The sequence below is a fragment of the Artibeus jamaicensis genome, unplaced genomic scaffold (genome assembly GCF_021234435.1).
Source record: "Artibeus jamaicensis isolate MK-2021 breed Jamaican fruit bat unplaced genomic scaffold, CSHL_Jam_final scaffold_1689, whole genome shotgun sequence".
Taxonomy (NCBI): Eukaryota; Metazoa; Chordata; class Mammalia; order Chiroptera; family Phyllostomidae; genus Artibeus; species Artibeus jamaicensis.
In genome coordinates, this window is record NW_026522029.1 from 7,368,801 (window position 1) to 7,439,399 (window position 70,599).

The window sequence follows — 70,599 nt, forward strand, 5'->3', positions numbered from 1 at the left end:
CCTGGGGAGCCCTGAACCGGGGAGAAGGGAGCCAGTGGACAGTGCTCAAACCTGGAAGGCCCTGCAAGAATCCAGCCCCCACTGAGAGAACGTGTTCCTTACTGACATTCCCAGCTTGCCCACCGCTCCCCCCAGTGCTCTCTCCTGTTTGCAGGAATCACCTCCGGAACAAACCTCTAGCTTCCAGGACCTGGCCTCAGGCTCTGCTTCCAGAGGTGCCCAAGCCGATGCCATGCAGCACCTTAGCGCTTCATCTTCCTCCCCTACAAATAAGGGGTTTTCGGATGCTGTGCCTCAGGGACTGTGCTGGAGGAAGAAGGGCCCCCCATGGCTCATGAGGCCCAGGGAAGGGGTCCCTGCCCCATCTGACGGGAGAGCTCCCCCTTCAGCTGTGGCGTTCCACGTAGGTTCCCTTTCTCAGAGGAAGTGGGCTCTGACTTGGCAGACGACCCGGGGGCTGTTCCGGAGAGGACAGCCCAGGCCCCCCACCTTCCTCCTCAGGTGAGGCTCCTCCTGGGAAGTGGTGTGACTGGGGTCTCCCCTCCCAGGACACACACAAAGCCTCCTTCCTGTCCAGTCCTGAGACAGCATCATAAAGAAGCGCAGGATTAGTCCAAGCCATTGGCTGCATGTTTCCAATGAATCTCTGGACACTCCTGTCTGGGATGATTTCTTCTTCTCATAAGAGGATTCCCCAGGCACCAGAAGTCTCTCTGGCTCATTAACTTGCTGGTTCCCCTATAAATGTCAAAGCCATCCGCTCCCTGGGAGCCCAGCGCTGTCTTTGAAGCGGCAGAGACCACAAACAGAGCGGGGCGGGGAGCTCCTGCAGGCAAGGGGCGGGCTGGCCTCCGGGAACCTAATTAGTCCCAGGTGAGCGGGCAGACACCCCGGAGTTGGAGGGCAAGGAGGCCCATCAGAGTCGGGGTAAAGCGGTGTGGGGGCGAGGTTTTTACAAAGGCGTGGGCACAGTGGAGGCTAACCATAGGGACTAGTGCGGGAAGCTGGGGTCAGTCACCTGGGCCAGTAGGCGAGAGTCTTGTAGCGAGGTCTCTCGAGAGGGTCTGTGACCCTTGGCCAAGGGACAGCCAACCTAGGCGGCATCCCTGGGAATGTGCCAGGGGAATCAACAACCTGGTTTCCCTTCCCTCCTTCCTCTGCGAGGCAGCTCCCCAGCAGCCACGCCCAGCTGGCAGCCAGCGGCACTGGGCCCCACCAATGCCACCGTCCCCAGAGGTCAGCCTCCAGGACACAGAACAGGGAAAAGAAGGTGGCAAGTAAAGCTGAGGAGCACAGAGCCGATCTGGAAAATCCCAGCACAATCCCAGAGACAGCCTCTTCTCCGCTGCTCCTTGCTGTGTGGCCTTGGCCAAGTTACTTAACCTCTCTGACCCTCAGAGAGAGGTTGGGGCTGAATACTTAGGGGCCCTCAGTGGAAAGTAGAGACTTTGATGTGACTGCCATTTCCTAGAGAATGAGAAGTGGGACCAGAGGGCCTGGGGGGCATGAGGGAGGTTCAGGGGGTCTAGGGAAGGAGCTGGGAAAGGCCACCAGAGAGGGTGGACAGTGCCCTTCTCTGGGCCTCTTTGGCACTTTTCCTTTAGTTCTCTCACAGGATCTTGTGGCTGCTGTTTCCATGTGCTTCCCACCCAAGTGTGAGCGTCCTTGCCCCGCAGCCCGTCTCAGCGGACACCTGTCCAGCCCTTGTTGCTTCAGTGCAACACCGAGGAGCCTGCCCCTGAGAATGGGGGGGGGGGGTCAGTGGCTGCAGCAGAGGGCGCAGGTCAGCCCAGGGTAGGAGACAGGGCCTGGGGCTGAGTCACGCCTGCAAGCCCCTGAGTCCACTTGATGGACATGTACTAGGGGGTGCCCATGTGATGGGCACTGCACTCGACCAGAGAGGCTCAGTCTCTGGGCTTGAGGGACAGCCACCTGGCCAAGCGTGACAGTTTTCCTGTAACAGAGCTGTCCCCACAGCCTCTCTGAGCCCAAAAGGATGTCAGTGAGTGGGCAGATTGAGAGGTGGGGGAAGTTGAGAAGAGCTGATTTAGGATGGGCAGGGGGAGAGTATGTCAGGGTGATGTGCAGAAATGAGCCCAGTTCAGTTTCGTTTAGAGCAAAAATTCGATCCAAGTAGGAGAGAGCAGACTGGGCCTGAGAGCAAGCAGCAGGAGTCCCCGGAAGACCTGCGTCCTCAGACATGGACTTCTAACCAAGCCCGAGGCACCGGGCCCCCCGGATGGGCTCTGAGAAGGAAAAGAGCATAGTCAGGCACACTTTGGGGGGCGACTACTGCCGGGGTCCTTAGTGGGCCGCACCCAGACAGTCATTCCAATAATAATTACTGTGGCCAGGCTTCTTCAAGTGCAGCTTGCGTCCTTGCAGACGGGTCAAGGTCCCAGCCCACCAGGCTGTGGAACAAAGCCCAGGTCCCTGGTGAGACCAAGTGAGCCAACCCTCTAAAAGGCAGCCCAGCCCTGTGCGTCTCTCGTCTGTCTGCACATCCAAGGAGCCCACCCACCTGGAAAAGCTAAGATACGCACAAGGCCTGATCCCGCCCTCCCACCCCTCTGCGCTCTGCTATTACAAACCCAAAAGATGTTTCAGGGAGATTGTGGTCTGTAAGTAAGCAAATGGTGTTTGGCAGAGCCACTGAGCTCCGTGATGCCTCGCACGGGATGAGCCATGCAAACACTCGGGGGCGGGGGGGGGATTCAGGATGGTCTGAACAGGGAGCTGACGGAGGCTCAATGCTGCGGGGGCGCCCACCGGCAGTTGAGACACAGAGCCAGGAGCTTGCCCCCGGTGTGGTGATTGAACAAGGCAATAAGCGGAAGCTGCTGCGGGAACACCGACAGCCAAAGCTTCATACGCACGATGAATCTGCACCAGACACTTTCCCACCAGGAGGCGGCAGCCGCATCCTGCGGGGGAGCCCCCGGGCGCCCCTGCCCCGTTCAGGAGCTACATGGCTCCCTTCTCCTCATTAGAGAACAATCCTTCCGCTTCTGCAGCTGCAGAGAGTATGTGGGTGAGAGCTTTAGTAGCACTCTTTAATCCATGCACTTTTATGCATTTGAAACATTTCATTAAAATAAATAAAAGCAATTACATTAAAAACAAATGATCCTCTTGATGGTAGATTGGGGGACCTTCCCCAACACAGGAGTGTTGACTACTTCCTTCTTTTCCCCTACGATGGATTCAATGAGTAAACTTGCCGTTTCTTGGGAACGCGAGCAGCAGGGTTTGGAGTGGTGCAGCTGGCTCTTTTCAAGGAGGGGTCTTGGGAAGCAGGGTGGCCGAGGGACACAGGACCCGAGGGCATGGGCGGGCAGTGTGGCACCGGGACACTGTTGCCTGCCTGCCCTTCGGGGGGAGGGTTCCCCAGGCCCCTGCTTCCAGCTCAGATGTGGGAAGAGTCCCAAGCTGCATTAGGACAGGCAGGAGTGGAGGTGGCCTGTGACTGTGCGCTGAGACTCATCTCGTCTTAAGTTGGAAAATGGCAGGACCAGAAAAAGCCCCCTTGGCTCTCTTAAGCTCAGCTTCCTCCATCTACCCACACCCATCCCAGCCAAATATTCAGTCCAGTGGGAACTTGGCACGAGTTCCTTCCTGTGATCGGACACCGACCCAGGGGAGGCGAAGGGTTTCGTTCTGCAGACTGATCGCCCACCGTCCAGAGACGTGTGGGGGTCGGCTCCGTGGGGCAGTCAGCCAACACTGACTGATGCCAGTCACAAGTACAGACGGGAACATGGCGGCACTCACGCCACGTATATTCTAACCGGGGACTCTACTCCGAAGGAATCCACTTACACAGGAAAATATCAATGAGGTAACAGCCACAGGCTCGGGATCACCGGAGCGTCAGCTCCCAGTGGGAGGGCCCAGGTGTGTCTCTGCCGTCGTCACAGGAACCAACTCGAGCAGCGACACCAGCCTCCTGCCTGTCGGAGCCGTGGGCCGTGGGTGATGGGCCGGGGTACAACCCATGCAGCTTCCCCACCCCTCCTGGGCATGGAATAAATGGCCTGTTTGTTTGTTTGTTTGTTTGTTTGTTTGTTTAACCTTGTGGCAAAGAAGCCAGGGCTGAACCAGAGGCCCCGCCTTTCTAGGGCGGTCACCCCACCCTGGCCGTCCTGGACAGAGGCTACGTGACACATGTACATGCCCGTGAAACACGCTGTGGGAATTGTCTCCCAAAGCCACACCGCCTTCAGGAGCATCCTCCGGGCAGGGCGCTCAGCCATGGCTGTGTGGCCTGTCCCTCCTTCCCTGTCCCTCTGTCTCCAGCAGGAGCTTTGAGCAAGAGAACAGGTCGCCCTGAGCAGAGCGGGGCAGATCCACAGACAAAGGGGGTACGCGTCCCTCACAAAGCAAGTCCCTGGGGTGCACACCAGCCTGATCTGCTGGATTCAGGGTCCCCGGAAAGGAGGCACGTGACTGGACAGAGAGAAAGCAAAGTTGGGCAGAGCCTGCCTTGCCTGACAGCATTACCAGGCAGGGGACCGAAGACCATGTTTTGATGCGGGAAAATGTCCATATTATACTGTCAAGGGGAAAAATCTGGAAACCAAAAAGAAGGAGCAATACGATTCTGTTTTGCACATGTGCGTACGCACACCCTCGGGGAGAAAAACGACCGAGAAGGAAGGAGCCGCAATGTTAATATTTCATCCCGGTAAATAGGAATCGCCGATGACTTCGGGTGTGGTGTTATCTGTTGGTCTCGCTGGTCCGTTGGTCTGCGTACTGTTGTACCTTTTCAACGTTTCCTCGTTGAGCGTGTGCTCTTTTGGTAACAGAAAACTAGGTAAAAAGAGAGAAACATCCATGTGAGATTGAAGCATCGGCACGTTGCCTCCCATACGCCCCCCAACCAGGGGTCAAATCCGCAACCTGGGTAGGTGCCCTGACCGGGAATCAAGCCAGCAAACTCTTGGCATTCGGGACAGTGCTCCAACCAAGTGTGCCACACCGCCTGGGCAGTAAATGTCGCTTGTAAATAATTATAAAGTGGTGGAAAAGGAAAAGTTGAACAAGAACGTGAGCTTGGGGATTATTTAGAACTATGCTCTGATAGAGTGTCATTCTCTCTCTTTTTGGCTGGCATCCTCGGACAAGTTGCTTGTTTTCCCTGGACATCCGCTTCCTCTCCCTAAATCACCCGGTACTTGCTTAGACCGAGGAGCCATACCTATGGCTTTCATGGTGGTTGGTCGTTATTTTCAGAGCAAGGGCGTTTGGCAGCCAGCAGAAGACAGTTGTGGTGCTGGGAAGAAATTCTTGGCCTCCTCTGCTGAAGCTGAGGAGGTGCAGGGGACAGGAGGTGTCCTGGCGGAAGCCCAGAACACGGCACACTCACCACCAAAGCGCCAGAAGCACCTCCAACTCAGGCGTAGGGAGTGGAGACCACCAGACGCTGCTAGAACCCCAGCCAGCCAACCCGCAGCCCCCTTGGTGGCAGTGACTAATTCGCGCTGACACCAGAAGGTCTGGGACACGGTCTCCCAGTGCAGCCAGGGCTTGCTCTCTCTGAAACACTGTGCAGGCGCCTGTGAATGGGGAGCCGAGCTGGGCTGGCAGGGGGCAGACAGATGGATCAGCCAGCCAGCTGGTGGCACCCACAGTCGAGGGACACAGAGGGACCCTGGGATGAAACCGAACCTAGCTCCAAAGGCTTGTGGGGACTTTGCACACCATGGGACAAGTGGTGGCCCAGCAGTGCTGTCCAAAAAGGCAGCCCCACTGCCTCCTGCCGTGCAAGGCTCCTGGCTGCAGAGTCGATTTCAGCCAGAGCCCCCCAGAGCTCCCAGCTGGGAGCGTCATTCCACATTCCTGATGGATCACTCGGACCCGCCTAAGAAAAACAAGACGAGGAGCAGCCAGAGCTGTCAGGAAATTAATTGAAAACAGCAATAAGAGTCTCATGAATACATAATAAGACAGTAACTCGCTCTGTTCTCCAAGGCAGACTGGGAGGCTGCAGCCTCCCCCTCTGGGGCCCACCGAACCCACCCTCCACCCTCTCCCATCCCCAACTGTGGGATGAGAGGCTCCCGCCACCAGGGAACCACCGCCGTTCCCTCTCTAGCAGAGCTACCAGACAGCAGTTCCCCAGGCCGAGGGCCACCGATGTCACGGCATCAAGTGTCAGGCACCGCATGTGCCTGCAAGAGGCCTTTCATTTACTGGTTGTACGTCCCACTTACGTGTCCGCATCGGCTCCTCTGGAAGCAGTCTGAGCAACTCCTTCCTCGTGTGGATCATGAGACCAAACTGGAATCCACGCATTTCGGAGCTGGAAGGAAACCCGGTAAGGCAGCACCACCCCCACCCCATCCCCCACCCCCACCACCTCCCAATGCCCAGCGCAGCTCCCAGGACTCGGGTGCAAGGTCTTCATTCGATGGGTGCGAATATCAAAAACTCACAGGACTGGTCGTGGCCAGGGACACATGGAAACACTGCTGCTCCTCACTGGCGCCTCCACACTGCTCTTTCTATTCAACAAAGCAGAGCCAGGGAGGTGGCAAAGACGAGGGAGACCCAGCCCCTTCCCTCAAGGGACTAGTTGGAAGAACAGTGGCATAAATGACTGGTATTAAAAAATAATACTAACCATCCGAATGCTGGAAATAAGGCCACAGAAGGACACGTCCTCTGACGTCATTTAGCCTTTGTTTCGCAAGCCCACCCAAGGATTACATTACTTAACGACCTAGGGGAGTGTAACCCTGCCAGCACTGGCTCCTTGCCACTTATTAACAGCTCAGACTCTGTGAAGTTACATAGTAACATGCAGATCGAGTCCAGTAAAAACACAAAGCATTTATACCCAAGAGTGAAGGTAACACCAAAGATTACTGATGATTTAATTGCCCTGTAGGACATTAACCGGTTTTGTTTTTTCAACTGTGCTACAGTACACACAACATAAAAGTTTACTAACTTAACGATTTCTAAATACACAGCTTAGCGCATTAAGTACATTCATGTTGCTATGCACCACCACCGTCCATCTCCAGAACTCTTTTCATCTTTGCCAAACTGAATCTCTGTAACCCATTAAAAAATAGCTCCCCACTCCCTCCCGCCCAGCCGGGGCAGCCGCCATTCTGCTTCTTGCCTCTAAGAGTTTGACTACTCAAGGTACCACTTCTAGGGGGATCACACCTTATTTGTCTTTGTGACTGGTTCATTTCACTTAGCATCATGTCCTTAACATCCACCCATGCTGTAGCTTGTGTCAGAATGTCTCTCCTTTTCACGGCTGAATAATACTCCGATACAGGCACAGACCGCATTTTGCTGATCCATTCATCTATTGATGGACACTTGGGCTGCTTCCACCTTTCGGCTACTGTGAACAAGGTCACCATAAACGTAGGTGTGCAAATACCTCTTGAGGCCCTGATTTCAGTTCTTTGGGGTGGATACCCAGAAGTGGAATTGCTCGGTCATGTCATTCTGTTGCATTTTTTGAGGGACCACTGAACCAGCTCCCGCGGTGGCTAAACCATTTTACATTCCCAACAACGGTGCACAGGGGTTCCAATTTCTCCACATCCTCGCCAGCACTGCTGGTTCAGCCCTTTGACCCTAACAGGTATCGGGGGCGGATCTCGCTGCGGTTTCCATAGACATTTCCCTTTGTCTGGTGAGGTCTGTCGGGCATCTTTTCAGGTGCTTATTGGTCACTTATGTATCTTCTTTGGAGAAATGTCTATTCAGGTCTTTGCCTGCTTTTTAATTAGGTTGCTCGTCATTTTTGTTATTGAATTGTAGGAGCTCTTTATATATTCTGAATAGTAGTAACTTTATCAGATACATGATTTGCACATGTTTTCTTCCATTCCGTGGGTTGCCTTTTCGCTCTGCCGGCAGCGTCCTGTGATTTAAAAAAATGTAATTTTGCTGTAGTCAAATGTATCTACTGTACCTTCGGTGGCATATCTAAGAGATCATCGCCAAATCCTAGGCATGAAGATGGCCCTCTGTTTTCTCCTAAGCGTGTTGCCGCCGCGGCTCTTCCCTTTGGGTCTGTGGGCCACTTGGAGTTAAGCTTTGCATAAGGTCTAAGGTGAGAAGCCAACTTCATTCTACTGCGTGTGGATATCCCATTGCCCCCAGCCCTCTTGCTGAAAAGACTGCCTTTTCCCCATTACATCATCTCGGCACTCTGGTCAAAAATCTTTTGTCCAAACACACGAGGACAAGCAGGCTGGTTTTGTACCTAGAAATTTTTCTCAGGCATTTCCTTAAACGTTCGTCAGTTTCCGGTTCCTCGGCAGGAGCTGCGAGCCAGCCCGGCCGCCCCCGGCTCCCCCAGGCAGGACTCGCCGCGTCTTTGACACCCGTCCATTCCCTACTTCAGGAGAGCCCTGTTTTGAAAAGTTTGAACGTCCTGGTTGAACAGGAACGTACGAAGGGGGCTGCAGTGTCAGGGTGAGGATCACTTCCAAGTGGGGGATCCAAACCCCTTTTCGCTTTCGTGCCCTGACTGGTGTGGCTCCGTGGGGTGGGCAGCATCCCACAAACCGAAAGGTCCTGGGTTTGATTCCCCATCAGGGCACAGGCCTGGGTCGAGGGCCCGGTCCCCCTCCCCCCACCGGCTGGGGGCATGCGAGAGGCAGCTGATCGATGTTTCTCTTGCACGTGAATGTTCCACTCCCTCTTTTTCTCTCTCCCTTCCCCTCTCTCTAAAAGAAAATAAATAAATAAGATCTTTAAAAACAAAACCCTTTTCCCTTTAGAGACCAGCCTCACGGTGAACGGGTGGACTGCTGGTAGGTACAAAGGTGTTTTGGAGCAGGTGCTTTCAGACCCTGGGAATGGCAGGAAGGATGCTTCCTCTCTTATCCGCTTCTCTTCACCTGTGTCTTGGACAGGAAAATCCGAGGGCAACGCAGTGTGATGCCTTCACATGAGAAAGCCCAGGAAAAAAACCGCTTGCCCCTCATGTGCTGTGTCTCTTCATGGCCCTTTTCACAGGCCCCCCACACAGCTCCAGGACAAGCTACCCCCTCCGTGACCCCACCCGGCCCTCGTCCCCGTCCCCTCCCCCACAAGAGCCTACAAAGAACCTGGGCCTTTCCATCCACGCTCCAGACTCCTCTCCGACCCTGCCCTGACCGGGCAATGGCATTTCCGGGCTGACTCCATCCCCCTTTGCGGGATGTCCGTGAACTAGCTCCCTGACAGACTCTAAATGTCACTGGCATCAATCACAGAGATAAACCACCAACAGGCCCCGCCACAGGGCAGCCATCTCTGGCAGCCGCAAAGTGGCATTAATCAGAAAACTTGTTTCCGGCCACGGAGGATGAAAACCGCAGCCCTCGAGTGACCTTTGCGTTGGCAGCACTGTCATCACCAGCCTGGGGGCTCTTTCCTCCCAGTGGCGCGTCTGCCCCCGGTGGAAGCAAAGAATTGGACTTCAGCGCAAGACGAGTGTTTTCTGAGGATCTCTGTGTGCCGGTTCCTTCCTAGGTTTTCCAAATCTCACTGTTGTGGTCTCTAGATTTTTCTAACCTAAGCTCCCTAACTCGCGGCCGTGACCTTCTCACAGGTGCTCAGTGGCCACCGCAGCTGGATTGCAGCCAGACACCGCAGATGCCCCAATCCTACTGCTTGAGACTGTCCCCGTGCCTGCTGAGACCGCTGCCGCCCAACACCCACCACCCACCACCCACTCCTCCACCCCTTCTTGAGCCTCAGCCGTCCGTCCAGACACCCTGAACGAGGCCTTCAGACGCTGCAGCCCCTCGGCTGGGGCTCAGTCCTTGGGGCCAGCAGGGCTCCCTAAAGGGCCGGCCACGGAAGGAAGGGAGTGGGGAGGGGGTGCAGCGGTCTCGAAGCAGAGCTGTCTGGGCTTCTTTTCTGGCTGAATGCCCTGCAAGTCCAGCTCAGGGGAGCCCCCCTGCCTCTGATGTCACCCCTCGTTAGCTGAGCAGCCTCGGGCAAGTCGCTCACCATCTCTGAGCCTCCATTTCTACATCCATAAAAAGGCGCTAATTCAGGAACATCTGTAAAGGACACCTGGACAAAACCAAAGCAGGGTAGGGTCAAGGGAGGGAAATGGAGACAACTGTACTTGAACGACAATAAAAAAAGGTTTTTTTCTAAACAGTGCCAATAAGAACACCCTAGAAAGCTGCTACATCGTAAATAAAAAAAAGTTAGAACAGCACCTGGCAAAGTCACCAACAAAAGTTTGTGCCCTGTGGGTGGAGGGTGGATCTTGCTCTGTTTGTGGGGTTGTATTAGGGACACGAACCAAGTATCAGGGAAAGGGCAAGCAGAAAGAAGCCAGGGAACCTGCTCATTTCCCTAGACATTCTCTTTGCTGATTGATGTGTCTACCGACTCATAACGCAGGTTAGTCCCAATTTCACAGGCGCTTGTCCAGAGAGTGATGAACCGTTGTCTCCGGAAAGTAATCTTTGCTGGTGTCAGACAGGCCCTGCGCCGCCTTGACGGATGGGGTTACATTCATCGTCCCACCCCTCCAGCAATCGAGACCATCAATGAGACATTAGTCTCCTCGCCTCCAACTTTCTTCTGGGGGAAGATGCCGAGGGCCCAGAATTAATGTGGCGGTTGATTTACTACCGGTGTCTACAGGCACCGGGACAAGCCCTCCCCCTGCCTAGAGGGGAGAGGGGCACGGGGTCACCCTTGGCCGCTTTATGGGGCTGACTCGCAGGTCTATGATGTCCAGCCGGGGTGAGAGGCCAGTTGCCGAGAGGCCAACTCATCTACCAGGATCTATGTCCTAGAGACTGGGCAGCCCTGCTTTGAAGTCCCAAGGCCAAGGGTGCTTTCAAGTTCTGTGACCTTGACAGGTTAGTTGACCTCTCCAGACCTCAGTGACTTCATGCACAAAATGGGATCAAGATTCCTCCAAGCAGGACTGTGAGATTAAAATAAGATGATTTATGCTAATGGATGTGCTCAGCAAAAGTTAATTTTTCCATCTTTAAGTACAAGGCCAAGTACAGTGTTCTTGAGTGAGAAACTGACCGAGTTTACAGATACTAAAACTGAAGCCTAGCCACCCTGGCTGGTGTGGCTCAGTGGAATGAGTGCCGGCCTGTGAACGGGTAGGTCACAGGTTCGATTCCCAGTCAGGGCACTTTGCCTGAGTTGGTGGCCAGATCCCCGCTGGGGGTGGGAGAGTGAGAGGCAAACAATGGGTGTTTCTTTCACACATTGATGTTTCTCTCCCTCACCTTTCCCCTCCCCCCTCTAAAAATGATAATAAATAAAATCTTTTTTAAAAAACCTAGAGAGGTGAAACCCTTAGCAGTCAAGTGAGTCAGGGAGACGGTCCCCACGGCTGCTGACACAGGTGGCCGCCCTGTGTCTCCTGGCTCCGTGGGAGCAACGCTGCACAGACGGCAGCTGGAGAGGGCCGGCCTCCCGAGTGGCTCCCACGGTTCCCCTTGACATCCCCACAGGGAATTCCCTCCTGGACAGAGCAGACTTGACTGAGCACCATTCTAGGAGCCAAGGCGTTCAAGACAGACCACACCCTCGAATTCTGAAGAGGCCTTGCCCCTGAGGATTTGCTGTTTCCCTTTTTACCCTCTCACCCCACCCTCTCATCTTCTCCCAGAAGCAGTCCCTCCCCAAAAGGCGCGGGGAGGGGCCCTGCCTGCTCTCGGAGGCCTCTCCTTGAAATCTGGTGCCCAGAAGGGCAGCGCTGGCCCCAGGCTCCAGGCAGGGCTGGACACGCAGGCTGTTACTGGTCAGACAAGACCTTTGGACTGACCAGTCCCTCTAATCCAAAATAGATCTTGGTTTTTCCCACGATCTCCAGCTGATTTACCACATAGAACGCAAGGCTCTTGACGGAGGGAGTTCTGCCCGTTTACTATGGCCCCCAGTGTAGACTTTGGCGAACTAGGAGAGAGAAGCGGTAGGGTGATGTGACCGGCAGAGCCATGGCGAGGCCACAGCGCAAGGCTGGTGCCCCAGGGGCTCTCCGAGCCGTGCAAGGTGCGGGGGCGGGGGAGTGCCCACCGGAGAGCGCCTCCTCATGCAGAGCAAGAAGTCCCATGAAGGAGACATTTGCAGTGCCCCCAAGTGAATGCCTTTGCTGTGTTCAGGGCACTTTCAAAACAAATATAGAAAACAGAACATTTTGTGCTTGGCTCCCTTTGCCACTAAAGCTGGGCACATGACCCAGGCCCGCTGCTTGCATGTACCTACACAGCCTGCCACTCAGAAGCTCTGGGAAAATTCCACTCGCTGGCAAAGGCGGCGGCTGAGCAGGGGCCCAGGGGCTGTAGGACGAGGTTCCTTCTGCCATGGTGACATGGGTATTGCTGTGGGTGCAGTCAAGCCGGAGGCAGTGGCGGGGTATATTCCTGGGAGGTGCGGGGGGCAGTTTTCGGAGCTTTGTCACTGGAAGCTTGGACTGAGTTCTCCAGACCCCTTGCTGCAGCGGTAACCATGAATTCCCCAATCATTTTAAAATCCCTTTCTGCCCTGGCTGGTGTGGCTCAGTGGCCTGAGTGCAGGCCTGTGACCCCAAAGAAAGGTCGCCAGTTCGATCCCTGGTCAGGTCACATGCCTGGGTTTCAGGCCAGGTCCCCAGTGTTTCTCTCCCTCTCTTTCTCCCTTCCTTGCCCTCTCTCTAAAAACAAATAAAATCTTAAAAAATAAAAGAAAATAAAACTTCCTTTCCCTCCACACACCAAAGCCAGCTTCTGTTGCTTGCAGCTAAGGACCTTCCATTCTTCAGGTCCAAGAGCAGCGACGGCTGTTGCTCAGGGCAACGGTCCGGACCACACCGCGGGCTTCGTGGCACCGCGGTGTGGAATCCTCCCTCCACCGTGAGGTGGGTGCTTCTTCATCCTCACCCACAGTGGGAAAAAACTGAGTTCTCAGGACATGAGAGGACTTGTCCAAGGTCTTTCAAAAGGGTAATTCAATAATTCAACGCTGGGAGAGCAGACGAGCTCCCGAGGCTAAACCTGGATTCCAAGACAGACGGAAGCCGGTTGCTGTGCCCCCCGTGGTGGGATGGGCACAACCGGGGGGGCGGGGGGGGCCATCGTGGCTTCTCAACGCTGTCTTCCGAAGGACGGACAGGGACACCCAGGCCAGTGGCGGAGATCGCTGATGATGGAACCTGCTGCCGCCCCACCGGCGCGCTCTCTGAAACCGGCGAGGCTGGGGGGATGGGCGGCGACGACCGGCAGACTCTGCAAATCCGCCGGGACCCACAAGCACCCATGCGCGGGTCTGCACCGCCAACACGTGCTGACACGGGTGATTCTTCTCCATTCATTCTCAGGCGATTATTTGATTTGCATAATTCCCAGGGCAATAAATCTTAGCATTGAGGCCGATTGGATGTGTCATGCAGACAGCTAAATTAAGAATAAGGTATATTTGCAACTCCACTAAATTTTCTTTTCTCGGCTCTCCCATTTTTTATACTCGGTTAATCTTTTCTTTATTCACAAGAGCTTTGCTGCGATTTGTCTCGGCTGCACTTAACAGGGCAGCTGATGAAGACTTAGGTGTGGAAGTCTGCATCGCGTTTTTCCTCAACGGCAAAATGAATAAAGCAGCAGAACACTAGCTTCCTGCCCCGGAACTTCTTCGCCAACCCTGAGTCCTGTCAGGGCTGTTTTGCTGGCGTCTCCCAGAACTGGAGCTCGGCGGTCAGCTCTAGCTGGGATCAGAGCGGCCCGGAGTGTCCCTCCACACACTTAGCGGGCGTCTTCCACCGGCCAGGCTCAGGGGCGTACACCAGACTCGAGGTCACAGCCTAATGGGTCGTGCCACCCCTGTTGGCCAATGTCGGAAAAAGATCTTAGCCCAGCATCAAGGTTGGGAGCGAGCTGGGCAGATTGCCTGCTCTACCCTTTTGCCTCTGGGAGGGTGCCCCTCCCAACCAGCTTTTCTGTCACAGAAGGGCCGCCCAGTGCTCGCGATTTCCCAGCCAGCGACTCTGACTGGTAGACTGTATTGATATTCCTGTACATTAGCTTCCCATGGCTGCCATAACAACGCACCACAAACGGAGCGGCATAAGCAACAGAAATGTATTTATTGCCTCTCAGTTCTGGGGGCTAGCTGTCCACACTTGGGGTGCTGGCCCGGTTGCTTCCTTCCCTGGCTTCGAGGGAAGGGGCTGTCCCAGGCCTCTCTCCTCGGCCTGCAGATGGCCGGCTTCTCCCTCGGCCTCGTCCCGGTTTTTCCTCTGTGACCAAACTCCCTCATTTCATAAGGACACCAGTCATGGGATCAAGGCCGACCCTAATGTGCTCACTGTAATGGGATTACCTCGACAGAGACCTTATTTCCAAACCAAGTGCCATTCAGAAGCACTGGGGGCTCGGACTTCAACACTCGAACTTGGGGGAGACACAGTTCAACCCATAACAATGAGCGTCACTGTCACGGGTCTAACTAAGGCTCCAACTCAGCCCCCCCCCGAGGCACAATATAGTCAGAGCACGCGAGGGAAGACTAAGCATCCGGGTTGAAGTTCTAAATTAGCCACTTCCCCACGTAGGAGGGGCATCAGCCAATGTTTCTCTCCCTCTTTTTCCCTTTCTCCCCCTCTCTAAAAATAAAAATGTTAAACTATTTTTTAAATAAATAAACAAATAAATTAGCCGCTTCCCTTCTCTGAGCCTCAGGTTTCTTCTCTAGAGGATAAGAGATCTAGGCCCTGGCCAGGTAGTTCAGTTGGTTAGAGCATCGTCCCAATACACCAAGGTTGCGGGTTTGATCCCCGGTCAGGGCACATATAAGAAGCAACCAATGAACACATCAACTAGATGCGTTGAATTAGAGCAACAAATCAATGTCTTTCCCTTTCTGTCTGTCTGTCTGTCTGTCTCTCTCCCTCTCTCCTCTTCCTCTCTTGCTCTCTCAAATCAATAAATTTTAAAATAAAATTTTAAACAAAGACTAGGAGATTAGGACCGGGCCTCCAAACCCTCCCACTTCTCCACAGGGCTGGGCTACCAATGAAGTGAGAGGAGCTGAGGCAGTGTGTTGGGGGGGGGGAGGTCCTGGGGAGGCCGCACCGCTGCCAGCAGGGTGGTCTCCAGCAAGTTAGTTCTTCTGAGCCTCAGGGCTTTTTAAACTGCAAACGGAGGCAGTGATAGTACTTTGACCGCGTGGCCCTGGCTGGCCCTCCACATATGTGAACTGCTAACAGCAATGCCACTGTTATCATTGTCAGGAGTCTGGCGTGGGTCTGGGACTCAGCTCTCGGGGAGCCCTGGGCCCCGTTGGTGGCTGCCAGGGAGTGACGTGCTTAGACTGGCGAGACTCTCATGACACGTCTGCCGTGTCTTCCCCGCCCCCACCGCCCCCAGATCCTCCCCCATTCTGCTCAGCTCATTCACACTCACATCCTTAGGGCTCTGGCTAGGATTCCAGGTGATGTTGTAATCTTTAATTGCATCAAACAGTGTAGCCATCTCGTACACACAGCACTCTGGAGCAGCAACCCGAGGCCAGCCCCGAGGTCTCACTCTCCCACGAACACTGGCCCTCCTGAGGACCCTGGCCATCACTGGGCTCCTGCCTTCGTGGAGCCGTCGGTGATTCTCTCCTGTGTGTCCTCACCAGGACTGTACGCGAGTTGAGGACACAATCTGAATCTTCTGAGTCAGATTTAGCAAAGCTCGTTTACTGACTCCCACAATGCACCAGCCCCTCTTACATAAATTCCCCGCAACCTGATGAGGCAGGTAATGGTACCCCCATGTCCCAGATGAGTCCCCGAGGCTCAGCGGTCACACAGGCAGGCAGTGGTGAAGCCAGCGCACGACCGTAGCTCTGTCTGTCTCGGAGGCCACCACCTAGCACAGGGCCTCCTCTTCGAGCCTCACCAGCTCAGGCACCTGGCACCCTCCGGCCTGGGTAGGGTCTTCCGAGGCCTTGGCGGGCACCCTCTGCTAGGCGCTCCTGGGGTTGCCATCTTCCAAGAGCTTTTGTTTTTCAGGAGGGGAGAAAAAGAATATCAAGCTGGTTAAAGTTTGGGACCTAAAGGTTTTTTACCTTACACAGAGTCCATTCCCAAGACCCGCCAAGATCCTTCAGTAAATGCCAACCAGGTGGATTCCTACTGAGTGCTGCAACACCCAGGTGAAAAAGCATAGAAGACTGTCCTCCCTTCTTTGAAAACTAAACATGTCAACGACAATGCAGTGAGGGGCACACTCTAACGTCAGAGTCGGGGGACTTTCCCTGTCACCCCAGAAATGGTTATCAGCTCTCAAAACTGAGCCTTGACAGTCATCAGCCTGGAATATTCCACGGCACTTCCCTCACTTAGATGAGCCACCTGGCTCCTCTGTCACCACTGCCCTGGGGTAAGAGGGCAAAACTGGGCAGAGAAAGGGAACGGGGGGGGGGGGGCCGGCTTCCCTCCCTCTCCAGCATGGTGAGGGGGATGGCTGGGCTGTTGGTCAGCCTCTCCTGATGCTCTTTTCCCTTTCAGAGGCCTTCCTCACAGCTCAGCCTGTGCCCATCAGCTCTTCTGGGAATCTTTTCATCATTGATCTGGCTTCGAGATCATCAGAGATACCCTGGAGCTGCATTGGCCAACCCGGCAGCCACTAGTCCCATGTGGCTGTCAGCCCTTGAAATGCAGCGAGTCTGAACTGAAATGTCCTGTCCGTGCAAAACAGAAACCAGATTTTGAAGACTTAGAGTGTGTATTGGTGGAGGGATGTAAAATATCTCATGGTATTGTTTAAATTGATTACATGTTGACATGGTAATATTTGGAACATATTATTGGATAAATAAAATATATTATTAGCCCTGGCTGGTGTAGCTCAGTAGATTGAGCACGGGCCTGTGAACCAAAGTGTCACTGGTTTGATTCCCAGCCAGGACACATTCTTGAGTTGCAGGCCAGGTCCCCAGTTGGGGGCGTGCGAGGGGCAACCACACATTGATGTTTCTCTCCCTTTCTCCTTCCCTTTCCCTCTCTCTGAAAAATAAATTCTTAAATAAATCAATCAGTAAAAATAAGATATTATTAAAATTAACTTCGCCTGTCTTACTTTGTAGTGTAGCTATCAGATCATTTAAAATTACAGATGTCGCTCACATAACATTTCTCTTGGACGTCACTGCCCTGGACGTCAATCAGCAGGAGCTGGGACGCCCTAGCTCTGCAAAGCTTTGCACCGCCTTGGACCACAAGGGGGCAGTACTGCAGCGCCGAGCTGCCTCAGGCAGGACTTCAGCACGAGGCAGGCTGGCTCCTTATATTGTCTAGTGCTGTCTTTTTTCTAAAATTCAAAGACTAGAATTTTAAGGAAGCGGCAAGTTTCCCTAACACAGCTAGGAAAGCACTATAGGCAAAAATCACAAGCAACCCAGCTGCACGTTAATATGAGACTGGTTAAATCAGTAAGGTACGGCTATAAAGGAATATTTTTTGTTACAAAGGATGTAAATAAAGATTTACCAAATGTGGACAGATATTTATGCCAAACTCTGTGGAAAGGGCCAGCTACAGAATTGTATGCCCAGTGTGTCAGTTGCACTTAAAAATGAAAAAAAAATTAAAAGTGTATCATTTGCAAAAACAATGGGCTGAAAGGACATTGTCCAAGAGATTAACAGTAATCTCTGGGCAGACTATTAGTGGCTTTCTTTATTCTTACAACTACTTTATAATTAATATTAAAGCTACTAAGTTATTTTACCTCGTGTTCTTTTCAAATGCCACCTTCTTTCCCAACCTGTCCTGAACCCTTGCTAAAAAAAGAACCAATGTCTCGGTTAAAATCACGACACTTTCCCCATACTTAGCGGGGGTTTTCACCTTGTTCCACCTCATCCTCTAGCCCCGTGTGCCTGTCGCTTCCCCTCCAAACCCGTGGACCCCTTCATGGGGCCCCGTGTCTCTTCTTAGGTACCTGACCTAGCCCCTGGCGCAGACCCTGCCTGACCACTGCATCACGGTAAAACTAACAAAAAATCTGGTGGACATTTTGGGGTCTATTGAATCGGAATGCCATGGTCACATCCCTAACGCAAAGTGGTCGGTAGAAACCTGCCGGAGCGCCTTTTGATGCTCCGGCAGCAGGGACTCTGCAGGGCTCGGGCGGTTGGAACGGAGTAAGAGCTTCCGGTTCCCAACGCGGCGGCTGCGCGGCAAAGTTTGACCCTGCGGAGGCGCCGTCCTGCGCACGCCCCATTTGTGTCTTGTGACCGTCTAGTGCTGGCGGCTAGTGCTGGAGGAGGAGGAGGAACCGGACTCCTGGCCGGATGGAGGCGACTTTGGAGCAGCACTTAGAGGACACGTGAGTGGTGCGGCCGGTTCGGACTGTCGTGAGGTCGCGGCGGGGAAACTTGAGCGGGACAAAGGCGAGTTGTGCCTGTAGGGTGGCCTGAGGACACCGCGGGACCCCCAAGCGGCGGGGCCCGGCGGTGAATCGAGCTCTGGGGCCGCAGGGGGCTGTTAACCCGGAATTAATATGTCGCGGGGCTCCGCGCACTCCCTCCGGAGCGGGCCTCCGCGGCCCGAGCCCTGAACCGCCGTTCACGTTGAAATTGTCTCTGGACTGGGGCATTGTGCGCGAGGTTCAGGAAATGGGTTAATTTGGGGAAAGGAAGTGCAACTGGTGCCGCCGAGCCTCGCCTGTAAACGTAAACACACGCACGCTTCTCCTTCCGTGTGTGACCAGTTACTTGGTGATGAAGAATGAAAGACGTCCCTTTAGTTTTTCAACGGGGACTAGCTCCGTACAATTCAGAGTAAGAAGGCGTGCAGGGAAACACCTCCGTCGCCCCCCTGCCCCTCAGCGTCCCAGCCCCGCCGGGAGGGAGCCGTGTTGCTTGCGTGTTTCAGCGGTGGTTTTGAGTGGGTTAGCACACTAAAGCATGCGTTTTCAACGAGGGCAGCAGAATTCTAGATATATCATCAAGGAGAAATTGGATGAACTATTTAAGTTAATTTTTCTCGGGTGTGTGGGGTGGGGGGCGATAATGAAAGAAAGGTTAAGAACACTGGTTTATATAGCACTTGTAACAATCCCTGGTGTGTAGACTGCGTGTGTGTGTTGCTGGGATATTTAAATTCATTTTTTTCACACCATTTGTTTCTGGAATTAGAATGAAGAATCCATCCATTGTTGGAGTCCTGTGCACAGATTCGCAAGGGCTTAACCTGGGCTGTAAGTATCGCCGCCAGCTTCGATGGGTGGCACAGCATTGGATGCTGACGGGTAGTCAGCACGCTGCTAGGCTGCCACTTTGTGGCTACTTTTGTGAGAGTAGAGATTACCTCCAAAAAACGAGATTAGAAAATGAAAACTTTTCGCTTGGTGCTTATGAAGGTAGAAACGTTCCTTGCACTACACAGTTGTTTTTTGCCAAAGTAGAGTTTGACTTATTTTTAAATGGATGGGAAAGGACTTCCGGTAATGACAGCAGTTGAGTTGAATGGGTTGAATGTGTGCGGGCTGCTGGCGTTGCTGGGCCTCGAATACTAATCTCCAGTTTTCACATCCATCCTGCAGGGCACTGTTTTTTAGTCTGCACTCAAAAAAGTGAGGAGGCAGTAAAAATTTGGCTTCGGAATTGGACACACCTGGGTTCAGCTCCCTGCTCTTCCATTTATTTGCTTGGCCCAGAAAGAACCTTTCTGAGCTTCAGTTTCTTCACTGAGTTGTTTAATAATGTAGTAATTATTGAATTGCGTTTACTGAGCTTTTACTAGGTGCCAGGCACCACTCTAAGTGCTTTATGTGTATGAAGTTGTTTAATCCCTGTAACAGGAGGTAGATAAAGAGGTGAAGTGGTTCAGTTGGGATTTGAGTCTGGCTTCATCACAGTGTTATAAGGTTATATAGTGTGTGTCAAACACAGCACACAACCCAGCTGTCATGTCAATAGATGATGACAATTACAGATGAGGAAAGGAATCTGGAAAGTTAAATAAATAATAACACATTTGGCTGATTGATGCCAGAACTATTTGGCCCAGGACTCCTCTTTACTGCCGGGCTTTTTGAAAAATGAACTTTTGCTGGGAGGGTGACTGGAGAGTAATCTGTCTGTGTAACTCAGGTTTTGCAAGCACAGCGTGTTGGGAGAGAAAAGGTGGGTGGGGCACTTGCCCGGCTCAGGAATGGAAATTCAAGTGAGGAAACCTACAGGCCCTGAAAGGCTGCGCTGTCTGTAGGGCAGTGTACAGACATCCCTGTGTTTTGCGGCCACAGGCCTGTCTTAGTTTCGGGCAGATAAGGCTTGTGTTACCATTATATATGCAGATATATTGTAAAGTGAATAATTCCTCTTTTGCACCTGCTGCCCGAGATTTAATTATATTTATAGGCTGAAACACAATAAGAAGCCAAATTCTGGCCCTGGCTGGTGTAGCTCAGTGGATTGAGCTCAGGCCTGTGAAGCAAAGGGTCGCCAGTTCGATTCCCAGTCAGGGCACATGCCTGGATTGCAGGCCAGGTCCCCAGTGGGGGACACATAAGAGGCAACCACACACTGATGTTTTTCTCCCTCTCTTTCTCCTTCCCATCCCCTCTCTCTAAAAATAAATAAAAATTTTTTTAAAAAGCTGATTTTGTTGCCATTGGAACCCAGCCAGCTTGTTCTGGTGAACTAACTGCTCTCGGAAAGTCCGCACACGCCGTCAAGGTGGTCTTCCCGTTGAGCCCGAGTAAAGACTGTCATACCCTTTGAGGCTGAGCTCAGCGAAGGGAAAGCAGATTTCACAGGAGGAGTTAGTTTCAGCACGTCTCCTGCCCTTGCCGACCGCCTTTTGTCCATCTCACTTCTGACTTTCTTGTTGGTTTCAGCAAGTCCTATAAAGTGAGTTTATGGCTTTCAGGTTGATTGAATTACAGCTTCCTTCTATGCTGGAAAAGGCGTTTAGAGGTGGTGATGGGAATGTCTGGAAACTGAGTGTCGGTCATGGCTTCATTAATTTGAGGACCGAAGTCCGGCTCTCTCAAGGATGTAAGCACCTGAGTGCAGAATCACTTCACGTCAGTTTCTAACCGAGGAGACCTGGAACTGAACTCTGTGAATGATTCGGGGACAGGGACAGCCACGGCGCTGCACTCACCTCAGGGCAGCCAGGCAGCACGACGTCCTCCTCTGTGTCTTGCAGGCCGCGGGACCCTGTCTGACGAGCATGCCGGGGTGGTGTCCGTTCTGGCCCAGCAGGCAGCCAAGCTGACCTCGGACCCCACTGATGTTCCTGTGGTGTGTCTAGAGTCAGATAACGGGTGAGTAGGCGTCAGCAGGTCCCTCCTCTCCTTTCTGGTCAGAAAGTCCCCGGGAAACCTGACCGGGGCCTGTCCTGTGTTCCCGGTGACTCTCCGTGCAGCGGGCTGTGAGGGGTCTCCACCCTTGGGCCGCATGCGCAGGCAGGTTGGTTTCTGAAGCCCATGCACTTTCATAGATGACAGCGACACTCACATGAAGAGGAAGAATTGTCGTGAACTGTCAGTCCACCGAGAAAAAAAAGAAAAATGGAGGGAGACCAGTCAAAGAACAGAAACTACTTCTGTAGTAACGGGAGCAGCTGCTCCAAGTCTGAGAGCAGGACGCAGTGTGTGCGGTGTCATCGCAGTCTGGAAGGAGAGGAGATGCGTGACGTACACGTGCAGATGAAACCGGAGTGCTCAGGCATAGGCTTCACTTCACTTGAGTAGTCTGTCCTTTTCTGTAGTCCCAGCTGTTTTGTAGTGTTCGTATATTGCTTTTATACATCGAAAAAAGTGCTGCCTGGCTGGTGTGGCTCAGTGGATTGCGTGCCAGCCTGTGAACCAAAGGTCGCTGGTTTGATTCCCAGGGCGCACGCTTGGGTTGCTGGCCAGGTCCCTAGTAAGGAACGTGCAAGAGGCATCTGATCAAAGTATCTCCCGCACATTGATGTTTCTCTCCCTCTCTTCTCCCTCCCGTCCCCTCTAAAAGTTTTAAAAAAAAAATTAAGAAAGAAAAGAAAAATGCTATTGTGTTAGTTGTGTCCTAAACCAAGCTTCATCACTGATTTTCCGCTGACACGCACTTGGCACATCTTACCGAGTGTCGTGCACTTTCCCTTTCAGGAACGTCATGATCCAGAAGCACGACGGCGTCACCGTGGCGGTGCACAAAATGGCCTCCTGAAGCCTCGGCAGCCCGACCGCAGCCATCGCGGGGCTGCGCCTCTCCGTGCGGCTTGTCTCTCGCACTGTGCCGGCTGCAGTAGTTCGGCTACTCCCTGACTGTGCTCTTGGCCCTTTTGTACTGTGTTCAGGGCGAGTTGCCTGTTACCGCTCCGCGGGCTGACTTTATCAAAATATTAGCGAGAAAGACCCTGTTTCAAAGCGGCAGGTGACTTTGTACATAGAATTTCGTCAATGTTCAATAAATGTGGTTGGAGGAAAGCTTGGATCTTTTCTGGATTCTCTAGAACTCTTACCAAGTGTTCATATTTACAATTACCAAGTTTTAGTTTTTTTAAAAAGGTCTTTGCTTCAAATTACCCTCTCCTTTCAGAAGCTTCCTGAAATACATGCATTCTCACAGAAGTGTCCGTAGATTATTTATTTTTTTAATGATTTTTATTTTACTTTTCCATTACCATTTAGTCAGTCCCTGTATACCCCCTCACAGTTACCAGACTGTTGCCCATGAGTCCTTTCTCTTTTTGCTCAGTCCCTCCATCCCCTAACCAACCCCCATCCGTGGATATTTAAATTAAGCATATTCTTGCCTCATAATAAAAATACAATGACTAATATCAGTAAGAACTTCCTGTATGCTAGGAGCTCCCTGAATTCTCATTGATAACTCTATATGGTAGTTCCTCCTCTTTGCCCATTTTATGAGGCTAAGGGGTCAGCCGTCACCATATGGACCTGGGAGTCCAGCCTGTAACCTGTGCTCGTAACGGCCAGACCGCTGTGGAGCTTGGCCAGAGGGGACACCATTTGAAAGTGCAGACCATCATCTCAGCCTCTGGTTCTCATCAGAATGGTTCCCATCTCTAAAAAAATTAAAGTCTTTTTTTAAAACGATTAAAGATAATTGAACCATCTAGAAGGTAAGAACTGGGTCCCTTCGAAGTCAGCTGGGGAAGGATGATGAGGAAAAGATGGCTGGGTTTGAGGTTGGTCTTGTCCAGGCAAATTCTGATGGGATGTCCTCAGCGCTCAGAACCATCTAGAAGATAAGAACTGGGTCCCTTCGAAATCAGCTGGGGAAGGATGACGAGGAAAAGATGGCTGGGTTTGAGGTTGGTCTTGTCGAGGCAAATTCTGACAGGACGTCCTCAGCGCTCAGTAACAAACATGTTAGGTGCTCATTGCATACCACGCACAGTGAACAAAAACCCAGTGCTCTTACCGCGGTCTCCCAAGCCCACCCTGTACCCCGTCTCATGCCACCCTCTGCCTACACACGCCCATCTGTCCAGCACCTGGCTCATAGGAGGCAGGAGGCAACTTCACTGAATGACACGAATAAATCAACTTCTTGCTTACCCCTGACTGTTGCGGTAGGAGGCAGTTCGCCCAGTTCTGCCCACGAAACAGGAAGACCTGAGCTGGAGAGAGGTCAGGGCTGGAAATGGCTGGTCTTCGGTCTGTTCAGAGCTGAAGCCGAAGGAGGGTTATACGGGGGTTTCCAAAGACCACCCCTGTGAAGGTTAATTTTGTGTCAACTGGGCACTAAGTAAATCGCCCTCCTCATGTGACGGGCCTCGTCCAGTCCGCTGACAGCCTGCACAAACTCAAGGCTGAGTGAGGACGATTCTCGTCTCCGCCTGCCTGTCTGCAGCCTGAGACACGGATCTCCCACATTTGGACCGAGGCTCGGACTGGAGCTGCACCCCCAAACTGCAAGTCCTGGACGTCCCAGCCCCCGAAATCACGAGCCAATTCCTTAGAGTAAGTCATTCTCTCCCCCTCCTCACCTCGTAAATCTCCAAGGTTTTGTGTTGGAGTCGATCCCACTCTGTCCCTACAATTTGCTCAGAATTCTAGACTCCCAGAAGGAAAGGAAGTGTTTGGTATAAACCACATTGTCTGCAAGATAGTTTAGCACAGTGACCTACTCTTACAATTTAGGGAAGGATGGAAACCCTCCCCAAACCTAAACTCCCAGGTGCCAGCCAAAGGCCGGGTGACCTTGTACCAAGCCTGGCACAGAATGAGAGTCAGGCAGCTGTGATACCTCTGTTCTGCACCAGGATGGAGCGAGGACAGGGAAAGATCCAACCAAAAATAAAATCTGATTCTACACGGTAGTGCTAGAGGCTACTCTACATCCCTAAATGCTAGAAGTTATTCATGGGCTGTATTTGACAGTGGAGTGAGGGTAATTGTGCTGACTTAGGAAACCAGGCTGCAATTCTTGCTGAATAAATAGCTTTCAGGCCAAGAGTTAGAAGGTTAAAGGTTAAGGAGCCCTGACCCTTGCGGCTCAGTGGGCTGGGTGACATCCAACAAAGCGAAAGGTCGCCAGTTTGATTCCAAGTCAGGGCACGAGCCTGGGTTGTGGGCCAGGTGCCCAACTGGGGGCGTGTGAAAGGCAACCAGTATTGTCTCAACACACCAATGTTTCGCACCTAGATGTTTCCCTCCCTCCTCCCCGAAAATGAATAAATAGAATCTTTAGAAAAAAAATGCCCTGGCTGGTGTGGCTCAGTGGACTGAGCACTGGACTGCAGCACAGTGTGTCACCAGTTCAATTCCCAGCCAGGGTACATGCCTAGGTTGCAGGCCATATTCCCCAGTAGAGGGCGCTCAAGAGGCAACCACACACTGATGTTTTTCTTTCTCCCTCCCTCTCTCTCCAAAAAAATAAATGAATAAAATCTTTTACAAAGAAAAGAAAAAAAGGTCAGAGGTTAAGGGAATTATGTTTAGTTACAGACCCTATAAGCTATATTCAGTCAAATGGGCACAGATATGAAAATGCTTTTATCTTGATGGTGACTCCAGGGTCCTTTGCTCTTGATATTAGGCCCCTCCTGATTGATAACCATGTGTAATGACCTGAGTACCAATAGTGGGTCTAATGTGCAGCCATCGTGTTGATAATCAGTCCTCACAACAAACGTGCTGAGTAACTTTAGCCACATCCTACAGGTGAGGAAACGGAGTAACCAGCCAGGAGTCTGCAGGCCTAAAAGGTCACAAAGCTGAGATCCTCACCCCGCCTGCATTCCCACTGCCCCTCCAAGCTTCTTCTCTGGAGGCTGTTTTGAGGGGTGCTCATCGCTGAGGACTCTGCACCCCTGCGCACCTCTGAACGACTCGCTGCTCTGCCAGACCCCGAATCTGATCCAGCCGTCCGGGCAGAGCTCTACGGATGTAAGCCCAGCCCGTCTCTTCCTGTCATCAGAATCAGAGCAAGCCTGGCTTTGAGAAAGCAACAAGCTGCCACCAAAAACCAAATCAGTCCTACCAAAAATCCTTTCTAGAGTATGTTCCTAACACCTGAAAGGTGTTGCCCTGCCCTCTTTCGGGCTTTCGCCTCCTAATGGAGGCTGGTTCTGCCCTCACCACCAGCACCACGAGACTGTGTCACCCTCCCGGTCACTGCCCTTACGAGGCCTCTCCCAGACCCTGAAGCTGGGATTCTGCCCGCATGTTCATCAAAAAGTATCAGAGAGTCTGGTTTTAAGGGCCTGAGAGCCTCTTACTTTTTAAAAAGGACTAGCCATAGCCCTGGCCATTGTAGCTCAGGCGGTTGGAGCATCATCCCAAAACCAAAAGGCCGCCAAGGGGTCAATTCCTGGTCAGGGCCCATACCTAGGTTGCCAGTTCGATCCCCAGTTTGAGCGTGTACGGGAGACAATCAATTGCTTCTCCCTCAAATCATCAATGTTTCTCTCCCTTCCTCTCTCTCTAAAAGCAATGAAAAAAAAAATGTCCGCGGGTGAGGACTTAAAAAAAATAAAGTGAAAAGGAACATGCAAAAATATGTGCAGCTTTTCCAGCTAAAACAAGAAAAACACACTTTGGCCTAAAATAATTTGATTTGAGACCTGAGATGCTGGTGCTGGGAGATGAAAGGCAACTTCCTGTTGACTTTTTTTTTTTTTTGAGGTGGACGGTGGAACAGAAGAAGGAAATGGAATGAGTAAAGGTGAATCGTCCCAGTAGTTTTCCAGAGAACTCAGCCTTACCCATTTCCAAAATGCAATAAGGAAAAAGTTTGGTTAAAATTCAAGGATACACCTTCTCTGGGAGGTGTTTGGTATTCAGGTTATCAAGTATAAAAAACAGCAATTAAAATGGGGCCTGGAACTGTAATGAGGTGTAGGCTGGGAGGCCCCAGGGCCCCCCAAAGCGGGGATTTGTAATGGTGTGTAGAACTCCGAGTCTCCGAGAATAGAGGATATCCACACTCCCCTACAAAGCCTGCCTGGCTGGGCCTGGGGAGACCTGGGGCAGGGCCAGGGAGAGGTACTTTGCATATCAATGACAGCAGCCAGTCTTCCTATCCATATGCAAAACAGTTATTTTGCATATCCACAGCAGGCCAGCTTCCAGCCCGAGTGGAGTCTGGAGGTAGTTAGTACTTAAACCCATGATATAACGGGAAGGCAAGCCCCTTATCACACCTGCCCGACCAGCCACAGGGCCACACCTGCCCAGACTCACTGTGGCAGCCCAGAGAGGCAGAAAGTGGGAGGGCTGGCAGGTGTAGTCGATTGTGGGAGGAGGAGGAAGTGGGGCTAAGGAGGAGGTTCAGGCTGGGATTTAAACTAAAGGCGGCTGCCAACTCCAGATGGAGGACAGTGGGAGACTCTGCAGGAAGAAAAGGGGTGAAGGGACTCTCGCTGGTGGGCCATGAGGAGGCACCACGTGGGTTTGGATTAAGAACTGGAGACCTTGGCTGTGACACAGCTGGTGGTGCTGGGGACAGCAGGGGACCTGCCAGCCCAGCATGGACAACTGGGAGGAACTGGGAGTCTGGCCGAGCTACACAGGCCTCTATTTCTTTTCCTGAAATGTGGCACCCTGACTGGCCTGACGGGGCAAAGCAGGAAAGGCAGGACTCTGTGTGTGTGGGGAGGGGGTGTTTTAAGGGACTTTGAGATTTTCAACGGCAACATTCCGCCATTACTCTGAACCTGTGTAACATTTTTTTTTAGCACACCAAACCGATGTTTTAAAACCTGTGTAACTTTCGAATAAACAATTCCTTTCCCTTTTACCAAACTCTGGCATTGAGAGCCACAGTTCCTCAGGGCTGCAGGCAAAGAACCATAGTACAGAAAGACCCCGGGGAGGGACCTGTTTTAGTAACAGTCTTAGGCCCTAGAATGGTTCACTCTGTAACAACCCTAGCTTACTCCCCAGGTCCTTTCTCCAATACACAAAAGGCCACACAAATGGGCTGAACTTCCTGAGCATGGCCATTTGCAAACCAGGAAATGAACCTGCCACTCTGGGAGGGGGTGTATCTCCTCCTGCGAGACATGCACGTCCCAAGGTCCCCAAGGTCCCCAAGGTCTCCAAGGAACAGTAGAGGCACAGGTCTCAGAGTCCTGGGGTCCCGTTATGTGCCTTGACCATAGTGTTAAGAAGTAAACTGAGGTGTATCAAAATTTGAAAGAACCCTGGCTGGTGTGGCTCAGTGGACTAAGTGCCAGTCTGTGAACCAAAGGGTTGCAAGTTCAATTCCTAGTCAGAGCACATGCCCGGGTTGTGGTCCAGGTCCCCATTTGAGGGCACGTGACAGGCAACCACACATAGATGTTTTTCTCCCTCTGTTGCCCTCTCTCTAAAAATAAATAAAATCTAAAAAAAAATTTTTTTTTTAAACCTTGAAGCAATTCATTTGAGCAAAATTCAGTTTGAATTGAATCAGGCAGCACCAAACCACTTGCAGTTCGGACTCAGTTAAAAACACCCCATCGAGGGCCTGGGGAGAGGCTTTTAGAGAGAAGAGGGAGCGGCTAAGCAAGGAAACGATTGGCTGGCTGTGGCTCCAAGCCCCATTGGCTGTTTGCGGTGGGCTGTGCTTAGATTCAGGTTTCTCCCGGTGGCAGCATTTGCAGGCTTAGACCTGGGTTTGCTTCGGCCGCCCCACCGTGGGCCACCGTGGGCCACCGCAGGCCACCGCAGGCCACCACAGCCCCAGAGCTGCCTCTGTGACGAGCTCCTTGGATTTTCTACTTTGTTTTTCACTCCGATGCTGGCTTTCGGGCCTACCGGGAAACACTCTCCCCCTGAGTCAGGGTGGGGGGTGGGAGGTGGGAGGTGGGAGGGCCCTGGGCCAAGGCAGGTGGGTGTGGAGTCTCCTCAGGAAGTCAAGTCCACTGGCAGGGGCGCTGACCTTGGCTCTCACATCCTGGACTCTCACAATGCTCACTTGTTTTCATAGCACTGTGCTATGAACGGCCTTAGAAAAAGAGTAACATTCTAGAAAACGGTAGAGTTTCTTTTTCTTCCCAGAGTGTCTTGCCTGCGAAGGCTTCCGTGTAAGACCAGGATAGGATTGTGTGTTGGGGGTGGTTTTCTAGAATGCTTTCAATGATCCGCCAGTTTGCCTCCCAGCCCAGCCTATTCACCACACAGCCATTCCACAGGCCAGGTGGGTGGATTGTGTTTTTCTGGCGAGAAACAGCTCATTTGCCAGTCTGACAGCAAGAAATAAAGAGTGACGGACCCCTTCCTCAGAACGCCCACATTTCCTTTTTTGCTCTTTCTCTTTATACCATTTGTGAGAAGATAGCAGACCATGACACTTTGCTCCTGAATACTTTCTAGCACATTCTGCGGAAGCACAAGACCATCATCACACCCAAGAGACTTAACTTTGCTGCACAGTCCATATTCAAACTTTTCCAACTGACTTCCCAAAGTCCTTCGCCACTTTTTTTCCTGGTCCAGGGCCCATTCAGGGAAGTTACTGCATTTCACTGTTGTGTCCATTTTCACTGTAGCAAGTGCTTTGGAAATGGAATTCCTAAATCCGAGTGGCCCTGCCTTTTTATTTCTCTAAAGGCGACAGCTCACCCAGAGGACACAGAGGACGGTGCCAGCAGCAGCCACCCCCACAATAGGGAAGGCCAGGCTTTGTGGTGAACTCCTTTGAAGTTCCTGCCTTCAGGACCACTGAGTGGTCATCTTGCTGCCATTCAAACTAGTGGCAGAGATTTTTCTACGGCCGCTTCAACGTCCCTCAAACCACAGCTGGTCGTTAGCTTTTTCTTCCTTCCCCCAAGATTCTGCCTGCGCTGTGGTTACAGAATAAGCGGGGATCGGGGTAATTTGAATCAAGCAGACTTTGTATGTAATTCAGGACACGCTTGGAGTAAAACATCAAGCCGCGTGAACTTGCCAGCCGATGACTGGCAGAGACCTCCCCAAAGGTGGTCCAAAGTCCTGCGAGCATTTGTGAGGCTGAGATTCGAGAGTCAATGAACAACTTTTAGTATGAGAGGAAACCATCTAATTTCAAAGCAGGTAGGCTAAAAGTTTAAACATTTCGATCTGTTTCTTGCCAACCAGACAGCTATGTCTTGGGTTCATTGCAGGGATTGTCTGCACGTAGAACAGACACAGCCATGCCGCGGAGGGCGGGGAAGGGCTCTCCTTACACGGAGGCCCTGGATGGAGGCTGGGGATGGATGGTCGTGCTTCACTTCTTCCTGGTAAGAACTTGCTTCCCCTCTCCTGCTGCCGGAGAGAGAGCGCTCTGGGGGGAGGCTCCGAACAGCCTCACGAGATCACTCTGAAATCCTTGGCATTTGAACGGAAAGGGAGGCAGAGCAAGGCCAGAAACTGCCAATGGTCACTGGAGTCAGGGCTCTGGGAGCCCCCTGGGGTCCCAGAAAGCTGAAGTCATCCACCTTGCCGGCAAGCGGAAGCATCCCCACCTGGTGTCCTCCCCACCGGCACTCGCAACCAATAGCTCTGCCCTGTCTGCACGACACTTAGGTTTGGGAACCATGATACATTGAACCTCCCCAGAAGCAGCACTGGGAAGTGCGAGAAAGTGTTTTTGGGGTGGGGTCGCCCGTGCAGCCCAGTGTAGGCAGATGGCTGGCAGCCACCTCCTTCCCTCGTGGGGAAGGGCTGGTCTCCTCTCTCTCTTGCCTGCTGCCCGCCTCCCATCCCTTCTCCACCAGCCACTATGAAGCTGGGACCACCGTGTGTGTTCCTGACATGTCTGGGAAGGGAGAGGAGGCAGGTTCTGAAATGGCAGCCTAGTCTTTCTCCTTCCTTCATAAGCAACTGGACTGGGCATTTTTTATATGAGCATGACTGTTTTCAGGGTGGCCCGTCTCACGGCACAGGACTGGATGTTGCAAGAGGCAGGGACCATGTCTGCTCACTGCTGTAAGCCCAGGCCCGAGTAAATAGCCTGGAACCCAGTTGGCACTTAATAAATACCTGTTGGTGGGGGCATGGGTGGACCAATGGACAAACTTTTGAATAAACAAGAAGGCAGGCAGTCAATGCTGGAATTGGAGAGACAGGGAGGGAACTCGTATCACATGTTCAGAACCCAGGTTTTCATCTTGAGGAGCTAATAAGATGAAGCAGGAGAGGGATGGGATCAGACTTGCTTCCCAGGAAAACAGCTTTGGCTGCAGGGGTGGGTAATGGACTGCTGGGGGCCAGGCCTGGAGGCAAGGCTGACCAGGGGAGGGGTGTTGCAATAATCCAGGTGAATTACGGCCCTAAACTGCAGAAGTAGCCAGGAGCTTAGAGAGAGTACTGATCTGAGCGATGCTGAGGATGCTGAGGAGGTGGATTTACAAGACTTGGAGCGTAACTGAAGCTCCGGGAGAGATGGAGCTCCGGGTTGTTGGCTCAGGCAGCTGGGAGGATGATGGATGCCCTTCGCTGAGCTGGGGGACATAGGCTGAAGGGGGGAATCAGCAGATGGCTTGATTTTTGGACAGTCTGGGGGACGTGCGGCATAAGCCATGGATGCAGCACAGTCTGTGTGCATGCGGGGTACGGATCTGCACCTTGAAATTGTGAGTCATCAGCATCCACGGGGCGGGGCAGGTCAAACACCAGGGTGAGGGGGAAGAGAAACTAAGGGCAATTACCCCTGGGGGAATCCATGTCCAGGGGATGGGTGGAGTCACCCACAGAGGAAACCCAGAGGCAGTCAGAAGTCAGCGATCTCCAGAAATGCAGTGTCACAGAAGCGGAGGCAGAAATGTCCCAGGGAGAATGAAGTCGACAGCATAGAAATGACAGTGGGCTCTTGGTGTCGTCACAGGGGAGTCTCTGATACCCTGGACGAGAGCCAGCCCGGTGGGGCGCTGGGATGAGAGGAGAGACAACCTGACTCTCTACTCTGTAGTTTGTCTGTGAAGGTCAGGAAGAGCTAAGTGGCACTAGCGAGGGAGGGTGGTCAGAGATTTGCTATTAATTTCTGACAAAGCCTGATGCTGTGTATTCAAAAGTGGCCCCGGTGGCTGGCCCAGCCCCAAGACAATATGCTAATTAAAATGACCTGTGAGGAGGTTCTTATGGGTTAGAGGAAATGACTGGGCTGGGTCAGCTGCAGGACAGCTTCTAGGAGCCTTTGTGTTGGGGTCAGCCCGTTGATGATGTCTGATGTGGGCCCCAAAAAAGGACTGAACCCCAGCCCCGCTGTCCAAAACATGAGGTAAATGCAGACATATCTAGTCTGCTTAAATAAAGGGAAATCCTCCAGGACATTTTTTAAAAAATATCTTTCAGTGGAACAGGAACAAAGTTGGAAGGTTACGAGTTAAGGGAAGGGAGGCAGGGTAGATGCCAAGGCAGACCTCGGCTTTCTTGGCATCTGCAGTGGAAGTCGCAGACTCGGTTATTAGAGACAAGTCATGTCCACTCACTGCTGCTGTGCCCAGGCTGCAGAGACAGGACGGAGAGGACAGGTTAGGAACTGGGGGGCCCAGGGGCTAGCCAAATTCAGGGTGCAGAGGCCAGCCCCCTTCAGATGCTAGCCCAGAACCCATGTCCGCAGAAAAAGAGGAAAGATGTTTCCCGGAATGGCACCTCACTGTGGCGTTCCTGGCTGACGACAGGGTGCGGTCACCACTCTGGGTTCGGAACTGGCAGAAACACGTCTGGGGCCTTTGAGGTCCTGGCAGGTCCTCCAGCCCCAGTGCCTGATAGAAACACTTTGGGAACACTCTGATTATGAGCTGTCCGAATGAGGGCCTGGTGAAATGTTATTCACTCTGAATACATAGCCCCGGTGGCCACAGCATTGTTCACTCTTCATCACGGAACACTGGTAACTTCTACCAACCTCACAATGGGGAAAACATATTGGGAGACTGACTGCCTCCTCACCACCCCAACCCCCACAGCCCCAGAGCACCGCTGCTGATTCTAGGTCCCTGACCGCAGACGAGAGATAACACTAGTCTGAACCAAGAGTCTCCCTGGGGACGGAGGGACGGCCTGGGTTCCTGAGCAGGGAGGGGGATGAGGTGGCTGAGAGGAGTCTGCCTCTGACCTGGCCGAGTGGCTGGAAAAACGGGCCTGGGGTAAGGGCGGGGTTTTCATCTGAGATGAGTCACCTTGAGTTGGAGAGAGACGGTAAAGGGTTCTAAAGAGGCCTCTGAAACTCCTGGGAGGGGACCCTGGTGGTCCAAGATAATACGATAGTAGTGAATAGTTTGACTGTTAAGTGCTAGTTGATGATCCCGAATTACGACGGTTTGAGCTAATGATTTTTCCACTTTTTGGTGGTGAAAAAGCAATAATAAATTACACGATAATTTAACGATTTTATTTATTTATTTTTAGAGAGGGGGGAAGGGAGGGAGAAAGAGAGGGAGTGAAACATCAATGTGTGGTTGCCTCTCACGTGGTCCCCACTGGGGTCCTGGCCCGCAACTCAGGCCTGTGCCCTGACTGGGAATCGAACTGGTGACCCCTTAATTTGTAGCCCGAGCTCAATCCACTGAGCTACATCAGCCAGGGCAAACTACAAGATAATTTAATGCTCTGTTGCAAAATAGTCTTTGAGTTAGACGGTTTTGCCCAACTGTAGGTGTTCGGACACACCTGTAAGGTAGGTTAAGCTATGATGTTCGGTAGCTTAGGTTTCTTTGATGCTTCTTCAAGTAAAGGATATTTTCAATGTATGACGGGTTCGTCAGGGTTTAACCCCAGAATAAAGTATTAAGTACTTGATGGGAACTTTCTGAATCTTCACAGTCCTGTGAGCTAGCTAACCTTTACTTCACCTCCGCTTTACAAAAGAGGAAGCTTAACGTCTATGAAAGAGTTCGCCTAAGGTTACACCGTCGGCGTCGGGAGGAAGTGGAGCCAGGAGCCAGGCCAAGGAGGCTGACTCTGCAGAACAGCAGCTTCCACACCACTGCGTGGGTGGCGATGAAAACCCGGAGCGCAAATGACTGCCTATGGGGCAAATATAAGACAAAGTGACATGAATACAGACACCGGAGGGGGACTTTTCAGTAGGTGGGCAGAGAAAGTGAAATCACTCACAGAGCACTCAGAGTCTGTGATTCTTTTTTTAAAAATTGAAGTTTATTTATTTTTAGAGAGAGGGGAAGGGAGAGAAACATCAATGTGTGAGAGATATATCAATCAGTTACCTCTTCCCGCCCCCTACTAGGGACCTGTCTTACAACCCAGGCGTGTTCCCTGAGTGGGAATCAAACCGGTGACCTTTTATCTCTCAGGCCGGCACTTAATCCACTGAGCCACACCAGCTAGGGCAAGGTCTGTGATTCTTAGGTAATGCATGGCCAGGATGAGAGCACAGAAAGTCGCCTTGAAAAACCAAGGCCACTGACAGAAAGAAATGGGAAGCTAGGAAGGCCCCGGGGACCTTCGGAAAGGTCTGCAGGGTGGGCGACCTTGGAATCTGAATAGGTGGCTTCTTCCCTCCCGAGCCCTGCTCTTCACTGCGCCAGGCTAGTCAGAGTTCCAGGAAACAAATGTCAGCACCAAAACAATCAAACAAACAAACCCTGACCTCAAAGGAGTGCTCCTACTAGTGGAGGGGGGAGGTGGTGCAGATAAGGAGGGTTAGGTGGGGCACAGGAAAAGGAAGGGCACCTGACCCAACCAGGTGACCTCGTTTACTCTCGTTCCCCTGGTGCAAATTAACAGCAGCCAAAAAGTGTTTTCAATTTGGATACATTATATAGTTACCCTATTTATATGTGAAGCGAGGGGCAGGGTACTCAGCTCGAGCTGAGTGAGAGCAAATGTAACCTAAGAATTGATGGGAACAATTCATCTTTTGGCCCTTAGTTTCTCTCACTAAGGTAAGTGGACTTGGTTCACGTCACTCAAAAAACAGCAGGGTAGCGGTTGGTCTGGAGTCAGTCTCTTTAGGTTCCGCTCTCGGCTCCAGCACCTCCGTCTTCAGCAACTTTTAAGCTCTAACCGTTGGTTTCCTGATCTCTACTACAACAGTGACCCACCTATTCCACAGCCTTGGATGGATTCAATGAGGCACTTACAATGTAAGGTGCTCAGAGAAACCCTCAGGGGGTGACCACCCTGCAAAATATCAAATGTCCGAGGAATCACCCCGAGACCTGGTAAATGCTGGGGGAATCAGAACCTCGGAGTGGTTGTGACCTCCTCTGTAGGGGCTGGTTCACCACCTGACTGGGACTCTGGTCTGCTTTTTAGGTAAACGTGTTTGTGTTGGGAATGATAAAGACTTTTGCGGTTTTCTTTGTGGTTTTTCAAGAAGAGTTTGAAAGCACCTCGGAGCAAACTGGGTGGATCGGCTCCATCATGGCATCGGTCTCTTTTTCTGGAGGTATGAAGCCGCCCATAAGCTCGCTGTCCAAGGAGTGGGATCGCAGAGGGTGGGCATTTCCAAGACTCATCTGTCATTCAAGACACGACCGTGGCATTGCTGACTCAGGCTCATTTGTTAATGTGTAAAGCTGAGCAAAGTCAAGACTTGCTTGCAGTGTTAAGTCTCTCCACAAGACTTGGCAAAGTTGGAAAAATTCGAGCTTGAGCAAAGCAAGTTAAAGAATCCAACTATTTAATTCCATCGCTGAATGTTTCACACTTTGTTCCTTTCCACGGGGCCTTAACCAGGGCTCAGTGAGCCAGTCACTCGCTGGGCAGTCAGATCCTGGAGTCCTGGTTTGATGGTCTCAGCCTATTCAAAACAAATGCAGAGCCACTTCCTGTTCCTTTAGTTCTGCATGGAGCTGCCATGGGGTGGAGATTAATGAGCAAAGCTCGTTCAAGTCATAGGTCACCAGATGCAATCTCATTTTATGGAGGTTTTGCAATGTGTTTTGAGTAATTCTTCCTTCCAAACCTGCATATTGACAGTCCTTTCCTTAAAACAAACAAACAAACAAACAAACAAACAAACACCCTCTTTTTCCTAAAAGCAAAATAATGTGGGACTGGGAATGGTAAGAAATCCAATATGGAGACCTCTGAAGAACATACAGTCCTCCCAGGTCGAGTCCTGTTTACTGGCAGCTGCTCACTTCAGCTGCACATCAGGAGGTGAGAAAGGCCACAGCACACTCACCTAGTACTGGCTTCTCTTTCTTTTTCCAAGGTCCCGTGGCTTCCATTATTGGTCAGAGATATGGAGAGAAAACCACCTCCCTTCTTGGGGCTTTTCTTGTTTCCGGTGCGTATCTGATCAGCAGCCGGGCTACAAGCATCCCCTTCCTTTTGGTGACTATGGGACTTTTACCTGGTGAGTCCACTGCAAAAAGGCTGACGAGGGAACTAGAAACCGTTCATGGTCTGTGGGTTCAAAAGGCTTATTTTATGGTCTCAGGTCCGGGAGAATATCTGATCCGGCACCACGGCACTTCATTTGATTCCAACCTATTGTTTTGTTTTTAGGTTTGGGTTCCGCTTTCTTGTACCAATCAGCTCTGCTGATAACTAGCAAATACTTCAAAAAACGATTAGCGCTTTCCACAGCCATTGCCCGTTCAGGGACGGGGCTGACATTTCTCTTGGCACCTTTTGCAAAAATCTTGATAGAGTTATACGACTGGACAGGTGAGTCATTCTAAGTTTCTGACCTATGAACTCTGCACCATTTCCTGTTCAGCTTTCTCCCTTTGATGGCTGGAAGTGAAGATGTTTGAAGCCAGAGTGGAAATAATTTCTAAAGGAAACACGCTCCTCCTCCCTGGAGAAGACACGGAGGAATCTTGAATTACCTACATACAGGATCTGCCAGTGGCAACTCCAAGTTCGGCCTGGGGGCCCTGAGGGCACTGAAACCCCTCCAGGGACAGCAATGCTCCTGGGGAAACAAGGACTCCCCTTTCCCCTTCCCTTCCACTCTTTCTTCAGGTTTTAAGAAAAAAAGCTGCATTAAAAAAAATGCCTTCTCCATCACCCTTACTAAAACAGAACCAAAAAAGAAAGCATTGGGTAAAAAGAGGATTATGTCCCTTAATACTTAGTCTTTTATATAGTCAACTATAAATTTTCACAAGTGAATGAAAATCATTCCCTCCACAGTTTTCTTTGTGCCTTAGATACTTGGATTAAGCAATCTTACATGACTGGGAAAATAGCACACGTGTGTGGATATGCCTGTTTCCAGATAAACATATACCCCAGGGCAGCTGTGCAGTCTGCCCTTTGCTAAGAATGAAAACTATCAGCAGTGTCGTGGTGAACAGGACTCACAGACAGCGCCGTGACGCATGAGCAGAGCCTCGGCTGAGTCTGTCTCTGGAAGCACCACACACCAGTCACAGCGCTGGCGGGCCACCCTGAAACCAGGCACCTGCTCAGCCTCAAAGGGGACACTGGCATCTGTCTCCTTTCAAGGAAATTGTTGGGAGATGAAAGGCGATCCCCTTTTCCACCGCAGTTTCCCAATGATTCCATCTTGAGGTCCTATGTTTATTACGCCCAAGTGTATACCCACCTCAGAATATTTAAAATCCCCATTTAAGAGACAACGTAATTGTTCAACATTTGAAATCTCTCCCCTCACCCTAAGAAAACCCTTATTCTTTTTTCCCTTAGCACAAATGACACTGCCTTCCACACCACCTACTGGGGCCACTTTTTGGTACCACATCTACAAAAAAACACCATTTTCACAAGGACATAGCAGTGTGTACAGCTAACAATTAAGTCATCACATCTAAATACTTTCAGTTTAAATCAGGGGACAAAGCAGCATCTTAAGGAATTGCACTGAGCTTTTAGTGGCAGAGCCTGAGAACGCAGTATCGTGAAATGACAAGCAATTTTTCACTTCTCAATTTCTCTTTAGGTGCCCTTGTATTATTTGGAGCGATCATTCTGAACTTGGTGCCTTCTAGTATGCTCTTGAGACCCATCCAGGTCACAAACGAGAACAATTCTGATGTGAAAGATAAAGGGAGCAGTTCGTCTGCAAGTGGCCTGAAGGCAGCGTGCGGGCCGGACCCATCCCACTGCAGGGCCACGCAAGTGTCTCTGGTCAGGGACGGTGCTGTGCAGAAGGCTGGAGCAGCCCGTACAAATGCAATAGACTCCCAAGATCAAAAGGAAGAGGTCAGCCACGGGCCAAACAGGAACAGGCTGTTCCTAGTAATGAACGAAGGGAGTTTCGAGCGAAAGGGTATCTCGTGGAGCTGTAAACAACTCTGTGATGTTTCTCTTTTGAAGAATCCTTTCTTCTGCATATTCACGTGGTCTCTTCTCTTCAGTCAGTTGGCATATATGGTCTCCGCCTTCCACCTGGTGGCCAGAGCCAGAACGCTGGGGATTGATCTCACGGACGCCTCCTACCTCGTTTCTGTTGCAGGTGAGAAAGCCTACTTCAACCTCACACAACCGAGGAGGAAGGTCTTAGTAGATTTTCACAGGTGCCCATCTGACCCAGTGGATGGACATTGTTAATTGGAAAATACTGTAAGTTTTTAATTTTTATTTTGGGAGAGAGGGAAAGCGAAGGAGAAAGGGAGAGAAACGTGTGGTTGCCGTGCACATGCCTCCTACTGGGAACCTAGCCCACAACCTGGGCATATGCCCCGCCTGGGAATTGAACCTGTGACCCTTTGGTTCACAGGCCAGCACTCAATCTACTGAGCCACGTCAGCCAGCCAGGGTATTTTTTAAAAGTTAGTGCTTAGTGGCAACTGCCACTCAAGGAAGCAAAAGAAATTCTAGGTAGAGAGCTTAGCACTGTGGTTGAAAGCTTTGGTTCTGTGGCTAGACTTCCTGGGTTCAACTTTTCTGTACTTCCAAGCTGTGCTACCTTGGGCAAGTCACAGGCTGTCCCTGTACCTCAGTTTCCTCATCTGTAACATAGGAATAATAGTATGCATCCTGATAAGGCCATTAGCATTTTTTTAAAAGATTTTATTTATCTTTAGAGGGGAAGGGAAGGAGAGAGGGAGAAAAATACCGATGTATGGTTGCCTCTTGTGCGTCCCCTGCTGGGAATCGAACAGCGATCCTTTGATTCGCGGGCCTGTGGGCCATTAGGATTAAACAAGTAATGCATCTTGAGGTTCAGCCCAGTGCCTGGCCCATTGTGAGCACTCTATAATGCTCTAGTAACATTTGTAGCTACCTTCCCCCTTGAACTCACAATAAGGCATAATTATGCTTGTTGAGGCTAATCACTAATGGATCTGCTGATATTTAAAATAAATTAGAAGTTAAAAAATAAAACAGTTAAGCATAAAAATGTATGGGAACAGGATGCTTGATCCAGTCCGGGCTCCTTCGCCTGACCAAAGAGGAAGCCTAAATCAGTGGGCAGGGATGAAATGGAACCGGTGTGCCGTTACCTGGCACCTCTCCGTGGCTCAATGCTGACTGCCTGCTTGCTAATCCCTTGCCCGACTATGTACCAAGTCCTCACAGACTGACCGCACTTCATTTCCGATCGCAGAGGCGTCGGCTTCAGCCTGTGCATGCACACAGGGAAAGCGCAAAGCTAAACTGGCTTTTTGTCAATCTAGATCAGATTAGGGCTATCCAACAGAACAAAAGAGTGTAACATTAAGACTAAGTATGTATCCTGGGAAACAGAAATGGTAGTGTTCTGTATTTTATTTCCTTTCACGCACGCATGTGGGGCGTGTGTGTGTACTTTGTCTGAACTGTAGGAAGGATCTGGAATATTAACTGCAGTTCATGCCCATCTCTTGGCGTTTAACCAGTACTTTCGCTTTCAACAGTGTAAACGATCAAGAATGTTTCATATCATGAAATTGAGCAAAAATGGGGTCCTTACATTTTATTCTAGTTACATCACAGCCCCAGTGTTCAAAATATAATCTCCCATTTCCAGATTTCCTACACGGTTTCAAACCAAGCATAATCAACTTTGGACTTATCGAAACCTCAAATACTGGAATATAAGGAGTTCTGCATTTTTTAAAGAAACGCCAGTCTTTATTATTTACACTCCAGTCACCACCCACCCCATGGCCCCCTGACTTCCCCAGACACGGACCCGAGGGCCTGCCGGCCTTGAAGAAATCGTGCTTCCTCGCCCACATTCAGGTCACTCTGAGGAAGGCTTCCCGAGTGCGGGTTCTCTGTAACCAGGGATTCCTAGCTTGGTGGTGTGAACCTTTTGCGATTTTATGTATTTGGAATACGTAAGTAAACGATGTGATCTACGGAGAGACACAGGAAAGCATCCTCTTCCTCCTATGTCCTCCTAGCCTCCGGTTGACTTAGGAAAACATGATGTAGGTGTTCACATTTTTTGAAGGGGCTCTGGAAATGGAATTAGGTTTCATGAGACCTTTTCAAAACCGTTCCAGGTATCACTGAGGTAGTCAGTCAGATTTTCTCTGGATGGGTTGCTGATCAGAACTGGACCAGAAGGTACCATTACCACAAGTTCTACCTGCTCCTCTGTGGCATCACCAACCTGCTTGCTCCTTTGGCCACCACGTTCCCACTACTCATGACCTACGTCATCGTCTTTGCCGTTTTCTCCGGTGGTTACATGGCACTGATATTACCCGTACTGGTGAGTAGACACGCTCATTAACATTGTCAAACTGTTTAAAAGCAGAGCAAGGAGCAGTAATATAACGCTCTTCCCCAAACAGAAGACATACTTTGCAATAATTATGTAATTAAAAGCCACCATGCCCAGGGCCTCAGAAACCCTGCAGCCACACCTGGTCGTCATTCATCTAACCTTGGGCGATGGAACGTGGAGAGGGCTGTCCACGCAGGAGAGAAGTGAGAGAAATACGGGACCCGCGGGATTCCATTTTGCTTAGTTTCCCAGGCCGGGCTTCTGCTCGCCTCTCCCCTTGAGCTCCAGCCACTCCCTGGCTCCTTCTGAGACACAATATCAAAGTGTTCTTGGCGAAAGAAGGCCCTTCCTGCCCAGCGTGGCTTCTCTTGCTGAGAGAATCTCTATGTATTTCAACAGGAGCTCTTTAAAAAACTCTTCCTCATTTTTACCCCCAAATGACTTAAGTCTTGGACACAAATCAAACTGAAATACAAACTCCTGGGTTGTTCTTAGAACCAGGCCCCCAGAGTGCCAGAACGCAGTCCCTGCAAAAGTTCTGGCCTCACGTCAGTGTTAGCTAAGGGCTGCAGGACATCCTGCGAGGCTCAGGCAAAAGCCCGGCCTCCAGGTTGACACCAACTCCTCACATTACAGTATCTTACAAACCAGTGGTTGGAACTCAGCCTCAGGCGGGTTGGAGAATACCACTCAGCTAGACTGTGAATTCCATTTCCTAATACAGAAGAGCAGTAAGGTTGGTGGGCGGGGGCCAGTACTCCTGAACTACCTATAAGACTAAAAAAGAAACAAAGAACCAAAGTTCCTTAGTAATGAAAGGAAAACACCACCTGCCCAGCCCTGTCACTGGTCCCTATCGGCCTCAGCTCTTTCTCAGTATCAGGGCACAGGTCATCCCCGTCACCTCAGGAGTCCATGGGTCACAGCCTGAGATGACATAAGCAGGATTTGCCCCTTGGTAGGCACAGGCGTCCACAGAACTCCCCCACGGTGTGGCTCATCTGTACATTCAGGATGCTGAATTCTGTTCCCTGCAGGTTGACCTGTCCGGGAACTTGATGGGTTACAAGATGTTGGGACTTTCCAGCTTCTTTGCTGGGATGGGTATCCTTTCTGGACCGCCTATAGCAGGTAAGAGGGCAGCCACATTCTGAGCAAATGAAATACAACGCTGACCCATGATTAGTAGTAACATGTAGTGACAACATCAGCTTAGAAGAAACTAATGCCAACTGTGCTATTCCTGTCCCACCCCAAAACTCCATCACCATCTGGGAGGATCATAGGGTTAACTCAACAGACGTGCCCTGAACAGGTTCTTCTATCCCCTTGGGCATGTTACAGTGGGGACTGCATGTATGTCTGCTGATTGGGGTAGACAATCCAGTTTTATCAGATTTTCAAACACCTATGTTGGTCCCAAGAAAAAGAACCACTGCCATTTTTATGTAAACAGGAATCTCTTTTAGTTCCTGAAACTTTGAGCCTGGCCCCTTTGCTCTGTAGCTGTGTCCAAGGCTTCTCAACATCTCTTCTTCTGGGAGAGGGTGGAGTCCCTTCATTTTCTCTCCACACCGAAGGGGGAAGGGCACCTCTTGAGTGAGGACAGAATCTCGAGGTGAGGACAGGGAGACCACTGGTAACACTGAATATGAGCACAAACTGGGGGAGTTCAGGTGTTGGTTTCCACTCACTTTTTACCTAACTGGACATGTAATCCAAGATTGACTGCTTATACAGAAATACTTCTAGGGAACAGAGTTAAGCTTTTGTATTTCCCAAACTACAGTTCTCAATGTATCTGAATGTACAAATCACTTCAACAGCATTTCCAATCACCCACAGAAAGGAATGCAACCTAAAACCTACTTTTGCCCCCTTCAGTCCTAAAGTGAGACAGAAAAAGGATCTGATCTTGCCCACTATCATTTTTTTAAAACTAAGTTATATAGTATTAGGTGTGCACCTGTATAAACTTAAGACTTAGAAAAGGCAAATATCTAAAGCGTATAAAAATCTAATAACAGAGATTAGTAGAAGGAAAAAATGAAAAAATGCAGGGCTGTTTTTTTTTAGTTTTAGATGAGGCAGAACGTACTCGGATATACCACCGAGTGCCTACCTTTGTGCACGCACACACACCTTCCCCTGCCTCTCACCCAGCCTGCACCGCCCACCCGGAGGGCAGGCTGGGATGCAAAGGCAGAACTGGACGCCGGGACTGGGGAAAGGACACCAAACACGAGAACTACTCCACGGCTAGTGCCCAGCTCAGTGAGATGCAGAGAGCAGCCCAATTCCAGTTTGGTCTTGTTTTGTCTGCTTCCCTCTGTTCCTTCACCGGCTGTCCAGTGATGCCCTTGAACTTTTCAGCCCATTAGACCAAAAGTGCAGGGAGGTGACACACACCAGGGCACAGAGCATCTCAGCCAGACATAAAGGCGAGTGAAGCTGCAGCACGTTTAGAGGTTCTATGTCCTGTGCCCCTGTGGGCCCACCTTGAAACGGACTCTTCGGAGCTCCACCTATGAGAAGACACACCCATGTGTGTGGGTCTCGAAATGGATGTTGGATCATGATCTTATTTTTTTTTTAAGGAAAAAGGATAGACTACAACAGCAGATTAGAAAACAGAATGTATCGCTTTATTGTAAAACTTTTAATTTTACACACACACCTATGTATTTTAAGTATATGTGATGTAAAGTATACTTCTTACCGCTGGTGAGTGAAAAAAAATCTACAAACCTTTTGTTACCCAAAGCCCACAACACCCTAGCAGTGTGTGTGCGAGAAAGGAAACTCACAGGAGAATCTTTACCTGTTAATTCTGAGAATATTCATTAGGCAACTATAAATTTTATAAGTTCTTTTAAAAAGTCAAAAGGAAGCACTAAAGCCGCTGCTGAAAGCTTACACAGATTTTTGTCTCGAGTTGCTCAGTGTCTTAAACGAGTTGACGATAACCAATACATGCAGTTAGGTTCCCTTCTCTACAGCAGGCTCCCCCCAACTCGGGCCCTTTGTGGAAGGGAGAACTGCAGGGGACCCTCTGTGCCTGCAACTCCTTGCTCTGTGAAGTGACAGAGGACTTGACAGAGGCCATTAGATGTGTTCCTAAATTCTGACTGCAGCAGTAACTACCAAAGAAACATCAGGAATTCTACTTTATAGATTCACTCTCAACAGGACCGGGCAGTTCCATTCCTGTCCTTAGCTTTGAATCAACCAACAGGCTTCTACTGGTTGTAAAAGAGTAAGTTAGTTCTCAACCAAACTTACATCTTCAAAACTGTATGGGATTCTCATCCTTTAACTTACCTGTCAGATCCTTCACTAGCGAAATTGCAAAAGCTGAAGTTCCTATAAAAGATCACAGGCATTTTAAACTAGGAATCTAGCACACAGTGAAACTTTCCACAGTGATCCTCAGTCAAAACACTAGTGAACAATGGGAACATCAGTTACCTGAACCGTATTTTTCTCCTTCCTGCATGGAAATGAGAAAGAAAAACAAGTTAGTCCTTTACGGCATATTTTAATAAAACACGGAAAGGAAAAAAAACATGGAAAACCCATAGGAATCTTAATTGCTTCTTGAAAATATACTTTTCTCTTTTAAAAATATATGAATATATGGGCAAGAAATTTATACACCTTTTCAAACCATGATTATGACAATATAGTAGGCAACAAAATTCTTTATCCAATCTTTGCTGAAAGTCTCTGACAGGGACTGAAATGGGTGTAAATTTAAAATGACGCCCCAGCCCTGGCTGGTGTAGCTCAGTGGATTGAGCGCAGGCCTGCAAACTAAAGGGTTGCCGGTTCCATTTCCAGTCAGGGCACATGCCTGGGTTGCAGGCCAGCTCCCCAGTGAGGGGCACATGAGAGGCAACCACACAATGATGTTTCTCTCCCTCTTTCTCCCTCCCTTCCCCTCTCTCTAAAAAATAAAATCTTTAAAATGATGCCCCAATAACACCTCCTCCACAAGCCACGCCCTGCCCACTGCACCCCACCGCCCGCCCCTCCCATTCCTCTCAAATACTTGGTGGCAAATCCACAGTTGAGACAGTGGCCTGCTTCAGACTGGGTGAGTTTCAGGGTTGTTCTGGGTTCCCCTGCACGGGTGACCAGGAGACCTAAGTGTAGGCCGAACGTCATCACTTATCCACACCCAACCGCTGTTTTTTTACTGGGAGCTGGCACCTCGGAAGGTTGTGGGAAAATTAAGTACTGCTATTTTAAAACATTATTTCATTTCTAGTAGATCCTGTTAACCAAAGTAAACCTGCAGAAAGCTGTACTAGTGCCTCTGGCAAAGGAGCAAGTGTATCATCACATTCTCCAGCACACAGGTCAGGTGTGAGCTGGTTATGTGAAATTCCTGATCTTCCGCCCAAAGGCATTTATGCTACAGGCTCAGTTTCATGTAACAAAACCAAGGGCCCCACCCATTACTGCCTGTAAACGAAAACTGAATGCAGTCCTCTCTCCTCCACGTGCCCCCCATTCCCGACTGATGGGTGTGCATAATACGCTAATATACATTTAAATCGATCGCAATCACCTTCTGAGAACTCCCTTAAAATACCACAAGCAATTTATTTGGTAACTCAGTTTTCACTCAATAATTACCCAGGAACTGACTGACCCAGCTCCCTGCCGGCTGCTGCAGGGACAGGGAGAAGACAAGGGCGCTTCTCCGAATGCTCCCCCACAGCTTGCTGAGTGGCTGTGTCGCCCACCCTGCCACACACGCCCGCAGGACTTAACTCGGGAACAGAACAGTGGTGCAAGCCTCCAGCCCTAGGTCCTAACAGAACGTGCGCTCTCCTTCCACTTCACTGACAGGAAATTTAGGGAAACCACTGTAACCCCCGTCTCCATTTTCTTACCCTTAAAATGAGGACTTTCTGAGCTGTCCTACAGAAAGAACGACTTAAATTCTATTAAAGCTTCACGCAATCCAGCACAGGTTCTTCACAAAAGTGGATTTTTTCAACAAACTCAAGGAAAGTCACTTTTTAAAAATATACTTTATTGATTATGCCATTACAGTGGTCCCATTACCCCCCCTTCATTCCCCTCCACCCTGCACACCCCCTCCCCCACCATTCCCCCCTTTAGTTCATGTCCATGTGTCACAAGTTCTTTAGATTCTGTACTTCCCATACTATTCTTGCCCTGCCCCCATCTATTTTCTACCTACCGTCTATGCTACTTATTCTCTGTACCTTCTCCTCCCACTCCCCTGTTGCTAACCCTCCATGTGATCTCCATTTCTATGGTTTTGCTCCTGGTCTAGTTGTCCTTAGTTTGCTTTTGTTTTAGGTGTGGTTGTTAATAACTGTGAGTTTGCTATCCTTTCACTGTTCATATTTTTATCTTTTTCTTTTTTTTAAATATTTTATTTATTTATTTTTAGAGAGAGGGGAAGGGAAGGAGAAAGAGTGGGAGAGAAACATCAATGTGTGGTTGCCTCTCTTGAGTCCCCTGCTGGGAACTGGCCTGCAACCCAGGCGATACTCTGGTTTGCAGGCCCGCGCTCAATCCACTGAGCTACGCCAGCCAGGGCCTTTATCTTTTTCTTAGATAAGTCCCTTTAACATTTCATACAAAGGCTTGGTGATGATTAACTTCTTGAATTTGATCTTATCTGAGAAGCACTTTATCTGCCCTTCCATTCTAAATGAAAGCTTTGCTGGATAGAGCAATCTTGGATGTAAGCAATCTTGGTCTTTGGATTTCATGACTTGGAATACTTCTTTCCAGCTCCTTCTTGCCTGTAAGGTCTCTTTTGAGAAATCAGCTGACAGTCTGATGGGAACTCCTTTGTAGGTGACAGTCCCCTTATCTCTTGCTGCTTCTAGGATTCTCACCTTCATTTTAATCTTGGCTAATGTAATTATGATGGGCCTTGGTGTGTTCCTTCTTGGGTGCAGCTTCTTTAGAACTATAGGAGCTTCCTGGATTTCCTGGAAGTCTATTTCCTTTGCCAGATTGGGGAAGTTCTCCTTTATTATTTGTTCAAGTAAGTTTTCCACTTGTCGCTCTTCCTCTTCCCCTTTTGGTTGCCCTATAATTCGGATGTTGGAATGTTTAAAGATGTCCTGGGGGTTCCTAAGCCTCTCCTCATTTTTCCGAATTCTTGTTTCTTCATTTTTTTGTTTGGTCATTTTTTTCTTCTGGTCCATTCCTTTGATTTGAGTCCCAGTTTCCTTTCCATCACTATTGGTTTCCTGTGCATTTCCCTTCAGTTCAATTAGTTTAGCCTTCATTTGTTCTAGTTTGTGACTAAAATCAACCAGTTCTGTGAGCATCCTGGTCACCAGTGTTTTGAACTGTGTATCTGATAGGTTGGCTATCTCTTGATTGCTTAGAATTATTGGCTCTGAAGTTTTGAGCTGTTCTTGAGCCATGTTTTGGTCAATTCGCGCCTGTTAGATATGAGGGGCGGAGCTTTAGGTGTTCACCGGGGTGGGATGACCCAGTCACTGGGTTGTGATGCTGCTGCATGTGGGGGTGGGGTCAAGAGGGGCAATGGTGTTTATTCTGCTCTGTCTTGGATTTCAGTCCCATCTGCTGCTTCCCGCAAGTAAATTGGGCCCTTCTGGTGCCGGTTCCCAGGTGTGTGGGCTTGGGCACCCTCCAGGACCCTGTGGGTCTCTCCAACAAACTCTCTTTGAGCCTGGGCACTTCTCCCAGCACCTCAATCCCGAAAGTTTTTCCAATTGGTGCTTTTAGGCTTTAATTCCCGTCGCTGGGGCCCTAGCCTGCATGGTCTGTCTCACTGTTCGCTCCTTCACCTGTGCGTGAATGTGTGATCGCAGTCAGCCAGCCGACTTGCGCCCTCACTGAGTCTGCCCATTGCCGCCCCACACCTGGGATCTGCCAACCGCCACTTGCAATCCTGGGTCAGTCTGGCCACTGTTTCCTGCCCGACCCCGCTCCGCCAGCCACTGACTCTGCCCCTCTTACCGGTCTGGCTGAATGGCTCATTGTTGTTGGACTTCCATACAGTTCAATTTTCTGTGTTTTGGTTGCGTTTTTGTTACTAAAACTTTGTTGTCTTTAAACTTGGTTGTGCAAGGATGCACAGTGTTTCCACCCACGCCTCCATCTTGGCGGGAAATCAGCAAAGCCACTTTCAAGGCAAAATAATTATGTCAGCTGCACACCAGGCTAAGTTCAAGTCAACTTGTCTCTAAAGGAGAAGAAGCACATCGTTCTCTTGCTATTGTTCACCAGCCTCGCACCTCATCAAAAACACCTCGGAGTGAAACTGGTAATTTTGTACCAAGGCATCACCTGTGTTTTATAAGCAAGGACGGTGGCTAGATGGAAACGCATCCCACTAAGCTTGCCTCTGTGCCACCAACGCAGAGAGGGTTTCCTCAGAGACGACGGGTCTGTTCCCATCTCTCTTCCACCCTCAGTTCAGGTACAATATGAAAGTCTCCACCCAGCCCTCACTCCCATGTGCCCAACCATGCCCTCCACATCTATCACTCATCTTCGCCTACCAGTTGGGAATTTCTCTACAGCCTGAAATTGTGTTCAGAAGACAAACGAACAAAACAACTTGACCTTTTGGTCTGCTCTAAGTCCCTCTGGAGGTTAGGAGTAAGTGAGAAAGCAGAGCAGAAGTCCCTGTGTCCTAAATCCTGAGGGATACATTAACACTCTGAACAGGCAAAGAAAAATCATGTTAATGATTTTTAATCACCCAGTGATTTCTCCCATAAACAATAATGCCCCATTAAAATTTTATTTTGATCCAGTTTTTCTAGGACTGATGAATCCCTACAAAAAAAAAATCACAAAATAAATTTCAAATAGCTCCTTAGTGTGGTTTTGAAAAAAAGAAGGGGGTTATTCCTTCTCTTGCAAATATATTCCTTTGCAAGGCCAAAGAAACAAGCTTCAAAATCCTAACACGGACCACAGTTCTTTTAATAAAATCCACAGCTCGGAGCCAGTAACGAGCCAGTACCTACCTTACTGCAAGTTTCTATCACGGGGCCTTTGGAGAGTTCCAGTCTTAAAAGCACCAGGGTTTGTATTTGCTAAACCACATTTCCCAAGATTACTGAAAATACCTGTACGTACTTTCCCATCATGGTGCATATAGGAAATATCTGTATAGCACACCCAAAGTGAAACAATGAGGCTGCTAGCAGCCAGCCAGCCAGCAGCTCCGGTAACCCCAGGGATGAGATAAGATCACTGTCTTGTACACCTTGGAAGTCTGCCCCTGGGCTGCAGCCCAACAGTCCCACCGGCAGGTGGCTGGTTCAACACTGGCTAACCACGTACAGAATTCTTGACACTAATTGGAACTAGCATCAAGGAACTTTGGAATTAAGAGTTTTGGGGTGTATGTCAAGTGTTCACGAGATGACCAACAGTAACTTAAAAGTGGTAATTCTAATAAAAAGGGTTCATAACTGAGTTCAAGTCCTGAGATACCACAGGTATGAATATTTAGACAGGATTTAAAACTCATTTTTAAACATGTATGGCTTAACCTGTAGTATGATGTTAAATTGTTTATTTATTATGAAAGATTTCATTTATTTTAGGGGAAGAGAGGGAGAGAAATCAATGTGCGGTTGCCTCTTGTGCAGCCCCCACCAGGAACCTGGCCCACAACCCAGGCATGTGGCCTGACTGGGAACTGAACCGACGACCCTTTGGTTGAGTGCTGGCTCAATCCACTGAGCCACACCAGCCAGGGCTAAATAGTTTTATAATGTTGACATTTTATAAAATGAATTTAGAATCCTATATACATATCAAAGAACAGATTTTTCTAATCCCTTCTGTGTTGACTATAAGAAAGTAGGTTTGCAAAACTACTGAAGTGGAGCCTTATCTTACTTGTTTTAAATTATCACAGGAAACATTATTAGACATTCTGCCCAGAACATGGGTTATAGCTACAGACATAAGGAAGTAATCTGGAGAACAAACTTTTGTACATAATCAACTGGGCGCCATGCAGGATGTAGGAGGCTTGAGGGGAACGAATGAATCTGCACGTACCTCAGGTGAATCCGCTGCAGGTAGCGTGGGGACACTGAGGAAATGCTCCCGGGAGACTGCAGCTCAGCAAGCCAGTTGCCAGTGTTCCCCTCAGTGTGGGCTGCACACAGACACACTAGCAGGGAGTGGACACTCAGGTGCACACACGCTTCCCTGAATTGTAGCTGCTACCTCGTCATGACTTTCTCTGCCACGTGCAAGGCTTTGACCACAAAGGAACCCAGTCTCTTGAACGTCAACGTATGTGTGTGTTTCATCTTAAAACAGCACACAGTAGCTTCTGAATTACCACCAACATTTCTTTAAAAAATATGTACTTGGAAGCATTAAACTGTTTAGGGTTGAAAGTGCATTTGTATATAGCTTTTTTCTACTGTTACCAAAAAAGTACAGAGCTCTGATAAAATCAGGCCAAATACACAGTGTTCTTTTGCTTTTCTGTGTGGGGACAGGCTAATTATTCCAACAAAACAGAGTAGATATTTTAATATTAACAAAGTTCTGAATTTCACTTACCTAGGGGCCAGTTAAGTCTAAGCCTGATTATGACAGCTAATACTCTTATGAGACAATTAATTAATAATATAAATGTGCATCCTACCTTTTACCTCATATTTTGTATTGCAGACTCCTAAAACTAAATACTCAACTAACTGTACATTACAATCCTACTGAATGGCAACTGGGTCTTAGAGAGATAGGATGAAAATACATACTAGCATCGCAATGATCAAGTACAAGAAACATTTAAAATAAATTATTTCATTACATTTTGCATGGAACTGCATGGACACAATTCTAAAATATGCTAAATATTTTAATCTTTAATGTCGCTATAGCAACATTCTTTAAGTGTATATATGTATATAGGTGAAATGGAAGGCTTATAAGCAGCGTTCTCTTACACTGTTTCAGGCCCTCTGCGATTTCTTAATAGCAACAACCATGAGTTTGCACTATTTTTAGTTGTGCTCTCCTGACCTTTTAGCGGCAGTATTTACCTCTATATCCAAGAATTTCTAGTCTTTTCCCACAATTATTCTTTCCAATACTGCTGTCTCGTAACTCACAGGTTATGTATGTACTGGTAAATTTGCTGTATTAGTGGGACTAAGGCAAGAATGACAAGGGATAAAAGGGGTGCTGATGTTTTCCACATTCCCTTCTTTCTAGAAATTTCTAAGGGAGTTGGGAGATTGGTCACCTATTTCTCAAGTGCATAAAGGTCAATCACAACATACTACAAGGACCTGTCCTAGTCAGTTTCACTCTACTCTTCTGCTTAACCCCAAGAAACGTCTGAGGTCATTGATCAAACATGGAGTAAGTAAAAAGCAAGTAAAAGTTAGCTAATTTAAGAGGCTCTAAAACATTCATTCATTACATTAAGAACAGGAAACATTAAGCTAATGAAACAATTGAAAAAACATTTTCAAGTCTGCATCAGAGCCAAATAAGGGAACAAAGAGGACAGGAGATAGACATATATAATCAAACCAGAGAAAGGGTACACAGTCTACCCATCCCACGAGAAATCGTGTTCCCAGATATAAATGAAAATCAAAAGACACAGCGCCAGCTCCACAAGACCAGACATCTCCGCCTATTTTGTTCACGGGTGCACCTGCCCACAGCACCCAGAACTGGGCTAGCACACAGCACCACCATTTTTTCAGTCAATGATCAGAATAACAGCTTTAACTTTCTAAGGACTTTTTGGAGTTTAAATACAAAAGCCATAATGTAAGTTTGCCTCTACAAACATAATAGGCACACAATCTCTAGAAAAGGAGCTGCCAGGTTTGGTCAGTAGCAATGCCCCCCCAGAAGTCCTGAGATGTTTTTAGGGAATCTATAAGGTCAAAAATATTTTCATAATAATAATGAGATGTTATTTGCCTCTTTCACAGTGTTGACTTTTGCAAGTGTTTAAATACTGGTACCTTGCACAAACATTCTTTGCTACTACACAGTTTAAAAAAAAAAAGTGTTCCACTTCAGTTCTAGTACGTGCCATTAGCCAAATGATCTCGAGGACCCTTCCCCATTCTTGCTTTGAAAGAGCATTTCAGGGCGAATTAGTCTTCATGGAACCCAACCAAGCAGTCAGTTCCTTTTCACCTGCTCTCTCGGTGTCCTGAACTTCCCTTCCTGCCCTTTCAGGGTGTACCATCTGTGACTAATAACTAATCCCACTAAAGTAGACAGTCTGTGAGGGCAGGTGCCACGCCTGCTCTGGCTCATTACTGTATTCTCAACCCCTAGGGAACACAGTAAATACTCAAGCATTTCTTCAGTGAAGGAAGAAGACAATCAGTTCTCTTTTTTCCTTTGGAAAACGTTAGGAACTCACAGTTACTTTCTTTGTAAGAATAGTGGCCTTCTGATAAGAGTCATCATACAATGAAATGGTATGTGTCCCTAATTGTCTGGGTCCACAATGACTTTTTCTCCACACGTTGAGTCCCTACCTCCATCTGCAGAAAATAAGACAGGCAAGGAGCTAGATTAATTTTCTAACGGGCCATGATGCAGCCTGGTAAGCACAGCAGACTCATTTCTTCAAGGACAGCTCATGGCTGAGAGGGACCAATGAGGTTTGCCTGGCTGACGGAAACCATTTCTTCCTTCCAGGCTGGTTGTCTGATTACACACAGACCTACGCCAGCTCTTTCTATTTCTCTGGCACGTGCTACTTCCTCTCCTCGGTCTCCCTTTTCTTTGTACCCCTGGCTGAGAGATGGAAAGGCAGAGCCTAGGCAGAAGGAGAGGACTGCAATCAAGTGCAAGCCTGGCCGGAGAAAAGCCAAACTAGCAAGCCACCGGAAACAAAAGAAAACCTATGTAGGAATAAGTCACTGGAAACAAAAGCTCAGAAGAAAAGTCTCCTCACATGTAAAATAAGAAGGCAAGCCAAATATGGACAGTTTTTAAGGTTCCTTTTTCCTTTAGCATTCTGTTGAGTGTCTAATTGGTAGTAAGAGAAGAATAACAGCAACTTAAATTATGCCACTTGTTAGTATTTAATAGGTTATAATTTTAATCAGTTAAAGCAGCTACCTTAGGTATTAAATGAAAATCAGAATGTTTTGTAATAATAAATCAACCAAACTCTCAATGGTGCTGTAGTAATTCAGTCAATAAAATATGTGAAGACAAAAAAACATTTTTCTTCATTTAAAGAAGTATTAAATATAGCCATTGGTTGATCAGAACTCTGGAATCTGAATATTAAAACCTTGTTTACTAACTGTAATGTTACACATCCCCTAAAAGTTTACCTTTGCTTATTCATTAGAGATAGTCTTTGTTTTCTCTGCATTATTTTGCTTTTTAAAATTTCTGTAATAAACATACATTGCTACATAATAAAAAGTAAATAAGAATTGCTCAAAAATAGCCTTTACTTCAGGATCATTTGAATAGTATTCCTACCCATCAACACTACTTTTTCACTACATCAAACTACCTAAAATAATCAAGCTGAATGTCTAGATGTGTCTTTAGAACAAGTTTTGTGAAAGGTGAATAAGTGGCTTTAAAAAAAAAAAAAGATGTTATTTATTTTTAGATAGAGGAAGGAAGAGAAACATCAGTGTGAGAGAGAAACATGGTTGCGTCCCACCCCAGGAGACCTGGTCTGCAGCCCAGCCTTGTGCCCAGACCAGCAGTGCACCAAGACCTCTCCTCACTCTGAGGGACGATGACCAACCGAGCCACACCAGTCAGGGCAAACAAGTGGCTTTTACCCGGAGATAGCCTTAAACTAAAAGATATTTCTTAAATATGGAACAATTATGTTAACTAATAATGTCTCTTAGACTCAGCAACTACATGTCAATAGGCAGCCCTCCATTATCTGGTGATTTTAAGAAGGAAAAAACCCGAATTGTTTGCAACACCAACCTTGCTCTGCATCTCCTTCAGAATGCTCCTTTAAACTATTACTATTGTTATTACTATTATATCCTTCCATTCTTTTCTGCTTTAAAATAGCCATTGACTCCCTACAGAGCAAAGCCCTAAATTGAAAGCTGGTTTTATTTCCAGAGCACCACACCCTCACTCCCTGCCCACGCCTCCCTGCAAGGCTAGCCATCGGCCACCCCCCAAGGCTTGTTTTCCCCCACCAGGTGGTCTTACTTTCCTTCCCAGTCAGATTCAGTCCAAGGCCAGCTCCTCTGGAAAACCCTGGCACTGCGTAAGTCATTCTCTCATCTGGAACCCCACCTACCTTCTAACAGAATACAACTATGTGAGCTAAATGCCAACCACTTCCATCAGTCTGCAAAATCAACAAAATGGATGATGTTTCATTCACCTTTGTATTCCCCAAGGCCCAGCATAAACTTTGGATGAAATTACTACGGGTTCCGACCTCAGTTATCTTAAAAACAGCAGCTGGTCCTACTTAAAATGTAGGGGGTTTACATTTCAATGTAAGATACATGAAAACGACAGAAACCCTCCTCCTCTCACACACACACACACACACACACACACACACACACACACAGACAACAAATATAGTTAATATTAAATCCCAGCTCTGCCACTTGTTACCATGTGACCCCATGAAATTGACTCCACTTCTCTCAGTCCCAATTTCCTGCTCTGTAAATTCAGGATAGTATCACCCACCCACCTACCTCACAGTTTTATTGTGGGGATTAAATGTAAACACACTGGTATCAAGCCAAACACTCCCTCATACACAGTAGCTTCTAATTTCCTTCTGCTTTCTATGTCAAAAAAGAAAAAAAAAAAAAAAGAAATCAATAAATTATTAGGAACCCCTTTCTTCTATCCCCACCACCCTTCCCTTTTGAGCAACAACTATTTTCAAAAGAGCCTTTAACTACCTAGGGCGACTCTTTTCCCTCCTATGAAAGCAGACTGTACATTTCAAGCAGGACCGACTAAAGAATTCCAAGTTGAATTCTGGTTTATGACCATTATGCAACAGACCTGTTCACGCTCCTCAGTGGACTCTATGGGAACAAACCCGAAAATCCGGGCAGCGTGGACTGAGAGAGGTGGCCTGCACCCCACAGTGAGCGGAAAACTTCCATAACTAATGCATTCGCTGTAGTCCACGCCTCCATGTTCCTGTTCCTTTACCACTTTTCTTGGACAATATTCTAAGACGTCAACAGAATTTTAAGAACTCATAATCTAGAAACAGTATCCCACATATATATATAGATAGGGTTTCAAAAAAAGCAAAACAGTGTAGTGTTTTTTTTTCTCATTTTCCCTCAAGAGGTCCCCAGGGGACAAAGGAAAACAAGTATTAGACTTCAGTTACACCAGTATGTGTGTTGGGAGTGGGAGGGCAGTGAATCACATACTACATACTAGTCACGGAGGTGGGCACATTGTAAATAGATCATCTTGTTCAATCTTCAGCAGATACCATGATGCCCATTCTACAAATGAATAAACAGTCCAACAGATTAAACACCCAGCAGGTGGTGGAGTCATAATTCAAACACACACTCACACGAAACACTACACTTTCTTTCCTCCCTAGATCATCTGAGCTTATTGGCAGTACCATGGGTTTATGAAGACAATGAATTGAAAGCAGTTTATATATATATAATATATATATATATATATATATATATATAAGCTGCTTTCTGTTTTATATATATATTTATATATATATATATAAAACGAATGTGTACACATATCAAAGATTTTATTTACTTACTTTTTTTAGAGAGAAGGGAAGGGAGGGAGAAAAAGAGGGAGAGAATCAACATGTGAGAAATACACTGATTGGCTGCCTCTCACAGGCCCCCAACAGGGGAACCTGGCCCACCAGCGCTCAATCTGCTGACTCACACTGGCTAGGGCGAAATGATCTTATAATAACAAATTTGTTCTGGCTCAAATTAGCATAAAATCTTAATATGTAGATTGAAATGAAAATGCAAAGTACCCAAGAAGCAAAACAAACACATCTATCTGCTACAATTTAATAGCAATACAGTTGTTAGGATAATGAACTTAAGATCTTCCAATATTCACCAATCTGACCAAAAAAGGTAATGCCTAAATATAGGCCACTTTTAATTCCTTCATATGAAAATATTAGCTTAGTAAATAAATTATGTCATTAGATACTATTTCTGACACTAAACTCTATTATCTTGTAGTACTTTTAAGTTCTTTCCAATCTGTCACCTCATTACCATCATGTCAGTCCTGGGAGGAAGCTGGAAATGTACCATTTCTATTTTATAAGTCAGGAACAAAAGCAAATTAAGACCAAGTTATGTGCCTAAAGTTAGGAAGCTCGTCCTGGACAGAGTCAATTCCGACACCTGGTGACCAGTGATGCACAGATCATGGCCCTTGGCTTCTCTGCTTCAATGATTCTGTAGTTTAACATTTTTTTAAAGATTATTTATTTATTTATGTTACTGAGACAGGAAGTGGGGGAGAAGGAGGGGGACAGAAATATCAGTGCATGAAAGACACGTCACTCGGTTGCCTCTCACTCTCCCCGCCCGGACCTGCCCTGCAACTCAGGCAGGTGCCCTGACCAGGAATCGAGCCAGCGACCCTCTGGTTCCCAGTCCAGCACTCAATCCACTAAGCCATGCCAGCCAGGGCTGTAGCTTAACATTTAATAAGAGCAAAAGTCATACTTGAATGGGCTGAAACGATCATTTTGTGATCAAATAATCTAGGTATTTTAATATACATAATGCTGTGTTTTTTTTGTTTGTTTTTTAAAAAGATTAATTCATTTATTTTTAGAGGGGAAGGGAAGGAAAGAGGGAGAGAAATATCAATGTATGGTTGCCTCTTGTGCGTCCCCCACTGGGAACTGGCCTGCAACCCAGGCATGTGCCCTGACTGGGAATTGAACCACGATCCTTTGGTTTGCAGGCCTGCGCTCAGTCCACTGAGCTATACCAGCCAGGGCGATGTTAACTGTTTTTAAGAGAGACATAATCCAACACTTGGACAGAGGTTTTTCAGAAGACCTCAATGTAAAAGCAAAGCCCACTACTATTTCAAAACCTTGGGTGGTTTCTCTTAAGCCAGAACCAACCTCTGTGAAGCTTTCTGCCATATGCCTCATTCAGCTAATCATTTGCTACGAGGATCTATCTAATTGTCTCGCATTTGTCACCTAAGGTCTTAACACACACAAACAAAAAACAATGAAAGTCCTTGGTCTTAAATTGTTTTTGCTCTTAATTTATAAAATGGAAATGATACATTTCCAGCTTCTTCACAGGACACGATGTTAATGAGGTGACAGGATGGTAAGAACTAGAGTAAAGTACTGTAAGATAACAGAGTCTTAGTATCAGAAATAGTATCTAACAACATTATTTATTAAAGCTAATATTTTCATATTAAGAAATTATAATTGGCCTATACTTAGGCATTACCTTTTTTTGGTCAGGTTGGGGAATATTGGAAGACCTAAACTTTTAAATAAATCAGTTTAAAATTCATGTTTTATTTCTATGAGACAAGTACGATGGCATTGCCATATGACAATCATTTCTTTAAAAAAACAGAGCCTAATCCCTGGTACATTCTGACAGAAGCTAGCACATGGTGATACCTCCGAAATGTTCAATAAAAACCTAGAGAGGCCTTTTCAGGGATGCAGAGAATAAACTGAGAAAGGATGGCCAACCGTCTGGGTTTGGCTGGAAATGAGGGTACCCCTGGGATTCGGACCCCCAGTTTTAGAACCAGGATGAGGCGGTGGCCCTCACACTGAGGGCTGGAGAGCCCATCAAGGTACTTGATGGTAACAGCACTTGAAGGTAACAGCACACACACACAAAGTACATTTTTTCCTGGCTATCTCCCCCCAAAATATCACAAATTCACTTCTATTTTTGCCTCATTCAAGCCACAGTGAACAGAAATGAACAGGCTACATGGTAGTTAAGGGAGGGAGGCATACATTTTTAGTGAGAATCTACTTTTGGGCATGAACTTGTGAGGGGACTCGTGAAATTTTAAAAAAATGAATTCTCTTTCCCTACTGAAAAACTTATGCTGTTTTTACAAAACTGACGATCTGACTTAAAACAAAGGCAAGGTGTCTCACTCTGTGGTCCATGTCAACGAACACTGAAGATCACGTAGCAGGGAAAAGAGAAGTCTACCAAGGAAATGAGACAGACCTGTTTCAAAGGATGAGAGCCAATACTATCTTTCCTCCAGTTTCTCAAAACCAGCCGGTTTAGTACAAATCATTTTCAGACACCAACCTATAGATCATAGGAGTTTTCCACACTTATGAAACAATTTCAAGCCTCAGGGCCCAGCCATGCAGCACAGCTCTCTGACGCCATACCAATGAGATGACTCACCCACTGGCAGGTGGCTTGGGTTCTACAAATAATTGGCGTCTGCCTGGATGAGAACGAATGTTTGTGTCCAGCAGGTAACCCCTCCTAGTTGGCTAAGGAGAGAGGCTAAAAAATTGGTCAGTAGTACAGTATTTATACAATGCAAAGACGAACTTTGCTCCAAAGAGACTTACAATTCATGCAGACTTTTAAAATGTCCTCTGTAAATATTTTATATTCCAGTGTCCATTTACTGAAAAAGTATAAAACAATAAGTTCTAAAGGATAAAAGTCAACTTTATGACCCCCAAATTAGAAATAACTCAAAATGAGAATTATACTGAGTTAACTGCTTCAAGAAATGTGAAGTCAGAGTCACGAGAAAAATAAATCCATATTTAAACCCTCCTATTACATTCAATGACTTGATGCCAGTTTCCATTCAAGTGAAAAGCAGTTCATGTTTAAGTTCTAGTTCAGATGGGTATCCCTTCATGAAAACTGACACCATGCCACAGTTAATAACATAGGGGATTATAAATATGGAGTTTAAAAGAAACTTACCCTTTCCCTTTGTGCAGCTCTGACTTCCAACCCAGTTTCTATAGAAACAGGACAAGTACCAGTGCCAGAAGTCTGCCAATTAGAACGCATCTTTTAGTTGCTGAACAATAAAGCCATATCCCAAAGTTGGCTATAGGTTTTTGATTGTCAGTAGTTCCTAAAAAGAAACCCGAAGGAAAAAAAAGACATTTAACCAATTACTGTACTTAGAAATGCTCCCTCCTTTAATTTGGCTATTACAATAGAGGAGGTAGATCCAATACCATATGTATTTTTTTTTATTTTGTAGTAGGGCTTCAGACATCTCTAAACTCAGGAAGCAGCAAACAGAAGCGTCTCTGAAGGTTCAAAATATCTTTAAAACAATACATTAAAGAAAAAAAACAACCACTCATCTATTACAGAAAGAAAGGATTCTCAACCACCAACTTTAAAGTTCAGATGAATTCATTCCTTTGGCAGAATGAATTTTCATTTAAGATTGTAGCACTGCACAGGGTAAACTGCACAAAGAAATAAATGGTGATATAGATAAGTCTCCACTAAAGAAAACCTCTCAGGTCTCAAGAGAAATCTATAAATCACAAAGGAACCCTGGAAAAGGTTCCTAGAGACGCTGACAGTGCTGTGCTTGAGGAAAATCCCTCCAAAACACACACATCAATATAAAATGTAAAAAACTGCGGGACGTGAGAATAGTCTGATTGCAGTTTTTCATTTGATGCTGACATGGTTGCCTGGAGAATGTATCACAGAATCTTTCATCATAAAAAGGAACACATTAAAAATATCATTCCTTCATCTAAATCAGTATGTTGCAATTTAGAGTGTTTGAAGTAAATTCATACTAGACCACTCCTTTGAACATATATGAATCTTAAACATTTATTATAGTATTTGCCACTGTGAACTTTTAAGATGAAATAAATGTTAGGTTTTTGATTCTTACCGCTATATGAGGAAAATCAATTTATTAAAATTAAAAAACAAAGGCCATGAAGGAACCACTCCTCAATCCTGTCTGTATCCACTCTCCCACTGAAAGCTCTAAACTGACCTCTACCAAATTTTCTAAATTGTGAGACACCCATCATCAAACAGTGTCTCAAATATCCCCATCTGTATCTATAAAAAGTAACATGTTCTATCTTAAGGCAGAGTAGACTAGAATAGGGAGAAAAAAAGTACGCATAACAAAATAATCAAGAACCAACCAAGTAGGATAGCAGTAGTGACCTTCCCCCTCTTGGTGGCAGAGACCTCTGGTCATTTTCTGGTCACCAGAAGCTCACCACCTAAGAACTCTTGTTCCTACTTTTTTTTTTTAAACCTTTATTCATTTGCTTTTTAAAAGATTTTATTTATTTTTACTTTTAAACAGACGGGAGGGGAGGGGAAAAAAGGAGAGATACATCAATGGCTGGTTGCCTCTCATGTCTCTATTAGGGACCTGGCCTGCAACCCAGGCATGTGCCCTGACTGGGCATCGAACTGGTGACCTCTGGTTCACAGGCCTGTGCTCAATCCACTGAGCCACACCAGATAGGGCTGTTCCTACTTTTTTTGTTGAAAATATTTTTTAAATGCTTTAAAGTAAATGTCTTTGGTTAATACACAAATCTGAGAATCTCACTCATAAGGGATATTATTCTAATCATCTACTTTTATTACACTGGATACATGTATTTATGTATCTACATCTTAAGCTGTGCTTCTCAATCTTGAAAGTTCATGCAAATTGCCTGGAATAGGTCTAGGGTGAGGCCCTGTGGCTGTATTTCTAACACACTTGTCAGGGATGCTAAGGCTGCTGGTCGGAGGACCACATTTTCAATAGCAGTGATCTAGGAAACTAAGCCATAGACCTGCTGTACTGAACCCCAATTATAGTCTCCACGTTTTGGGTTTTCATTTTCATACAGTTCTTAAGAGACGGATGGTGTGTGTATTTGTATGTTTAAGATTTGTCTCTGGAGCTGTGGTTTTCAATCCTGACTATAGTAGGGTTACCTGGAGCACTGAAAACAAAACAAAAACAACACTGGGAACTTGGCAGAGTCCCACTTGACCTAGATCAATTTAGACAAAGCTCTGAGAAAGTATCCTGGTTATTGGTATTAGAAAGTTCCTTAGGTGATTCTACCATGTAGCCAGGTTTAAGACCTCTGCTTCGACTTCCGGCCAAGATGGAGGCGTAGGTGGAACACTGTGTCTCCTTGTACAACCAAGTTAAAGACAACAAAGTTTTAGTAGCAAAAACACAACCAAAACACAGAAAACTGAACTGTATGGAAGTCTGACAACGAACCATGTAGCCAGACTGGTAAGAGGGGCAGAGTCAGCAGCTGGCGGAGTCAGCGGCTGGTGGAGCAGGGTCGGGCAGGAAAAATCAGCCAGACCCACCCAGAAGCACTGGTGGCGGTTGGCAGATCCCAGGTGAAGGGTGGCAACGGGCGGACCCAGTGAGGGCGCAAGGCGGCTGGCTGACCGCAGTCACACATTCTCGCAGATAAACCAGGCAAAGGAGCGAGCAGTGAGACAGACTGATCAGGCTAGGGACCCAGCGTTGGAAAAACTTCTGGGTTGAGGTGCTGGGAGAAGCTCCCAGGCTCACAGAGAATTTGTTGGAGACCCACAGGGTCCTGGAGGATGCACAGGCCCACACACCCAGGAGCTGGCATCAGGGGGGCCAGGTTTGCTTGTGGGAAGCAGCAGAGGGGACCGATATCTGAGAGAGAGAGAGAGCAGAACAAATGCCATTGCCCCTCTCTGACCCCGCCCCCACATACAGTGTCACAACCCAGTGACTGGGTCACCCCACCCTGGTGAACACCTAAGGCTCCACCCCTCATACCTAACAGGTGCAAACAGACCAAAACATTATAGCTCAAGAACAACTCAAAGCCCCAGAGCCAGTACTTCTAAGTGACCAAGAGATAGCCAACCTATCATATGCACAGTTCACAACACTGGTGATCAGGATGCTCACAGAACTGGTTAATTTTAGTCACAAACTAGAGGAACAAATGAAGGCTAAACTAAGTGAAATGAAGGGAAATGCAATAGTGAAACCAATAGTGAAAGGAAACCAAGAGTGAAAGGAAACTGGGACTCAAATCAAGGGAGTGGACCAGAAGGAAGAAAAAAATGACCAAACAGAAGAGAATGAAGAAACAAGAATTTGAAAAAATGAGGAGAGGCTTAGGAACCCCCAGGACATCTTTGAATGCTCCAACATCTGAATTATAGGGGTACCAGAAGGGGAAGAGGAAGAGTGACAAATGGAAAACTTATTTCCCAATCTGGCTGGCAAAGGCAATAGACTTCCAGGAAATCCAGGAAGCTCCGAGAGTCTTAAAGGTGCACCCAAGAAGGAACACACCAAGGCACATCATTACATTAGCCAAGATTAAAATGAAGGTGAGAATCCTAGAAGCAGCAACAGATAAGGGGACAGTCACCTACAAAGGAGTTCCCATCAGGCTGTCAGCTGATTTCTCAAAAGAGACCTTGCAGGCAAAAAAGGGGCTGGAAAGAAGTATTCCAAGTCACGAAATCCAAAGACCTACATCCAAGATTGCTCTATCTAAATATTTTTTAAATATTTATTTATCTTTAGAGGGGAAGGGAAAGAGAGAAGGAGAGAAACATCAATGTGTGGTTGCCTCTTGTATGTCCCTGCTGGGAACTGGCCTGCAAACCAGGCATGTGCCCTGCCTGGGAATCGAACCACGATCGTGTGGGTTGCAGACCCGTGCTCAATCCACTGAGCTACACCAGCCAGGGCCAAAGCTTTTATTTAGAATGGAAGGGCACTTAACCTTCTCAGAGAAGGTCAAGTTCAAGGAGTTCATCATCACCAAGCCCTTATTATATGAAATGTTAAAGGGACTTATCTAAGAAAAAGAAGATAAAAAATATTAACAGTGAAAGGACAGCAAACTCACAGTTATTAACAACCACACCTAAAACAAAAGCAATCTAAGAGGACAACTAGACCAGGAGCGAAACCATAGAAATGGAGATCACATGGAGGGTTAGCAACAGGGGAGTGGGAGAAGGAGAAGGGGGTAGAAGGTACAGAAAATAAGTAGCATAGACAGTAGGTAGAAAAGAGACAGGGGGCAGGGCAAGAATAATATGGGAAATGTAGAATCTAAAGAACTTGTGACACATGGACATAAACTAAAGGGGGGGAATGGTGGAGGGGAATGAAGGGGGGGAACAGAACAACTGTAATGGCACAATCAATAAAATATATAGTTTTAAAAAAAAGACCTCTGCTATAGAATGCAGAAAAACTCTAATTAAGGTGTCTAGTTTCCTGAAGTGTTCCTGTATATAAAGAATATATACACACTAGATTCTTACCTAGGGAGCAAGGTAAAACTATTATCAATTTTCATATGTTGAAATACAGATTTTATGAAACATTGGTTTTTCCAAAATGTCTTAAAATATGTAATAAACATATATTTGTATGTAGCACCTCAGTGTTAATTTTGCCTGTGATAACAGCTCTACTCTGGACACAGCTGTATGAACATGCTTATGCATAATATTTTTTCATTAAGTCCTTTTCCTGGATAAAAGGAAACCTGTTGGTCACCTGGAAAGGTCAGATATCAATTTGGCACACGTATCTGGCTTGCACAGGATGACAGCCACTCTACAAAAAGACCATCTGAACTGATTTTTAGTAAGGAAGTTTGGTGTGGTACCACTGGAGAAGTTGCAAATTGTGAAATACAGAAAGCATGGTCAGTGAGTTACAACAGAAACTACGCAGTCTGACTACAATAGAAACTGTCACGACAGTTTGCTGGAGCAAAGAGAATGATAACATGGTGAAAAATGAGGTGCTAGGGGGAAGAGGGCTTTGAAACCTCAGGGTGGCCAACAATTGTTAGCCCGAAGAAGAAATAAAACCTCTATGACAGTATTTAAATATGGAACCCCGCTGATCTCGGAAGAACATACAGTCTTACAGAGAATGTTAAATGCTAATTTATTTTTGAAGGAAATGTTATCTTTGACTTGTAAATGGCTGAAAGAATTCCTATTATGAATGATCTATATACTGGCTTATCTTCAATTAGTGTAAATAACTAATTTATCAAATATTATATAGCAGGCATTATTCTAGACCTTGGAAATGACTGAAGGACATTGGAAGGAAATATGTGTTACTTTCCTGAGACGGGTAGGCAAATCTTGTTCAAATCACATCATTCCCCTTGCTTAAAAACTGCCAGTAGCTCTCCACTGCATTCAGCACTCAGAACACAATCCAAACCCTTTGTCCTTGGCAACAAGGCCTAACTTAAGAATTTACTACCTTACTACCTCCCTTTTCCCAAGGGAATGTAAGTTCCATGAGAAAAGGGGAACTTGTCTGTCTTCTCACCAATATACTCCCCCAAGATCCACAATAATGCCTGCTATATAATACCGTATTTTGCTGTGTATAATGCGCACCCATGTATTATGAACACCCATGTTTTAGTACCACCCATGTATAACACGCAACCTTATTTCCCCCTCAAAAATGTGGGCAAAAAAGTGCACATTAGACCCTGGCTGGTGTGGTTCAGTAGATTGAGTACCGGCTTGCAGACCAAAAGGTTGCCAGTTCAATCCCCAGTCAGGGCACATGCCTGGTTTGCGGGCCAAGTCCCCGGTAAGGCACATGCAAGAGGCAACCACACATTGACACTTACTTCTGTTCCTCTCTTTCTCCCTCCCTTCCCATCTCTAAAAATAAATAAATAAAATGTTTTTTTTAAAGTGCACATTATACATGGCAAAATACGGTAGGTAACGAAATACTTCATTAGCTACATTGATAGAAGACAACTCAGTATAGATAACTGAAAATAGAAAATCTTTCAACCATTTACGAGCCAAAGATACACTCGACTTTACCTATAATTCCCTCATCTCCACTCTCTTGGGAACCTAGTTCGAAGGTAGTAACAGGCGAAGCTCATCCACAGAAAACAACTTACATGTGTACTTCCACATGCAACCCTCGAGTTTTAATTTAAGTTAAACTACAGTCATTGTTTTTAGATTAACATCAGAAAACTCAAGGATATCTCAACCAGTTCCTGGATTTGTCACCCTTAGCCAAGTCACAAAACTTTTCTGGTAACCCTGTAGCATTTCATAAACTCATCGGTGGCCCTTCTTCACAGACTGTTACAAGGCAGAATTAAATACCATGTGAGATGGAATGCTTTGGAGAAATAATTACTTGACTGCATAACTGTTATTTAAGTGACATTTTTAGTGATAAATTCCATGGCATTGCAGTTTTATTCTGCTTGTCTCTGCAACAGCTTTGAATGATCTTTGGAAGCGCCTTCTCTCAGCTTCCATGACAGACTCCATTCTGGCCCTCCCAATGGAGCCTCTTTCCCAGTGCCATCTTCCTTCCCCCAGCATGTCGTAAATAGGGCATTACCCCAAGTATATACCTCAGCACTCTACTCTGTGAGCCAGTGTTGCTCAACATGAGGCCACTGACCACAGACTACATCCGAATTCACCTGGGGAGCTTGTGAAAAAAAGACTGGGCCATGCTGGCCCTAACACATCCCAGAACTCTGGGGCTGGAGCCAAAGGCCTGTTGGCTTCCCAAGAACTACAAATGTCGATACACTCCAGTTTGAAACCACTGCCCATAACTCAGCTTTGCAGCTCTCACTCCGTCCCAGCCTCCATAAAAATAGTGAAGTATGACAGTATAGTGACAAGAAAGGCCTGGTTGAACCCCGGTTCTATTACTTACTAGCCATCTGATTATGGTCTGTGCTGAGACCTACATGAGACAGGCGGTATGGGACTCAGAATGTTGGCCTGAAATGGGCATGGAATACATGATTGCTATTAGTAGTACGCTTGCTTTTTTATCAACATGTCTCAACTGATCCTATAGCCTCACCCCCTGCCCTCCTCACACTGGCTTGCCTGCAGGATTCTCTTTTAGTAAATGGCCCAACCATTTTCACTCATTTCCCAAGCGTCAACCTGCACCTTTCTCACTGATCAACAGGCTGCCTGACACCTCAATCCCAGACTCCCTCCTCCATTCCACATCCTTATCCAACAAATCCTTTTGTTTTTCTTGACCAACCCACCTTAAAGGAACCTGTTCATATACTCACTCATACACCCGTATCACCTAAAACACTTACTAGCAAATCAACTCCAATACTGATCTGTGACATCTTATAGTTTTCTTAAACTGCGAATTTCCCTGATATTTAACCTCTTTACCTGTTTTTATCTAGTTTCCCCAATTAGAGTGTAAGTTGCCAAACAGGGGTAGAGACTATCTGCTACTTTCTTCTATATGCTCACCACCTTAGTTCTTAATATACAACCAGCATTCAAATGATTGCACAGAAACCCTACCTGAAAGCTTTAATATTACAGCATTCCATTCAGGTGGAAGCACGTTAAGTCACTTTACTTCAACATCAAAACCACTTCTTGTGCTAAGAACAAACTTGTCTGAAGTTTGAAGGAATTTTGTTATTCAATAAATTCCTCTGCTAACAACTCTAAGTTATAATTCGAGTTATTAAGCAAAAGCATCTTTTAACCAAGGAAGCTTAGAGACTAAGCTAGGAGATAAAGGTAGTGGTCAGATAAACCATACCCAGATATTCTATTGCAAAAAAAGAAAAAAAAGCTGTACAAGCCATATGGGCTCAATTTATGGCCTCAGATAAACAGTTTGGAAATAACAATGTGACTTAAGCTATGAAAGTGGCAATTTATAAAACCAAGGTTGTTTTACCAAAGTCAAGGTAATCCCTATTTTCAATTTTAATACTCACAGCCAGGCTTTCCAAATGAGCACAAGCCAATTCAGGGGTGTTCGTGGAACTATTTCCTTTAGAGTAGGTCCCTAAATTTAGATTATATGAAAGGTACTGATTTCAAAGTATAAAACCACAACTCTAGATCTTAAACAGTTAACCCAGTTAATAATTTTTCCTTCCTGGTGTAGCTGGAAATAAAATTTCTTGAGTAGATTCAAAATTGTCATGCTGTGTACCTTTCCATTTTGCATAGTTTCATATACAAATAAACAAATGCCCAGGGCCATTTTCTTCTTGTTCCTGAAAGAGGAAGCCTGAGATCTTAGAAAGATACCAAATACGCAGTACGTAGAGTGCAATACAATCTTTCTCAAATCACTATAGTGATTTAAAATACTTGTTTAGTAACTGGAAAAATTATTTAATGGGTTTTCAGTGTGAAGTAGTCATAGAAAGAAAATACGCTGGAAACTGACATTCCCAAAAGATAAAAAACATTTGGAGACATGTAGGTAAGAGACCATTTAGCAAAGCTTTAGAGGGCAGCCAACTCATAAGCAGGTTTTGAAAACTCTTGTAAAAGACACTGAGTACCTGAAACAAACCGCTGTACTTTACATTTCCTCTTTGGAAAGAGATAAAAATTTCATAAAAGAGAAAAATTACACTCAAAATTTTCAATCCCATTTAAAATAGATTAAGAAAACCTAAATTGTATTATGCATGGAAAAGTCATGCTTGCGTTCAGTTGCCAAAACCTCACATTTGATTACTGTCGGGGGTAAATGGACCATGAAGATGATGGTAACAGCACCGTCACCATTGTCTGTTCACTCCCCTCAAGTTGCAGCAGCCTGATTTTATAATTAATCTCTTTGTGGGACAAGAAAAAAAACTAGTCATTTTGGCTAAATTATCCATCATTCCTAGTCTGACAGTCCACTGTTTTTTGCTATAAAGTTTTGTTAACTTGGAGGTTTATACAGCAGCAAATTCTTCCAGCACACCACTAAACCACCAGAGGGTGAAGGTCACAGCTCATAGAAAATGTCAAAATTTTAAAGGACATCAAGGCTGTAGGCCCCAAATCCATAGCCAAGATTTTAATGCTTTGGTTCATTAAATAAATTAAAAATAATAATAAAATAAAAACACTCGTAGAACAAAAAACTCTGGCCTGGAATTTTACAAATACATCACTCTGGTGAAGGAGGTAGCTAGTAACGGCAGCAGAGTGCCTGAAGATTTCCAGAGAAACATACCCCCACCATTGAAAGTTCTCACCCTACTAATTATAATGCATTTTTCACCTCTAAAAACCCTCTTACCTGTTTACAAGAGTTTATACAGCTGTTTGCCACTGGAACACCACCTTGCAGAGTATAATCGTGGCATCCTTTGTTGGTAAGCACCTGTTGCCTAAGTAATCATCATCCCGCATGGAGACAGACAGCACTAGGGCTCTTCCATCCGAGGTTAAAATTCAAAACAAGCCCAACAAGCCTGCATTTCAAGGTGGTCTTCGTCTGCAACTAGTTAAGTTTACAACTGGCAAACAACAATGGTGTCTGAAGCCAAAGGTGCAGCACTGCTGGCTTCCTCTTGAACTCCAGCGTTGTCACTGTGCACCGAAGTCTCCTGCTGCAAACAGGGTTGTTCTCCTGTGCTGGGAACAGCTTCCAAAGCTCAGGACCCCTGTGCAGGATAATGCAGGAACTAAAGGCAAACACTTTTTTCCTCCTTAAGGATGCCTCCATTTTTTCCTCACCATCTGTACTACCGACCGAGGTGACTGGGCCTGAGTGTGCGTTCGTACCTACGGAACCGTCACGGTGCATGCACATCCAAGGCATGTGGAACCACAGGTCAAATAAGGCACAGATACCAAGTAACGGTTCTAATTACAAACACTAGCTCTCAGGAACTCTTCATCCATTCAGAACTAAACCCATCACCGCATACCTCTGGTGAGAAGCCCCTGGAGATGAAGGAGCTCCTCAAATGTGTCAGGAAAGGCTTTATTAACATCAGCATTAACATTTAAAAAGCAAACGGAGCATTCTCCTTCTTTTGGCAATTTGGTGCAAATGTTAAGTGCAAGATAAAGCAATTGCAAACTTTTCTTCAAATTAAAAATGAAACTAAGGCCAAACGTGATGGGTGAACAAAATAAATCAAAACTTAAATTTCAGCAACTCCGGCTCTTCCAACCAGCAAAGCCCCCGACTCGTGCACTGTGGTGAGTGAGGCTTACGGTGCTTGCCCCGGCTTCTTGCGTGCCAGCCAACAGCACCATTTCCTCATCAAGTTGAGGACCGAGAAGCAAATGATCCCCTTCACTGCAAACAAAGGGGGTCACAGTAACACTAGAGATCCTTCAGAATCGACACACCGTGATAAGTCAAAATGATGGTCTCCCTGCTTCTTGCTCAAGACACACGAGATCTGAGCAGCAGCAGCAAGTAACGCCTCGGCTGCAAACAAAGGGGTCAAAGGTTTGCCGTCAATTCACTTCCAGGCAGAAAAACATTTTCCTCAAAAGAAACAATTTATTTAGAATAAAACAAAAGCAGCTCAACTGTGAGCGCACGTTTGAGTGACAGCTACTCTTAAGCTGTGTGAGCCATAAAAAGGGTTTTTCTTTACTTTTCCAGAAATCTTGTGTACACAGCACAAAGCAAGAGGTCATTTTTTTCCACTTAAAACACCGGCATTGGCATCACAATAGCAGATACACAACTTTAAGCTGCCATTTTAGTAAAATGCACAAAATACTAAACAGATTAGCTTTCTTCCATCAAGAGGCCCATGTAAACTCCACATAAGCCACAACTCCTCTTCGAAAAGGTCCATTAGAGCTTTGATTTCCGTATCTTCATCCACTGTTCACCAGCTTTGCTTGCAGGAGGGAAAAAAAGGTTATTCAGTAAAAATGTTTACAATATTAAAAATATATATATATATATTTCCCCTATGCCATCATAGATGAACATAATGTTAACAAGACCTTCCTGGATAGTTCACCTTGACCTCAAAAAGCACCAATAATACCCACTGGCACAAACCTTGAAATGAATTTACTGTATGAGCAGACAAGTAACAAGTAGAACAGGGTGGATTTTTTTTAAAGACTGCAATTAAGTGAGGACTATAAGACTGAAAATATCCTTTATACTCATGTAACTGAGTAAAACATATTGGAAAAAATTCAGAAGAAAGCAAGTTTATAATCAATATATTCTACACGTAACTTTAAAAAAATGAAACTGTAAAAAGGTGAAGTTTAGTCAAACTTTTACCCCTTCTATTTTCATTCTGTAATTTATATGGAGCAATAATAAACTGCTCCATTATTATAGAAAGGGTTCCAGGTACAAAGCCATTTAAAAATCCACCTTCATCTGTGTTACCAAAGACAGCGGCTTATTTTTAAAAAGCACTCCTACAAACCATTGCTAAACAGCCAAAGAACACGTTAGGATTTTGACTTTTCAGTGTTGTTTAAATCACACTCATAAAACTCTTCATTAAGGTGGACAGTTCACTGTGGTTGCCTGAAATAATTTTCTCCCCTTAGGGACATCACTATCACCAGAATGTTGACAGGGTCACGTCCACTTCTCTGCTTGCTCTGCTACCTGAATCCTATCTATCTCAAAACCATGCACTGTGGCAGAGACAGAAAAAAAAGGTCCAGAAATTCTCTCCAAAATGTTTTTCATATGAAAAGTCATTAAAGCCCTCTTCTCAAGAGGATTTCCTCATTCTGTTACCACAGAGTTTGTTGTGAATGGTTCCTACATGAACCCCAACTGCAGTTCAAGCTATATCTGCATAATGAGCAATTTCACTGCCTAAAGAAAGTGGATTTAACATTAAAAAAAAAAGGAAAAAAAATCTGTGTCAGTGAAAACCTGCTCATAAGTTTAAAAATAAACCTAAACAGTGTTTGACTATGAAAGCAACAAACACACAACTTATTTTCACTGCTGCTGACCTCAAATGATCTGAGTTAAGAAGGGCCAGAATATATTACCTTCAAAATATGACAAAAGATTATACCAGCCAGAGGATGGACATTTTAAGGTCTAATCCGTAAAAGGAAGTATATCTATGCTCAGTTATGAGTCAAGGTATACATCTTAAACCGGGAATTTAAATTTTTGTGTGAAAAACTCTAAGGATCCCAGTTACAGCCAACAAAATAATATTTAAAAATTGGCTAGGAGCTGAAAGCTTAATTTTCCATAAGCTCTGAAGTGGTGATCCAAAAGTCTTAATTAGCTTGATGTGTTTCACCAGTAATACTTAATAAGTCACTAAATGACATACTGAAGGTATTTACTCTCCATTCATTCAAACCAAGTTTCAGAAACATCAACCAAACAAGTACTTTCTTAAAGTATAAAAATAGAAAAAAATTGGTTGTTACAAAGAACACCCAATGCTGAGATTATGAAATTCTGACTAATGAGCATCAGAACCAGTTTTAGACTCTCGCTTTCGTTCCATTCTGAAGGTTTAAGTCAGTAATTTACCAATGTTATAAACCTGCATAAACAGAATGCACATCACAAAGATTCATCTGAATGATGGCACTCTTGCAGGTAAGCACCAAACTAAACATAATTAGTTATTTATAATACATACATTTAGAAATGGTATCAAGCCATTGTTTCATAAACACTGAAGCACAAATTTCCCAGATTTAACAAAAGCTGCGATATCAAAGAAAGATTCAAACAAATATGGAACAAGAACCACTAAAAAAAAGGGGGGGGGGCGGAGTGCTGCACACTTTGGATTTCATTAAAATTAGATGTCATGGACTTCACTCTCCAAAAGAGCAAAATTATTCGTCCAACCATCTTATCAAAAGATATTCA

General features: G+C 47.1%; 3 protein-coding genes across 8 annotated transcripts in view; 2 read left to right on the forward strand and 1 right to left on the reverse strand.

The window, feature by feature from the left end:
- The first annotated feature begins 18,199 nt into the window (after positions 1-18,199).
- Positions 18,200-22,397, forward strand: LAMTOR5 (late endosomal/lysosomal adaptor, MAPK and MTOR activator 5). 2 transcript variants are annotated; one of them, XM_037152525.2, is made up of 4 exons: positions 18,200-18,305; positions 19,117-19,178; positions 21,134-21,251; positions 22,077-22,397. In XM_037152525.2, the coding sequence occupies exons 1-4, from the start codon at positions 18,271-18,273 to the stop codon at positions 22,135-22,137; spliced, it is 276 nt and encodes a 91-aa protein (XP_037008420.2). In that variant the 5' UTR covers positions 18,200-18,270; the 3' UTR covers positions 22,138-22,397. The 2 variants fall into 2 exon arrangements, with proteins under 2 accessions (XP_037008420.2, XP_037008421.2); XM_037152526.2 differs by lacking the exon at positions 18,200-18,305 and adding an exon at positions 18,309-18,369.
- A 6,949-nt stretch (positions 22,398-29,346) lies between these two features.
- Positions 29,347-51,835, forward strand: SLC16A4 (solute carrier family 16 member 4). Of its 4 annotated transcripts, none has more exons than XM_037152478.2 (9): positions 29,349-29,438; positions 29,510-29,626; positions 34,608-34,740; positions 35,512-35,655; positions 35,808-35,969; positions 37,210-37,725; positions 39,704-39,915; positions 40,968-41,061; positions 51,616-51,835. In XM_037152478.2, the coding sequence occupies exons 1-9, from the start codon at positions 29,409-29,411 to the stop codon at positions 51,738-51,740; spliced, it is 1,533 nt and encodes a 510-aa protein (XP_037008373.2). In that variant the 5' UTR covers positions 29,349-29,408; the 3' UTR covers positions 51,741-51,835. The 4 variants fall into 4 exon arrangements, with proteins under 4 accessions (XP_053512038.1, XP_037008373.2, XP_037008374.2 ...); XM_037152480.2 differs by lacking the exon at positions 29,349-29,438 and adding an exon at positions 34,386-34,513 and having other exon boundaries at positions 29,571-29,626; XM_053656063.1 differs by lacking the exon at positions 35,808-35,969 and having other exon boundaries at positions 29,347-29,438.
- A 16,403-nt stretch (positions 51,836-68,238) lies between these two features.
- Positions 68,239-70,599, reverse strand: part of RBM15 (RNA binding motif protein 15) — an 8,274-nt gene continuing 5,913 nt past the window's right edge. Inside the window, exon 2 of one of the 2 annotated variants that reach the window (XM_037152423.2) lies at positions 68,239-68,606. In XM_037152423.2, the coding sequence (XP_037008318.2) occupies positions 68,566-68,606 (41 nt within the window). In that variant the 3' untranslated portion in view covers positions 68,239-68,565. Of the gene's footprint in view, positions 68,612-70,599 lie in introns of both variants that reach the window. The other variant, XM_037152424.2, reaches the window with a different exon arrangement.

Excerpts from the sequence above, each read along its gene's own strand:
- LAMTOR5 (XM_037152525.2), top strand. The coding sequence starts at position 18,271 with ATGGAGGCGACTTTGGAGCAGCACTTAGAGGACAC. Across the intron at positions 18,306-19,116 it reads GAGCAGCACTTAGAGGACAC|AATGAAGAATCCATCCATTG; the intron begins GTGAGTGGTGCG and ends TTCTGGAATTAG. Across the intron at positions 21,252-22,076 it reads TGTCTAGAGTCAGATAACGG|GAACGTCATGATCCAGAAGC; the intron begins GTGAGTAGGCGT and ends TTTCCCTTTCAG.
- SLC16A4 (XM_037152478.2), top strand. The coding sequence starts at position 29,409 with ATGAGAGGAAACCATCTAATTTCAAAGCAG. Across the intron at positions 35,970-37,209 it reads AGAGTTATACGACTGGACAG|GTGCCCTTGTATTATTTGGA; the intron begins GTGAGTCATTCT and ends ATTTCTCTTTAG. Across the intron at positions 41,062-51,615 it reads TTCTGGACCGCCTATAGCAG|GCTGGTTGTCTGATTACACA; the intron begins GTAAGAGGGCAG and ends TCTTCCTTCCAG.